At 37.8% G+C, this 72,089-nt stretch overlaps 5 protein-coding genes and 1 pseudogene across 5 annotated transcripts in view; all 6 read right to left on the reverse strand.

Annotated features, from left to right (window-relative positions):
* The window catches only part of LOC118858153 (trace amine-associated receptor 7a-like), a 1,056-nt gene extending 247 nt beyond the window's left edge, over positions 1 to 809 (reverse strand). The window contains exon 1 of the mRNA XM_036768613.1: positions 1 to 809. This exon is cut by the window's left edge and continues 247 nt beyond it. Coding sequence (XP_036624508.1) covers positions 1 to 809 — 809 coding nt within the window.
* Positions 810 to 8,977: 8,168 nt separating this feature from the next.
* Positions 8,978 to 10,033, reverse strand: LOC118858136 (trace amine-associated receptor 7a-like). Its single transcript, XM_036768590.1, has one exon. It carries the CDS (start codon positions 10,031 to 10,033, stop codon positions 8,978 to 8,980), a length of 1,056 nt encoding a protein of 351 aa, XP_036624485.1.
* A 9,913-nt stretch (positions 10,034 to 19,946) lies between these two features.
* Positions 19,947 to 21,002, reverse strand: LOC118858121 (trace amine-associated receptor 7d-like). Its single transcript, XM_036768574.1, has one exon. It carries the CDS (start codon positions 21,000 to 21,002, stop codon positions 19,947 to 19,949), a length of 1,056 nt encoding a protein of 351 aa, XP_036624469.1.
* A 10,057-nt stretch (positions 21,003 to 31,059) lies between these two features.
* Positions 31,060 to 32,112, reverse strand: LOC118858142 (trace amine-associated receptor 7a-like). Its single transcript, XM_036768601.1, has one exon. It carries the CDS (start codon positions 32,110 to 32,112, stop codon positions 31,060 to 31,062), a length of 1,053 nt encoding a protein of 350 aa, XP_036624496.1.
* A 14,748-nt stretch (positions 32,113 to 46,860) lies between these two features.
* LOC118857636 (trace amine-associated receptor 6-like) lies at positions 46,861 to 47,931 on the reverse strand. Its single transcript, XM_036768242.1, has one exon. It carries the CDS (start codon positions 47,902 to 47,904, stop codon positions 46,861 to 46,863), a length of 1,044 nt encoding a protein of 347 aa, XP_036624137.1. The 5' UTR covers positions 47,905 to 47,931.
* Positions 47,932 to 50,940: 3,009 nt separating this feature from the next.
* On the reverse strand, positions 50,941 to 52,074 carry LOC118857637 (annotated as a pseudogene).
* Positions 52,075 to 72,089: the final 20,015 nt, after the last annotated feature.

The raw sequence follows: 72,089 nt of genomic DNA on the forward strand, positions 1-72,089 counted from the left end.
AGAAATGCGATCACTGCAATGCCCAGAGTTTTGGCTGCTTTTCTCTCCCTCTTGGACACTCTGGCTTTGTAACTCTCTGAGGAGGACTCAGTTTTGCTGTTCATACTTTCAACCTTTCTAGCCTGTTGCTTAGCTACAAGAAAAATTTTACAATAAAGAATGACCATGACCAGAGTAGGAATGAAGAACAACAGAAAGTCTATCAGTACCCAGGTTTGATTCACAGCAATCTGACAACCTCCCACACAGGTGAGGGCACTTACTAATTCCTCTAACCCATCATCATTGGCCCCTGTGTAAAGAAGTGAAAAACTAAATGTAATGGCAAGGAGCCAGGAGAATGTAATGCAAATTCCTGAAACTGGCAGAGTGAATTTTGTTGGATAGACCAGAGGGTCAGTGACAGCAATGTATCTATCAATGGAGATTAAGCACAAGTGAAAAATGGAAGAATAACAAAATGACATATCAAAACATGAATGGAATTTACAGTAACTCTCTCCAAAATACCAGCAACTCTCCACTGACCTCACCATGCTAAAGGGCATCACAGTGGTTCCCACCAAAAAGTCAGCACAAGCCAAGGAGGCAATGAGAAAATTGGCTGGAGAATATAGCTTCCTGAAGTGAAGAATTGAAATCATGACCAAGAGGTTTCCCAAGACAGCCAGGATAACTGCAGAGCCAAAGACCAGATAGAGGATGACTCTGGGTCCTGGGGAGTAGGAGGTTTTAATGCAGGACTCGTTGATGTTCTCATAGCAGAGCCGTAAAGCTGCAAACTGGGACTCATTGCTACTTTTCGTCATTCTTCTCTCTCAACTTATGAATGTCTTTGTTCTACCTGGTGATCACAGAAAAATATCATTGACATTTCCAATATTCCTAATAAAAGATAAATAAAATGCATGTCTGTACAAAGCCAAATACTATCCTTCATGAATTATGATCCATTTCACCTAGATAATATTTGTAAGGTACTTAACACATTGCCTGGCACTCTTAGCACTATATAAATGCTTAATCCCTTCCCCTTTCCTTCAAACACTGAAGCCCTCATCCTCTGTTATACTCTTAATATATCAATTTGACTCAGTAGAGCTGCTTTCAATAAGTCTACTAAGAATCAGCACCAAAACAGTACTTATCTGCTTGGTAACATTTCCCTCTAATCCTCTCATTCTGTACCTCTGACAAGCTCCTCTGCAAAGTTCAGTGAGATACTGAAGGATCCTTCAGTTCAAGGATCACCTTTTATTACTTTGCTCTTCTTTACATCATCAACACAGAGTTAATGCCTAAAGGACCACAACCTTTCTGGAACTCAGCCAAAGAAGTGCCAGAAAACCCCTGAAGAGACAATCCCTGTGGCTTTGGGTGTGAGCTAGAAGAAACTTTTTTTCCAATAACCATAAGGAAGAAATTTTTTTCTGTTATGCTGCTGTTTGCTCTATAGGAACATAAATTATCCATTTTATTTTGCAAGATTTGTACATTCCTGTGTATGTCTCTTTGTTCTATAGATTTTTTTGATGGTCAAATTTATGGCGAATGTACTGGCATCTAATACATATATGTGTATATACATATATGTATGCATGTGTATATGTGCATATATACACATATATATGAGATGCAGACACATATACATGCATATTTACATACATATGGCTATATGTGTGTGCATATGATTGAAAGTGTAACTATTAAAGCTTAAAATGGTATTTTCTTTTAGGAAACCTTGACTACTATGTGTAAAAACATATACACATACATGTGTATAAATATACACATATAGACATATATTTAGGTGTATTTAAACAGTTTCTTCTGATAAATAATAATCTGTACTTTCATAGTATTGACAGCCCTTTGTAGAGCATCACTCATCAATAAGTTTTTAGAAAATTTTCCATCCTAAGATCACAACTATACAAGCAATTATTACATTTTTACTTTATGACTTTTTAGTTTCAATCTGCCTGAATATAGTTGGATTCCTTGGCAGAATCTTTGAAAACCCTTGGCCATTTGCATATTACTTTGAGGCATCAGAGGAGGATTTTATTGGAGACACTGAATACATATTATACATATACATATGTGTATTAGAAATGTCCATATATTTCATCAATATGAGAAACTTGCACTGTGAAAATGTCTTTCTACAAAGCAAATTGGCCACTACTGTGTAACTTCAGTGACATTCTTCCGGGCAATGTCACTGCAGATGAGCATAGAATAGTGTACCCAAGCTGACTAGGAAGTAAGAGTGCCTCTGGACATATCGTATTTATAGCCCCAGGTAATTTTCTTTTGTTCTTCTAATACCCAGTAGAAGCATGAATTTGTCTTGTCAGCCTATTTTTATTTCAAATACCAACAATGAAGCAATGGCACTGGATGGGTGTATCCAGGCTGCTGGAGACACTCTGGACATATAGTGAGGCCTTCTCAGCTCTCCACCACCATTGGCAATATCAATTTAGTGATTTAATGATATACAGTAGCTAAGTGATTAAACTTTATAGAAGTTCAACACTGAAAGTCAAGAATGAGGGAAAAAACCAGGAGGAGAAAGGAAATCCCAGTTCAATTTTAGTTCTGACTCAGCAGATAGTGTTTAGAAACAACCTCAATGTCACTTAGAAATATCTTTTCTAATTTCTGCCTTGTCAATTACAATTGAACATCTACATCATTTATTTATTCATTCATCTATTTTTTATTTAAGGATTTATTTATTCATTTATCCATTCATTCCTTTGTCTATCTCTCTATCTTGCAAGAACTTAGAGGCTATCCCTGGTGCTATTCTTGTGTTTGAAGCTTTATAACTGTATGTGATAGTGGGTGAGTCATTTGTACTCTTGGATCCTCGGTTTCCTTACCTATGAAATAAGCGTATTGGGTCAGGAGCTCATTAAGGTCCCTCAAGCACTAAGCTTGTAAATGTGTGATCCCACTTCTCTAAGTGAACCCTCTAAGTCCAAAGCTACTAAGACGGTCATTGTTGTGGGTTGTGAGAAGATAAAAAGGATTTCTTCAAAATTCTTTTCTATTTATTCTCTTCTACTTATTCTAATACAACTCAAATTAAACAGTGAGGGATGAAATCCAATGTAGTTTGCTTTTGGTGTGACAGGCCTAGATAGCATTGTTAATATCAACATCTGCATTTGAAAATTAAAAGGAATCTCCATTCTGCCACCCCATCTACCTATTCAATCATTCATTTATATAATGTTTATTTATGCTGTGAATCTTTGAACCACAGTCTCTTGCAGGTAAGCCTAATCCTCTTGTGCCATGCTTTCACATTTGAACTATCCTTATTAATAAAGAAAAACAGTTAAGCAACAACATAATCAATACATTAAACACTTCATTTAGTATATGCAACATTCTCTGCTAAGAAGAGGCAAGTATATTTCAATATCCACCTCTGGACTGTTGTTGGCTTTTCAATTATTCAGAGTTCAGTTTCACTTTAGCAATGTTTCCATTTATATTATATTAGGTATTACAAAATTATTCTTCTGGGTTTATTTATCACATCATAAGATCACATCTCCCAAGGTTCCATTTTGCCTCTTAGACAAGACACTGTTTAGAATTTAAAGACCTTGACAATGAGAGTCGAGGATCCCTTTCTAGGCATCTTATACATTATTCCCTTCAAGCACACTATGGTCTAGCCTTTGTGCTGTTTTTCACAGATGATATTCAACCCTCCAATCTCTGGGCTTTTTTTAAAATTTATTTTTAGCTTTCAACATTCATTTCCACAATCTCTGGGCTTTGTACAAAGCCTGTCACAATGCTTGGAATGCATTTTCGCCTCACTTCTACCTGTCAGAATCTTCAACTTCTTTCAAAATTTATCTTAAACACCACCTCTGACAAGAAATCTGTCCTACTTCCTGCCCTATTGTTAGTACCTCCTGCCCCTTAAAATTACCCTGTATTTGCTTTTTGTGTGCATGTTTTCTGCATATGTAGAAGATCATAGACCTATGAGAGACTTTAGAAGCCATCTCATTCAGCCTCCTCATTTTACAAATCAAGAGAACTGATGTGAATTTCCCAGAATAAGAAGGGTTGTAAGTGTTCGAAGTAGCATTTGAACTTGTGTGTAAACTCTTTCACTTCTATTTCCACTATACCACATTGCCTCAGTGCCTTGGTAGATGGGCTAAATTAGGTTGAGGGGAACCGACAGGCTTCAAATTGTCAAACCCATTGGCGTCTATCCCAAGCATGTGAAGACTTTCACCCTGAGAAATGGGTGGATGAAAACAATTTGTTCCAATAGCCATGAAGGTGGCAGAAATAGACACCATGGAGGGCTTAGAGCTTGGTCAGACATTGAAGATGCCAAGGTCATCCATTGTATCCCCAGCAATCACACCTGGTCATGACTTTTGTCTTGCCACTGGACTTTGATAACTCTGAAAGAGAGAGTGTGGCTGACTACTTTGTGCCACTGCCTCACTTAAATCCGATTAATTGGTGAGTCAAGACATCACCCTGTGTTATCATTAGTCCTCTTAAAAAAGGAACGATGAACAACAGGAAGGGGAACAGTGTGATCCAGGGGAAGGACAGGGCCTTTGGCATGAAAGGATCTGGTTCTATTGCTTTTTCTACCACCTTCTATTTGGGGGACCTTAGTCAGTTTGCCCAATCTCTCTGAAACACAATGAGGAGGTTTGGGCTAGGTGACCACTAAAGATCTTTTGCCGTTTTCTAAATCTAAGATCTCATATTGATTCCCCTGAAATACTTTAACATCCTTGTGAATAGGGTCTGTTTCATTTATTTTGCTTTGTATCCCCAGAACCTCGCAGTGTCTATGGAGATTTTTACTGGCCTGGATGATATTTCTTTTTTATTCATTTTAATAAAGAAGGCACTGTGGCCTAATGACTTCTTAAGTAATTTTCCCTTCTGAGAGTGAAGATCATACAATATCCACGTGCTCAAATTTTCCATTTTAAGCAGGAAAAGACTGAATCAAGTAAGAAGGGAAGCTTCATAATAGACAGCTTAATTATCTTGAAAGTACTTAGAAATAATGCTAGGTGATGCTTTACCATTTAGCATTTTTTTTCAGTCATATGTGACTGTGACTCCATTTGGGGTTTTCTTGGCAAAGATATTGGAGTGGTTTGCCATTTCTTTCTCTAGCTGATTTTAGAGATGAGGAAAATGAGGCAAATGGGGTTATGTGACTGGTCCAGGGTCCCCCAGCTAGCAAGAGTCTGAGGCCAGATTTGAACTCAGGAAGATGGGTCTTCCTGACTCCAGGCCTGATACTCCATCCACTGAATCTAGCTACCCCCATTTAGCATTGTCTTGCTACGTTATTTTCATAAGCATTTTATCTCAGGAAATACAGGAGAAAATGGATCAGATCTTGAAGTAAAAACTCAGCTGTATTCACTGGACACCAAGAAGAAGGATACCACTTCATAGGAGGCATAAGGAGTGTACAAACTAACTAAACAAGATTTAGTTTTAAGGTATCCTATAGTTTCTCTTGTCCAATTTTCTTATAATATATACATATATGTATACATATATATGTGTATATATACATACATATGCATACATATGCATGCATACCTACATATACATACGTATATGTATGTGTGTGTACATATATATGTATATATATGTATGTATGTATGTATGTATGTATGTATATACTGAGATCCACATAGATTAAATCTGAAGCCATACATAGGTAGCCAGTTTGGACTGACTTCTGGACAGCTGGATTAACATAACATTTAGGGGAGAGGAAAATGGAGTGAATTTTGTGACCATCAGTGTTATAGGAGGTGAGAGAGAGATGAATATGAATATGAAATCCTGTATTACCAGGGAATGTTGGAATTTGAGTATGTGGCTACCAGTGAGAGCTATGTGGCCCCAATAAGGTACTTTTAAAAATCCTGGTTCCCTATGTTCCTTCTGCCCCAAGAAAGCCAAGATTAGGCAAGGACTGGGGAGCAACGCAATGATTTTATGGCACAGGAAATAATCACTTTGGATTTTCTTTTCATTAAGTAGAGGTATAAACTCAACTAAACCCTTTACCTCCAGGAAAAATGCAGGGGACTTCTTAGCATCCGTGTTATCAACAAGGGAATCAGCCCAACAGAGTGTAGCGTAAACAACTTGGATAGGAAGACTTTAGAAACATCAGTTTGGGAGTGAAGCCTTTGTAATCTGAGCCTACTCTCCAGGCACTGGAGCCGTTAGACAGCTAAGTGGCAAAGCCTATAGGATTCTGGACGTGGAAAGACTTGAGTTCAAATCCTGCCTTAGACATGTGTCAGCTGTGTGACTCTGGACAAATCACTTAACCTCTCTAACCCTCAGTTTCCTCATCTGTAGAATGGGGAGGGGGTTTAGATTTGATGGCCCCTAAGGTCCCTTCCAGCACTAAATCGATGATCCTCCATTTTCCATTTTAATGCCTTTGTTTTCCTTCCTCTTCCCTAAACCTGCCTAAAGGAGAGACCAATCTGTGTAAGTACATTGGGCTGTCTCTCTAACAAAAATGTGGATGGTCTCAGGTTTCTCAATGGAAGCTGGAGACTATAGGGAATGACCCTCCTCACAGATGGGCCATTTGCCCACTATAATAGCACTGAACTAGGTTATCCTTTTTAAAGTAAGTGCCAGTTAGGAGTTGTGAAAAAATCTAAGGTGTAAAATCTTTCTATACCCACTATATATTCCATATATATACATATACAACCAGCCCACACCCCTTTTATGTAACCAAACAAGTACAACGAAAACTGAAGGCTTCCTCTGACCACTTACTAAGCTGTGCCGAAATGCTGAACATCAAAGAGTTGAAATTGAAACCTTTCGATTTCCCTGGAACTGTAGGCAAGCCCCTTCCTGTAGAGAATCTGTGCTTTAGTGGAAGCCCAGGCCTACAAGCTGTAGGATCTGGTTCCCACCAGGGGGATCCAACATTGATATAAGGCAAAGTATTAAGTTATAAGGAAGAAACCGTTTGTTTCACAAATCATGACACAAAGAGAATCATGTTTTCTAACAGGTCTCCTGTGCATTGAAATACACAAAAATTTATTAAACATTTCAACAGTTTTTCATATACATCTCTAATTTAGTTCCTAAAGATTTAAAATAAATATAGCTACAATCTTTAAAATTTCCCGTACTTTTTCCTTAAAGGGAAATAAAACTACATTCTGTGGAATTGATGACTACACCACAAGTAGTTTTAAAAAAGTGTAACATACATAGTCGCAACTTATTTGATAGCATGTATTTGGCAATAGCATAATATATACGTGCCTGTATATGTATATATGATATATGTGTATATGCATGTATATGTACAAATGTGTGTACATATACATATACTCATATATAATGGTAATTGCAACCTAAAATTGAGGCAGCTAGGTGATAATGGGCCTTGATTCAAGAAGATTCTTTTTCTTCATGAGTTCAAATCTAGCCTCAGACACTTAATTAGCTGATTAATTAACTCTGTTTGCCTCAGTCTCCTCACCTGTAAAATGAGCAAGAGAAGGAAATGGCAAACCACTGCAATATCTTTGCCAAGAAAACTGCAAATGGAGCAGAAGAGTCGGACACAAATGAACAGCAACCTAAAATCAAGGCTGTCCCATTTAATTTTATGATTTTTAGGTGATTAAAGTAGCATTTTATATTTGTGAAATGAGCAAATAGTTGTAACAGCAAATTAAATTCTCCTGTAACTGCCGGTTTGGTAATATTATATTATGAAGTGTATTGTTACTAATGAGGAAGCCACTTGGTGTAATGGATACAACTATGGCCCTAAGTCAGGAAGACTTGAATTCAAATCCAGCTTTTCTATTTCTGGGTAAATCACTTTACCTCTGTTTGCCTCAGTTTCCTCAACTGTAAAATGGGGATAATAATAGCACCTACTCCCCAGGGTTATTGTGGAAAACAGTGAGAAAACATATGTAAAGCACTTAGTGCCTGGTAAGTATACTATGTGAATGCATGTGATTATTATTTTTAATGAACTAATGATATAAGAAACAATGATAAAATGATAAAATGCACGTACAATCCTAAAGCTAAGTTTTCTCATTGTCTAGAACAGGGATGGGAAACCTGTGGCCTCGAGGCCACATGTGGCCCTCTAGGTCCTCAAGTGGGGCCCTTTGACTGAATCCAAGCTGTGCAGAACAAATCTCTGTGAAGTTTGGATTCAGTTAAAGGGCCCCACTTGAGGACCTAAAGGGTCACATATAGCCCTGAGGCCCCTGGTTCCCGACCCCTGGTCTAGAATGTAAAGAAAGTCAGAGGTCTTTGGGGGCAGAAAACCATCCTTTCACAGAGAGGCTCAGCTTCATTTTTAGCTCTAGGTGGAATTGATCCCTCACTTCACTTTCTTTAAAAAAGAAAAGAAAGAAAACAAAAAACCAAGAAATTTCTATAATCCATAATAGAGCTGAAAACTTTTAAGGGCTACTCATTTAAATAAATGCAATTGTTATCCATACGATCGAAAATTATTCAGATTTACTATATTTGAAAAAAAATTTTTAAAAAACCTTTTTAAGGAAGAAAATCCATCAGAAATGTTCTTAGAAAGAATCAGAATAGGCAAAATAGGTGCCTTATTTACTGCAAATGAAAGGTTAGCAGCGCAAAGGGAATAGATAAGATTAAAAGATATTCTTTAGAAAAGGGCCTGGTCCAAAAGAGGAATGATGAACAGATGACAGATGAGAAAACACAGGAACAGGACAACATCTTTGAAAATAGCTGGCAAACACTATTCACATGCAGTCTGGCAGAGGAAATAAATTTTTATTAAATATCAACCCTGTAATTGGGAATTGGACTGAATGAAGACAGCATACTTTCATCTCATAATAATTTGCCTATTTCATTTTTAACTTTGTCCCACACTTCATCTTCTTCAATCTAAAACCATAACTTGTTCAGAAAATAAATCTATTGTTGAGGAGTGACCTCTGAAGACTTTCCCAGTGACAATCAGTTTAATTGCTCTTCGAAACCAAGGGTAAAAGACAGCATAGATCAAAGGGTTCATGGCTGAGTTATAATAGGCAAACCAAATTAAGATTTCATAAATATAGGTTGGGGTGATGAACCCTAGGAAAGCATCAATTATTGATTCAATAAAGTATGGGAACCATGAAATCAGAAATGTGATCACTGCAATGCTCAGAGTTTTTGCTGCTTTTCTCTCCCTCTTGGACACTCTGGCTTTGTAACTTTCTGAGGAGGACTCAGTTTTTCTGTTCATACTTTCAATCTTTCTAGCCTGTTGTTTAGCTACCAGAAAGATCTTACAATAAAGAGTGACCATGACCAGAGTGGGAATAAAAAACAAGAGAAAATCTATCAGTACCCAGGTTTGATTCACAGCAATCTGGCAACCTCCCACACAGGTGAGGGCACTTACTAATTCCTCTAACAAATCATCATTGACACCAGCACCAATAAGTGAAAAGGTATAAGTAATAGCAAGAAGCCATGAGAATGTGATGCACAGCAAGGAAACATTCAGAGGGAACTTGGTTGGATAGACCAGAGGGTCAGTGACAGCAATGTACCTATCAATGGAGATGAAGCACAAGTGAAAAATGGAAGAATAACAAAATGACATATCAAAACAAGAGTGGAATTTACAGTAACTCTGTCCAAAATACCAGCAACTCTCCACTGACCTCACCATGCTAAAGGGCATCACAGTGGTTCCCACCAAAAAGTCAGCACAAGCCAAAGAAGCAATGAGAAAATTGGCTGGAGAGTGCAGCTGCTTGAAGTGAAGGATTGAAATCATGACCAAGAGGTTTCCCAAGACAGCCAGGATAACTGCAGAGCCAAAGACCAGATAGAGGATGACTCTGGGTCCTGGGGAGTAGGAGGTTTTAATGCAGGACTCATTGATGTTCTCATAGCAGAGCTGTACAGCTGCAGACTGGGACTCATTGCTACTTTTCATCATTTTTCTCTCTCAACTTATGAATGTCTCCTTTTTTCCTGGTGATCACAGAAAAATATCATTGACATTTCCAATATTCCTAAAAAAAGATAAATAAAATGCATTTCCGTACAAAGCCAAATACTATCCTTCATGAATTGTGATCCATTTCACCGAGATAATATTTGTAAGGTACTTAACACATTGCCTGGCACTGTTAGCACTATATAAACACTTAATCCCTTCCCCCTTTCCTTCAAATACTGAAGCCCTCATCCTCTGTTATACTCTTAATATATCAATTTGACTCAGTAGAGCTGCTTTCAATAAGTCTACTAGGAATCAGCACCAAAACAGTACTTATCTGCTTGGTAACATTTCCCTCTAATCCTCTCATTCTGTACCTCTGACAAGCTCCTCTGCAAAGTTCAGTGAGATACTGAAGGATCCTTCAGTTTAAGGATCACGTTTTATCACTTTGCCCTTCATGTCATCAACTCAGAGTTAATGCCTAAAGGACCACAACCTTTCTGGAACTCAGCCAAAGAAGTGCCAGAAAACCCCTGAAGAGACAATCCCTGTGGCTTTGGGTGTGAGCTAGAAGAAACTTTTTTTCCAATAACCATAAGGAAGAAATTTTTTTCTGTTATGCTGCTGTTTGCTCTACAGGAACATAAATTATCCATTTTATTTTGTAAGATTTGCACATTCGTGTGTATGTCTCTTTGTTCTATAGATTTTTTTGATGGTCAAATTTATGGTTAATGTACTGGCATCTAATACATATATGTGTATATACATATATGTATGTGTATATGTGCATGTATACACATATATATGAGATGCAGACATATATATATATATTTACATACATATGGCTATATGTGTGTGTGCATATGATTGAAAGTGTAACTATTAAAGCTTAAAATGGCATTTTCTTTTAGGACACGTTGACTACAAGTGTGTAAAAACATATACACATATATGTGTATAAATGTACACATATAGACATATATTTTGGTGTATTTAAACAGTTTCTTCTGATAAATAATAATTTGTACTTTCATAGTATTGACAGCCTATTGTAGAGCATCACTCATCAATAAGTTTTTAGAAAAGTTTCCATCCTAGGATCACAACTATACAAGCAATTTTTACATTTTTACTTTATGACTTTTTAGTTTCAATGTACCCGAATATGGTTGGATTCCTTGGCAGAATCTTTGAAAACCTTTGGTCATTTGCATATTACTTTGAGGCATCAGAGGAGGATTTTATTGGAGACACTGAATACATATTATACATATACATATGTGTATTAGAAATGTCCATATATTTCATCAATATGAGAAACTTGCACTGTGAAAATGTCTTTCTACAAAGCAAATTGGCCATTACTGTGTAACTTCAGTGTTACAGAGTTCTGCGGTAGGGATTAGGGAGACTACTGAGAGGCTAAAAGACTTTCTCAGAAGCCAGCATGTGTCAAGACTCAGGGCTTCATAATTACAAAGCAAACCTTCTTTCTACTAGTCAATGCTACCCCTCCATATATAGGGTGTCACAAATGTTTGGCAATTTTAACTTTTAATTCCTTAACATTATACTAAGACTTTTGGGATATCCCACATCCGTGCATTATACACACATATACATGGTATATATATATATATATATATATATATATATATATATATATATATATATATATATATATATATACACACACACATACACACACATATAATATATGTATAGAGAACATGTACACACATGTACCCACATCTATACATATAAGACTGTGTTCATTGTATAGGAAATAGCAGAACAAGATGTTAGAATTAATACCTTAAAATCCACATCAATATTTGACCTCATTGGTGAGTTTCTGTGTGGCATAAAGAATTCCCCAGCTTGTCTATAAGATATGAACCCAACCTAGAATAATACTTCACAGTGGTGTCTGCCCCCAAACTATATTCTGTCCAGATATATGTACTCAACAAGTACAACAGGTTGTGGCTGGGATGGACTGCACCTGTTGTTTGTGCTTAATTTTTGAAGAGGACCAATGATATCAAGGGCAGAATGTCTAGATTCGTGACTGAATTGGATTTAAGTAAGTGAGAGTTACACAAAGTCATCAGCCTTACTGTCTTCCAGAGTCACCAAAGTTTACTGACCGGACCAAAGTCAGACTGGCAATGGCCTGGGAGATACCTTGATGCCTTCCATGTCTGACCAAGTTCTAAGCCTTCTGCAGCAACTGCTTCAGCTACTTTCATGTTAAAAAAAAATTGTTTTCCTCTGCCCATTTTGTGGAACTGGGGGTAGGTGTGAGGATTCTTCATACTTTTGAGGTAGACATACCATAACTCACTGACAGGTTTGAGGGCTGTAGGTTATCCTCAAATTAGTTAGCTTCTCTGTCAAGACAGTTTTACCTCGGACTAGCTGCTGCGCATGCTACAGCTTCTTAGAGACACAGGAGAGAATTGAGTGGCAGGCGTAAAACAAAGTGGATGAGCAGCTCTGAAAAGGACTTGTCAAGCCCTCACTCCAGAGGTGCTAGTTCTTCTGGAACACCCCATACATCCCTGGATTGCACCTACCTTTCATGTCATTGTGGTATGGAAATTTCTCTGCTAATCACAGCTGACAACTTGTCTGTCATTTAAAATCCTTGAAAGTTGCCTGTGGGCACTGAGAGGGTATGTGATTTGCCCTTGGTCACAAGTATATTAGGTGTCAGAGGTAGGAGAAGATCCCAAGATCCCAAGTCAAGATTCTGACTCCAAAACCAAGCCTCAATCCACTGTCATGCTGCTTCTCTCTCTGCTTTAATTATAAATAAGTAGATAATCTTTCTTTTTCTGTACAGTAACTTAATAGCTATACTAGCTATTAATAGCTATTAACATTGATAGCTAAAACCCACATTATGAATAGGAAGATAGTGAGCCCTTTTTCGGGGGCAGCTAAGTGTGCAGTGGATCTGAGTGTTGGATCTGGAATCAGGGAGACTCGTTTTCCTTAGTGGAAATCTGGCTTCAGACATTTGCTAGCTGTGTGACCCTGGGCAAGTTACTTAACCCTGCTTTTCTCAGTTCCTCATCTCTAAAATGGGCTGGAGAAAGAACCACTCCAGTATCTTTGCCAAGAAAACTTCAAATGGGATCATGACAAGTCAGACACGATTGAATTGACTGAATAAAAGAACTCCTAATTAAAATGAGTTTGGTTTTAAAGGAGCACAGACTTTTTTCAGAGCCAATAGAGGGGAAATCAGTGTTCTTTTGGGCAATGTCACACCAGATGTGTATACAATAGTATCCCCAGGCTGACTAGGAAGTGAGAGTGCCTCTGGAAATATCGTATTTATAGCCCCAGGTCATTTTCTTTTGTTCTTCTAATACCCAGTAGAAGCATGAATTTGTCTTGTCAGCCTATTTTTATTTCAAATACCAACAATGAAGCAATGGCACTGGATGGGTGTATCCAGGCTGCTGGAGACCTATAGTGAGGACTTCTCAGCTCTCCACCACCATTGGCAATATCAATTCAGTGATTTAATGTTATACGGTGGCTAAGTGATTAAACTTTATAGAAGTTCAACACTGAAAGTCAAGAATGAGGGAAAAAACCAGGAGGAGAAAGGAAATCCCAGTTCAATTTTAGTTCTGACTCAGCAGATAGTGTTGAAAAACAACCTCGATCTTTCTTAACTTCTGCCTTGTCAATTACAATTGAATATCTACATCATTTATTTATTCATTCATCTACTTTTTATTTAAGGACTTATTTATTCATTAATCCATTCATTCCTTTGTCTGTCTCTCTATCTTGCAAGAACTTAGAGGCTATCCCTGGTGCCATTCTTGTGTTTGAAGCTTTATAACTGTATATGATAGTGGGTAAGCCGTTTGTACTCTTGGATCCTCGGTTTCCTTACCTATAAAATAAGCGTATTGGGTCAGGAGCTCATTAAGGTCCCTCAAGCTCTAAAGCTTATAAATGTGTGATCCCACTTATCTAAGTGAACCTTCTAAGTCCAAAGGTACCAAATAATGGTCATTATTGTGGATTGTGAGAAGATAAAAAGGGTTTCTTCAAAAATCTTTTCTATTTATTCTCTTCTATTTATTCTAATACAATTCAAATTAAACACTGAGGGATGAAATCCAATGTAGTTTGCTTTTGGTGTGACAGGCCTAGATAGCATTGTTAATATCAACATCTGCATTTGAAAATTAAAAGGAATCTCCATTCTGCCACCCCATCTACCTATTCAATCATTCATTTATATAATGTTTATTTATGCTGTGAATCTTTGAACCAGTCTCTTGCAAGTAAGCCTAATCCTCTTGTGCCATGCTTCCACATTTGAACTATCCTTATTAATAAAGAAAAACAGTTAAGCAACAACATAACCAATACATTAAACACTTCATTTAATATATGCAACATTCTCTGCTAAGAAGAGGCAAGTATACTTCAATATCCACTTCTGGACCATTGTTGGCTTTTCAATTATTCAGAGGTCAGTTTCATTTTAGCAATATTTTCATTTATATTATGTTAGGTATTACAAAATTATTCTTCTGGGTTTATCAGATCATAAGATCACATCTCCAGAGGTTCCTTTTTGCCTCTTAGACAAGATACTGTTTAGAATTTAAAGCCCTTGACAATCAGAGTCAAGGATACCTTTCTAGGCATCTTATACATTATTCCCTTCAAGCCCACTATGGTCTAGCTTTTGTACTGTTTTTCACAGATGATATTCAACCCTCCAATCTCTGGGCTTTTTTTAAAATTTATTTTTAGTTTTCAACATTCATTTCCACCATCTCTGGGCTTTTTACGAAGCCTGTCACAATGCTTGGAATGCATTTTCTCCTCACTTCTACCTGTCAGAATCTTCAACTTCTTTCAAAATTTATCTTAAACTCCCCCTCTGACAAGAAATCCATCCTAGTTCCTGCCCTATTGTTAGTACCTCCTGCCCCTTAAAATTACCCTGTATTTGCTTTTTGTGTGTGTGTGTTTTCTGCATATTTAGAAGATCATAGATCTATGAGAGACTTTAGAAGCCATCTCATCCAGCCTCCTCATTTTACATGTGAAGAAACAGATCAAGAGGAGTGATGTGAATTTCCCAGAATAAGAAAGGTTGTAAGTGTTAGAAATAGTATTTAAACTTGTGTGTAAACTCTCAAGTTCACTTTTCTTTCCCCTATACCACATTGCCTCAATGCCTTGGTAGATGGGCTAAATTAGGTTGAGGGGAACCAACAGGCTTCAAATTGTCAAACCCATTGGCATCTATCCCAAGCATGTGAAGACTTTCACCCTGAGGAATGGGTGGATGAAAACAATTTGTTCCAACAGCCATGAAGGTGGCAGAAGTAGACACTGTGGAGGGCTTAGAGCTTGGTCAGACATTGAAGATGCCAAGGTCATCCATTGTATCCCCAGCAATCACACCTGGTCATGACTTTTGTCTTGCCACTGGACTTTGATAACTCTGAAAGAGAGAGTGTGGCTGACTACTTTGTGCCACTGCCTCACTTAAATACAATTAATTGGTGAGTCAAGACATCACCCCATGTTATCATTAATCCTCTTAACAAATGAACGATGAACAACAGGAAGGGAAACTGTGTGATCCAGCAGAAAGACAGGTCTTTTGGTATGAACAGATCTGGTTCTATTGCTTTTTCTACCACCTTCTATTGGCTTCACCTTAGGCAGTTTGCCCAATCACTCTGAAACACAATGAGGAGGTTTGGGCTAGGTGAACAATAAAGATCTTTTGTGGGTTTCTAAATTTAAGATCTCATTTTGCTTTGTGTCTCCAGAACCTAGCAGTGTCTATGGAGATTTTTACTTGCCTGGATGATATTTCTTTTTTACTCATTTTATTAAACAAGGCACTGTGGCCCAATTACTTCTTAAGTAATTTTCCCTTCTGAGAGTCAAAATCATACAATATCCAAGTGCTTAAATTTTCCATTTTAAGCAGGAAAAGCCTGAATCAAGTAAGAAGGGAAGCTTCATAATAGACAGCTTAATTATCTTGAAAGTACTTAGAAATAATGCTAGGTGATGCTTTACCATTTAGCATTTTTTTCAGTCATATGTGACTCTTTGTGACTCCATTTGGGGTTTTCTTGGCTAAGATATTGGAGTGGTTTGCCATTTCTTTCTCAAGCTGATTTTACAGATGAGGAAAATGAGGCAAATGGGGTTATATGACTGGCTCAGGGTCACCCAGCTAGCAAGAGTCTGAGGCCAGATTTGAACTCAGGAAGATGGGTCTTCCTGACTCCAGGCCTGATACTACATCCACTGAATCTAGCTACCTGCATTTAGCATTGCCTTGCTACATTATTTTCATAAGCATTTTATCTTAGGAAATACAAGAGAAAATGGATCAGATCTTGAAGTAAAAACTCAGCTGTATTCACTGGACACTAATAAGAAGGATACCACTTCATAAGAGGCATCAGGAGTGTCCAAACTAACTAAACAAGATTTAGTTTTAAGGTATCTTATAGTTCCTCTTGTCCAATTTTCTTATAATATATACATATATGTATACATATATAAACATACATACATACACACACACACACACACACACACACACACACACCCATATATACTGAGATCCATGTAGGTTAAATCTGAAGCCATACATAGGTAGCCAGTTTGGACTGACTTCTGGACATCTGGATTAACATATGACATTTAGGGGAGAGGAAAATTGAGTGAATTTTGTGACCATCAGTGTTAAAGAAGAGAGAGAGAGATATGATTCATAATTTGAAATCTTGTATTACCAGGGAATGTTGGAATTTGAGTACGTGGCTACCAGTCAGAGCTATGTGGCCCCAATAAGGTACATTTAAAAATCCTGGTTCCCTATGTTCCTTCTGCCCCAAGAAAGCCAAGATTAGGCAAGGACTGGGGAGCAACGCAATGATTTTATGGCACAGGAAATAATCACTTTGGACTTTCTTTTCATGAAGAAGAGGTATAAACTAAACTAAACCCTTTACCTCCAGGAAAAATGCAGGGGACTTCTTAGCATCAGTGTTATCAACAAGGGGGTCAGCCCAACAGAGTATAGCATAAACAACTTGGACAGGAAGACTTTAGAAACATCAGTTTGGGAGTGAAGCCTTTTTAATCTGAGCCTACTCTCCAGACACTGGAGCCATTAGACAGCTAAGTGGCAAATCCTATAGGATTCTGGATGTGGAATTGAGAAGGCTTGAGTTCAAATCATGCCTTAGACATTTGTCAGCTGTGTGACTCTGTTCAAGTCACTTAACCTCTCTAACCCTCAGTTTCCTCATCTGTAGAATGGGGGTTTAGATTTGATGGCCCCTAAGGTCCCTTCCAGCACTAAATCGATGATCCTCCATTTTCCATTTTAATGCCTTTGTTTTCCGTCCTCTTCCCTAGACCTGCCTAAAGGAGAGACCAATCTGTGTAAGTACATTGGGCTGTCTCTCTAACAAAAATGTGGATGGTCTCAGGTTTCTCAATGGAAGCTGGAGACTATAGGGAATGACCCTCCTCACAGATGGGCCATTTGCCCACTATAATAGCACTGAACTAGGTTATCCTTTTTAAAGTAAGTGCCAGTTAGGAGTTGTGAAAAAATCTAAGGTGTAAAATCTTTCTATACCCACTATATATTCCATATATATACATATACAACCAGCCCACACCCCTTTTATGTAACCAAACAAGTACAACGAAAACTGAAGGCTTCCTCTGACCACTTACTAAGCTATGCCGAAATGCTGAACATCAAAGAGTTGAAATTGAAACCTTTCGATTTCCCTGGAACTGTAGGCAAGCCCCTTCCTGTAGAGAATCTGTGCTTTAGTGGAAGCCCAGGCCTACAAGCTGTAGGATCTGGTTCCCACCAGGGGGATCCAACATTGATATAAGGCAAAGTATTAAGTTATAAGGAAGAAACCGTTTGTTTCACAAATCATGACACAAAGAGAATCATGTTTTCTAACAGGTCTCCTGTGTACTGAAATACACAAAAATTTATTAAACATTTCAACAGTTTTTCATATACATCTCTAATTTAGTTCCTAAAGATTTAAAATAAATATAGCTACAATCTTTAAAATTTCCCGTACTTTTTCCTTAAAGGGAAATAAAACTACATTCTGTGGAATTGATGACTACACCACAAGTAGTTTTAAAAAAGTGTAACATACATAGTCGCAACTTATTTGATAGCATGTATTTGGCAATAGCATAATATATACGTGCCTGTATATGTATATATGATATATGTGTATATGCATGTATATGTACAAATGTGTGTACATATACATATACTCATATATAATGGTAATTGCAACCTAAAATTGAGGCAGCTAGGTGATAATGGGCCTTGATTCAAGAAGATTCTTTTTCTTCATGAGTTTAAATCTAGCCTCAGATACTTAATTAGCTGATTAATTAACTCTGTTTGCCTCAGTCTCCTCACCTGTAAAATGAGCAAGAGAAGGAAATGGCAAACCACTGCAATATCTTTGCCAAGAAAACTGCAAATGGAGCAGAAGAGTCGGACACAAATGAACAGCAACCTAAAATCAAGGCTGTCCCATTTAACTTTATGATTTTTAGGTGATTAAAGTAGCATTTTATATTTGTGAAATGAGCAAATAGCTGTAACAGCAAATTAAATTCTCCTGTAACTGCCGGTTTGGTAATATTATATTATGAAGTGTATTGTTACTAATGAGGAAGCCACTTGGTGTAATGGATACAACTATGGCCCTAAGTCAGGAAGACCTGAATTCAAATCCAGCTTTTCTATTTCTGGGTAAATCACTTTACCTCTGTTTGCCTCAGTTTCCTCAACTGTAAAATGGGGATAATAATAGCACCTACTCCCCAGGGTTATTGTGGAAAACAGTGAGAAAACATTTGTAAAGCACTTAGTGCCTGGTAAGTATACTATGTGAATGCATGTGATTATTATTTTTAATGAACTAATGATGTAAGAAACAATGATAAAATGATAAAATGCACGTACAATCCTAAAGCTAAGTTTTCTCATTGTCTAGAACAGGGATGGGAAACCTGTGGCCTCGAGGCCACATGTGGCCCTCTAGGTCCTCAAGTGGGGCCCTTTGACTGAATCCAAGCTGTGCAGAACAAATCTCTGTGAAGTTTGGATTCAGTTAAAGGGCCCCACTTGAGGACCTAAAGGGTGATGTATGGCCCTGAGGGCCCTATTTCCCAACCCCTGGTCTAGAATGTAAAGAAAGTCAGAGGTCTTTGGGGGCAGAAAACCATCCTTTCACAGAGAGGCTCAGCTTCATTTTTAGCTCTAGGTGGAATTGATCCCTCACTTCACTTTCTTTAAAAAAGAAAAGAAAGAAAACAAAAAACCAAGAAATTTCTATAATCCAGAATAGAGCTGAAAACTTTTAAGGGCTACTCATTTAAATAAATGCAATTGTTATCCATACGATCGAAAATTATTCAGATTTACTATATTTGAAAAAAAATTTTTAAAAAACCTTTTTAAGGAAGAAAATCCATCAGAAATGTTCTTAGAAAGAATCAGAATAGGCAAAATAGGTGCCTTATCTACTGCAAATGAAAGGTTAGCAGAGCAAAGGGAATAGATAAGATTAAAAGATATTCTTTAGAAAAGGGCCTGGTCCAAAAGAGGAATGATGAACAAATGACAGATGAGAAAACACAGGAACAGGAGAACAACTTTGAAAATAGTTGACAAACACTATTCGCATGCAGTCTGGCACAGTAAACAAATTTTTATTAAATATCAAACTTGAAATTGGGAATTGGACTGAATGAAGAAAGCATACTTTCATCTCATAATGATTTGCCTATTTAATTTTTAACTTTGTCCCACACTTCATCTTTTTCAATCTAAAACCATAACTTGTTCAGAAAATAAATCTATTGTTGAGGAGTGACCTCTGAAAACTTTCCCAGTGACAATCAGTTTAATTGCTCTTCGAAACCAAGGGTAAAAGAAAGCATAGATCAAAGGGTTCATGGCTGAGTTATAATAGGCAAACCAAATTAAGATTTCATAAATATAGGTTGGGGTGATGAACCCTAGGAAAGCATCAATTATTGATTCAATAAGGCATGGGAGCCATGAAATTAGAAATGCAATCACAGCGATGCCCAAAGTTTTTGCTGCTTTTCTCTCCCTCTTGGACACTCTGGCTTTGTAACTCTCTGAGGAGGACTCAGTTTTGCTGTTCATGCTTTCAATCTTTCTAGCCTGTTGTTTAGCTACCAGAAAGATCTTACAATAAAGAGTGACCATGACCAGAGTGGGAATAAAAAACAAAAGAAAGTCTATCAGTACCCAGGTTTGATTCACAGCAATCTGGCAACCTCCCACACAGGTGAGGGCACTTACTAATTCCTCCAACCCATCATCATTGACACCAGTACCAATAAGTGAAAAGATATAAGTAATAGCAAGAAGCCATGAGAATGTGATGCACAGCAAGGAAACATTCAGAGTGAATTTGTTTGGATAGACCAGAGGGTCAGTGACAGCAATGTATCTATCAATGGAGATGAAGCACAAGTGAAAAATTGAAGAATAACAAAATGACATATCAAAACAAGAGTGGAATTTACAGTAACTCTCCCCAAAATACCAGCAGCTCTCCACTGACCTCACCATGCTAAAGGGCATCACAGTAGTTCCCACCAAAAAGTCAGCACAGGCCAAAGAAGCAATGAGAAAATTGGCTGGAGAGTGCAGCTGCTTGAAGTGAAGGATTGAAATCATGACCAAGAGGTTTCCCAAGACAGCCAGGATAACTGCAGAGCCAAAGACCAGATAGAGGATGACTCTGGGTCCTGGGGAGTACGAGGTTTTAATGCAGGACTCATTGATGTTCTCATAGCAGAGCTGTACAGCTGCAGACTGGGACTCATTGCTACTTTTCATCATTCTTCTCTCTCAACTTATGAATGTCTCCTTTTTTCCTGGTGATCAAAGAAAAATATCATTGACATTTCCAATATTCCTAAAAAAAGATTAATAAAATGCATGTCTGTACAAACCCAAATACTATCCTTCATGAATTATGATCCATTTCACCGAGATAATATTTGTAAGGTACTTAACACATTGCCTGGCACTGTTAGCACTATATAAATACTTAATCCCTTCCCCCTTTCCTTCAAACACTGAAGCCCTCATCCTCTGTTATACTCTTAATATATCAATTTGACTCAGTAGAGCTGCTTTCAATAAGTCTACTAAGAATCAGCACCAAAACAGTACTTATCTGCTTGGTAACATTTCCCTCTAATCCTCTCATTCTGTACCTCTGACAAGCTCCTCTGCAAAGTTCAGTGAGATACTGAAGGATCCTTCAGTTCAAGGATCACCTTTTATCACTTTGCCCTTCATGTCATCAACTCAGAGTTAATGCCTAAAGGACCACAACCTTTCTGGAACTCAGCCAAAGAAGTGCCAGAAAACCCCTGAAGAGACAATCCCTGTGGCTTTGGGTGTGAGCTAGAAGAAACTTTTTTTCCAATAACCATAAGGAAGAAATTTTTTTTCTGTTATGCTGCTGTTTGCTCTACAGGAACATAAATTATCCATTTTATTTTGTAAGATTTGCACATTCGTGTGTATGTCTCTTTGTTCTATAGATTTTTTTGATGGTCAAATTTATGGCGAATGTACTGGTATCTAATACATATATGTGTATATATGTATATGTATGTTTATATGTGCATATATACACATATATATGAGATGCAGACATATATACATATATATTTACATACATATGGCTATATGTGTGTGTGCATATGATTAAAAGTGTAACTATTAAAGCTTGAAATGGCATTTTCTTTTAGGACACGTTGACTACAAGTGTGTAAAAACATATACACATATATGTGTATAAATATACACATATAGACATATATTTTGGTGTATTTAAACAGTTTCTTCTGATAAATAATAAACTGTACTTTCATAGTATTGACGGCCCATTGTAGAGCATCACTCGTCAATAAGTTTTTAGAAAAGTTTCCATCCTAAGATCACAACTATACAAGCAATTTTTACATTTTTACTTTATGACTTTTTAGTTTCAATGTACCCGAATATGGTTGGATTCCTTGGCAGAATCTTTGAAAACCCTTGGTCATTTGCATATTACTTTGAGGCATCAGAGGAGGATTTTATTGGAGACACTGAATACATATCATACATATACATATGTGTATTAGAAATGTCCATATATTTCATAAATATGAGAAACTTGCGCTGGGAAAATGTCTTTCTACAAAGCAAATTAGCCACTACTGTGTAACTTCAGTGTTATAGAGTTCTGCGGTAGGGATTAGGGAGACTACTGAGAGGCTAAAAGACTTTCTCAGAAACCAGCATGTGTAAGGACTCAGGGCTTCATAATTGCAAAGCAAACTTTCTTTCTACTAGTCAATGCTACCCCTCCATATATAGGGTGTCACAAATGTTTGTGCAGTTTTAACTTTTAATTCCTTAACATTATACTAAGACTTTTGGGATACCCCACATCCATGCATTATACACACTTATACATGACATATATATACATATATATATATATAAATATATATATATATTTACACACACATAATATATGTATAGAGAACATGTACACACATGTACTCACATCTATACATATAAGACTGTGTTCATTGTATAGGGAAATAGCAGAACAAGATGTTAGAATTAATACCTTAAAATCCAAATCAACATTTGACCTCATTGGTGAGTTTCTGTGTGGCTGAAAGAATGCCTCAACTTGTCTATAAGATATGAACCCAACCTGGAATAAGACTTCGCAGTGGTGTCTGCACCCAAAGTATATTCTGTCCAGACATATGCACTCAACAAATGCAATAGGTTGGGGCTGGGATGCACTGCACCTGTTGTTTATGCTTCATTTTTGAAGAGGACCGATGATGTCAAGGGCAGAATGTCTAGATTTGTGACTGAATTGGATTTAAGTGAGTGAAAGTTACACAAAGTCATCAGCCTCACTGTCTTCCAGACTCACTAAAGTTTAGTGACAGGACCAAAGTCAGACTGGCAATGGCCTGGGAGATACCTTGATGCCTTCCATGTCTGACCAAGTTCTAAGCCTTCTGCAGCAACTGCTTCAGCTACTTTCATGTCTGTTAAAAAAACATTGTTTTCATCTGCCCATTTTGTGGAGCTGGGGTTAGGGGTGAGGATTCTTCATACGTTTGAGGTAGACATACCATAACTCACTGACAGGTTTGAGGGCTGTAGGTTATCCTCAAATAAGTTAGCTTGTCTGTCAAGACAGTTTTACCTTGGACTAGCTGCTGTGCATGCTACAGCTTCTTAGAGACACTGGCAGGAATTGGGTGGCAGGTGGAAACCAGAGGGGCATGAACAGCCCTGAAAATGACTTGTCAAGCCCTCACTCCAGAGGTGCTAGTTCTTCTGGAACACCCCATACATCCCTGGACTGCACCTACCTTTCATATCATTGCTGTGAGGAACTGATGGTATGGAAACTTCTCTGCTAATCACAGCTGACAACTTGTCTGTCATTTAAAATCCTTGGAAGTTGCCTGTGGGCACTGAGAGGGTATGTGACTTGCCCTTGGTCACAAGTATATTAAGTGTGAGAGGTAGGAGAAGATCCCAAGATCCCAAGTCAAAATTCTGACTCCAAGACCAAGCCTCGATCCACTGTCATGCTGCTTCTCTCTGCATTAATTATAAATAAGTAGATAATCTTTCTCTTTCTGTACAGTAACTTAATAGCTGTACTAGCTATTAATACCTATTAACATTAATAGCTGAAACTCACATTATGAATAGGAAGATAGTAAGCCCTTTTTGGGGGGCAGCTAAGTGTGCAGTGGATCTGAGTGTTGGATCTGGACTCAGGGAGACTCATTTTCCTGAGTTGAAATCTGGCTTCAGACATTTGCTAGCTGTGTGACCCTGGGCAAGTTACTTAACTCTGCTTGTCTCCGTTCCTCATCTCTAAAGTGGGCTGGAGAAAGAACCACTCCAGTATCTTTGCCAAGAAAACTTCAAATGGGATCATGACAAGTCAGACACGATTGAATTGACTGAATAAAAGAACTCCTAATTAAAATGAGTTTGGTTTTAAAGGAGCACAGACTTTTTTCAGACCCAATAGAGGGGAAATCAGTGTTCTTTTGGGCAATGTCACACCAGATGTGTATACAATAGTATCCCCAGGCTGACTAGGAAGTGAGAGTGCCTCTGGAAATATCGTATTTATAGCCCCAGGTCATTTTCTTTTGTTCTTCTAATACCCAGTAGAAGCATGAATTTGTCTTGTCAGCCTATTTTTATTTCAAATACCAAATAAAGCAATGGCACTGGATGGGTGTATCCAGACTGCTAGAGACAATCTGGACCTATAATGAGGCCTTCTCAGTCCTCCAACACCATTGGCAATATCAATTCAGTGATTTAATGACATACGGTAGCTAAGTGATTAAACATTATAGAAGTTCAACACTGAAAGTCAAGAATGAGGGAAACAACCAGGAGGAGAAAGGAAATCCCAGTTCAATTTTAGTTCTGACTCAGCAGATAGTGTTTAGAAACAACCTCAATGTCACTTAGAAATATCTTTTCTAACTTCTGCCTTGTCAATTACAATTGAACATCTACATCATTTATTTATTCATTCATCTATTTTTTATTTAAGGATTTGTTTATTCATTTATCCATTCATTCCTTTGTCTATCTCTCTATCTTGCAAGAACTTAGAGGCTCTCCCTGGTGCCATGCTTGTGTTTGAAGCTTTATAACTGTATATGATAGTGGGTAAGCCGTTTGTACTCTTGGATCCTCGGTTTCCTTACCTATAAAATAAAGGTATTGGGTCAGGAGCTCATTAAGGTCCCTCAAGCTCTAAAGCTTATAAATGTGTGATCCCACTTATCTAAGTGAACCTTCTAAGTCCAAAGGTACCAAATGACGGTCATTGTTGTGGGCTGTGAGAAGATAAAAAGGATTTCTTCAAAATTCTTTTCTATTTGTTCTCTTCTATTTATCCTAATACAATTCAAATTAAACAGTGAGGAATGAAATCCAATGTAGTTTGCTTTTGGTGTGACAGGCCTAGATAGCATTGTTAATATCAACATCTGCATTTGAAAATTAAAAGGAATCTCCATTCTGCCACCCCATCTACCTATTCAATCATTCATTTATATAATGTTTATTCATGCTATGAGTCTTTCAACCACAGTCTCTTGCAGGTAAGCCTAATCCTCTTGTGCCATGCTTCCACATTTGAACTCTCCTTATTAATAAAGAAAAACAGTTAAGCAACAACATAACCAATACATTAAACACTGCATTTAATACACGCAACATTCTCTGCTAAGAAGAGGCAAGTATACTTCAATATGCACTTCTGGACCATTGTTGGCTTTTCAATTATTCAGAGGTCAGTTTCATTTTAGCAATATTTTCATTTATATTATGTTAGGTATTACAAAATTATTCTTCTGGGTTTATTTATCACATCATAAGATCACATCTACCAAGGTTCCACTTTGACTCTTAGACAAGACACTGTTTAGAATTTAAAGACCTTGACAATGAGAGTCGAGGATCCCTTTCTAGGCATCTTATACATTATTCCCTTCAAGAACACTATGGTCTAGCCTGTGTGCTGTTTTTCACAGATGATATTCAACCCTCCAATCTCTGGGCTTTTTTTAAAATTTATTTTTAGCTTTCAACATTCATTTCCACAATCTCTGGGCTTTGTACAAAGCCTGTCACAATGCTTGGAATGCATTTTCTCCTCACTTCTACCTGTCAGAATCTTCAACTTCTTTCAAAATTTATCTTAAACACCACCTCTGACAAGAAATCTGTCCTACTTCCTGCCCTATTGTTAGAACCTCCTGCCCCTTAAAATTACCCTGTATTTGCTTTTTGTGTATATGTTTTCTGCATATTTAGAAAATCATAGATCTATGAGAGACTTTAGAAGCCATCTCATTCAGCCTCCTCATTTTACATGTGAAGAAACAGATCAAGAGAAGTGATGTGAACCTCCCAGAATAAGAAAGGTTATAAGTGTTAGAAATAGTATTTAAACTTGTGTGTAAACTCTGAAGTTAACTTTTCTTTTCACTATACCACATTGCCTCAAAGCCTTGGTAGATGGGCTAAATTAGGTTGAGGGGAACCAACAGGCTTCAAATTGTCAAACCCATTGGTGTCTATCCCAAGCATGTGAAGACTTTCACCCTGAGGAATGGGTGGATGAAAACAATTTGTTCCAATAGCTGTGAAGGTGACAGAAGTAGACACTGTGGAGGGCTTACAGCTTGGTCAAACATTGAAGATGCCAAGGTCATCCATTGTATCCCCAGCAATCACAACTGGTCATGACTTTTGTCTTGCCACTCGACTTTGATAACTCTGAAAGAGAGAGTGTGGCTGACTACTTTGTGCCACTTCCTCACTTAAATTCGATTGATTGGAGAGTCAAGGCATAGCCCCATGTTATCATTAATCCTGTTAAAAAATGAAGGATGAACAACAGGAAGGGGAGCTGTGTGATCCAGTGGAAGGACAGGGCCTTTCGTATGAACAGATCTGGTTCTATTGCTTTTTCTACCACCTTCTATTTGGGTGACCTTAGGCAGTTTGCCCCATCTCTCTGAAACACAATGAGGAAGTTCGGGCTAGGTGACCACTAAAGATCTTTTGCCGGTTTCTAAATCTAAGATCTCATATTGTTTCCCTTGAAATACTTTAACAACCTTGTGAATAGGGTCCGTTTCATTTATTTTGCTTTGTATCGCTAGAACCTAGCAGTGTCTATGGAGATTTTTACTGGCCTGGATATTTCTTTTTTATTCATTTTAATAAAGAAGGCACTGTGGCCCAATGACTTCTTAAGTAATTTTCCCTTCTGACAGTCAGGATCATACAATATCCAAGTGCTTAAATTTTCCATTTTAAGCAGGAAATGACAGAATCAAGTAAGAAGGGAAGCTTTATAATAGACAGCTTAATTATCTTGAAAGTACTTAGAAAGAATGCTAGGTGATGCTTTACCATTTGGCATTTTTTTCAGTCATATGTGACTGTGACTCCATTTGGGGTTTTTTGGCAAACATATTGGAATGGTTTGTCATTTCTTTCTCAAGCTGATTTTACAAATGAGGAAAATGAGGCAAATGGGGTTATATGACTGGCCCAGGGTCACCCAGCTAGCAAGAGTCTGAGACCAGATTTAAACTCAGGAAGATGGGTCTTCCTGACTCCAGGCATGATATTCCATCCACTGAATCTAGCTACCCCCATTTAGCATTGTCTTGCTACATTATTTTCATAAGCATTTTATCTCAGGAAATACAGGAGCAAATAGATCAGATTTTGAAGTAAAAACTCAGCTGTATTCACTGGACACCAAGAAAAAGGATAGCACTTCATAGGAGGCATCAGGAGTGTCCAAACTAACTAAACAAGATTTAGTTTTAAGGTATCTTATAATTCCTCTTGTCCAATTTTCTTACAATATATACATATATGTATACATATATGTGTATATATACATACATATCCATACCTACATATACACATACATACATATACATACACACAGACACAGGCACACACACACACACACACACACACATATATATATATATATATGTGTATATATATATATATATATTTGTGTATATACTGAGATCCATGTAGGTTGAATCTGAAGCCATACATAGGTAGCCAGTTTGGACTGACTTCTGGACATCTGGATTAACATATAACATTCAGGGGAGAGGAAAATGGAGTGAATTTTGTGACCATCAGTGTTATAGGAGGAGAGAGAGAGATGAATATGAATATGAAATCCTGTATTACTAGGGAATGTTGTACCTGGCTACCAGTCAGAGCTATGTGGCCCCAATAAGGTACTTTTAAAAATCCTGGTTCCCTATGCTACTTCTGCCCCAAGAAAGCCAAGATTAGGCAAGGACTGGGGAGCAACACAATGATTTTATGGCACAGGAAATAATCACTTTGGACTTTCTTTTCATGAAGAAGAGGTATAAACTAAACTAAACCCTTTACCTCCAGGAAAAATGCAGGGGACCTCTTAGCATCAGTGTTATCAACAAGGGGGTCAGCCCAACAGAGTATAGCATAAACAACTTGGATAGGAAGACTTTAGAAACATCAGTTTGGCAGTGAAACCTTTTTAATCTGAGCCTACTCTCCAGACACTGGAGCCATTAGACAGCTAAGTGGCAAATCCTATAGGATTGTGGATGTGGAATTGAGAAGACTTGAGTTAAAATCCTGCCTTAGACATGTGTCAGCTGTGTGACTCTGGACAAGTCACTTAACCTCTCTAATCCTCAGTTTCCTCATTGCAAAATCAGGGCCTAAGATTTGATGGCCTCTAAGGTTCCATCCAGCACTAAATCTGTGTTCCTCCACCTTCCATTTTAATGTCTTTGTTTTATTTCATTTTTCGTTGACCTGCCTAAAGGAGAGAAAAATCTGTGTTAGTACATTGGGCTGTCTCTGTAACAAAAATGTAGATTGTCTCAGGTTTCTCAATGGAAGCTGGAGACTGTAGGGAATGACCCTCCTCACAGATGGGCCCTTTGCCCACTATAATAGCACTGAACTAGGTTATCATTTTTAAAGCAAACACCAGTTAGGAGTTGTGAAAAATCTAAGGTGTAAAATCTTTCTATACCCACTATATATTCCATATATATACATATACAACCAGCCCACACCCCTTTTATATAACCAAACAAGTACAACCAAAACTGAAGGCTTCCTCTGACCACTTACTAAGCTGCGCCAAAATGCTGAACATCAAAGAGTTGAAATTGAAACCTTTCCATTTCCCTGGAACTGTAGGCAAGCCCCTTCCTGTAAAGAATCTGTGCCTTAATGGAAACCCAGGCCTACAAGCTGTAGGATCTGGTTCCCACCAGGGGGATCCAACATTGATATAAGGCAAAGTATTAAGTTATAAGGAAGAAACCGTTTGTTTCACAGATCACGACACAAAGAGAATCATGTTTTCTAACAGGTCTCCTGTGCATTGAAATACACAAAAATTTATTAAACATTTCAACAGTTTTTCATATACATCTCTAATTTAGTTCCTAAAGATTTAAAATAAATATAGCTACAATCTTTAAAATTTCCTGTACTTTTTCCTTAAAGGGAAATAAAACTACATTCTGTGGAATTGATGACTACACCACAAGTAGTTTTAAAAAAGTGTAACATACATAGTCGCAACTTATTTGATAGCATGTATTTGGCAATAGCATAATATATACGTGCCTGTATATGTATATATGATATATGTGTATATGCATGTATATGTATAAATGTGTGTACATACACATATACTCATATATAATGGTAATTGCAACCTAAAATTGAGGCAGCTAGGTGATAATGGGCCTTGATTCAAGAAGATTCTTTTTCTTCATGAGTTCAAATCTAGCCTCAGACACTTAATTAGCTGATTAATTAACTCTGTTTGCCTCAGTCTCCTCACCTGTAAAATGAGCAAGAGAAGGAAATGGCAAACCACTCCAATATCTTTGCCAAGAAAACTGCAAATGGAGCAAGAAGAATTGGACACAAATGAACAGCAACCTAAAATCAAGGCTGTCCCATTTAATTTTATGATTTTTAGGTGATTAAAGTAGCATTTTATATTTGTGAAATGAGCAAATAGTTGTAACAGCAAATTAAATTCTCCTGTAACTGCCGGTTTGGTAATATTATATTATGAAGTGTATTGTTACTAATGAGGAAGCCACTTGGTGTAATGGATACAATTATGGCCCTAAGTCAGGAAGACCTGAATTCAAATCCAGCTTTTCCATTTTTTGGGTAAATCACTTTGCCTCTGTTTGCCTCAGTTTCCTCAACTGTAAAATGGGGATAATAATAGCACCTACTCCCCAGGGTTATTGTGGAAAACAGTGAGAAAACATTTGTAAAGCACTTAGTGCCTGGTATGTATACTATGTGAATGCATGTGATTATTATTTTTAATGAAGTAATGACATAAGAAACAATGATAAAATGCACTTACAATCCTAAACACACCTGCATAGAGCTAAGTTTTCTCATTGTCTACAACAGGGATGGGGAACCTGTGGCCTTGAGGCCACATGGGGTCCTCTAGGTCCTCATGTGGGGCCCTTTGACTGAATCTAAGCTGTGCAGAACAAATCTCTGTGAAGTTTGGATTCAGTTAAAGGGCCCCACTTGAGGACCTAAAGGGTCACATATGGCCCTGAGGCCCCTGGTTCCCGACCCCTGGTCTAGAATGTAAAGAAAGTCAGAGGCCTTTGGGGGCATAAAACCATCCTTTCACAGAGAGGCTCAGCTTCATTTTTAGCTCTAGGTGGAATTGATCCCTCACTTCCCTTTCTATTAAAAAAAAGAAAGAAAATAAAAAACCAAGAAATTTCTATAATCTAGAATAGAGCTGAAAACTTTTAAGGGCTACTCACTTAAATAAATACAATTGTTATCCATACGATGGAAAATTATTCAGATTTACTATATTTGAAAAAAAACTTTTAAAAAACCTTTTTAAGGAAGAAAATCCATCAGAAATGTTCTTAGAAAGAATCAGACTAGGCAAAATAGGTGCCTTATCTACTGCAAATGAAAGGTTAACAGAGTGAAAGGAATAGATAAGATTAAAAGATATTCTTTAGAAAAGGGCCTGGGCCAAAAGAGGAATGATGAACAAATGACAGATGAGAAAACACAGGAACAGGACAACATCTTTGAAAATAGCTGGCAAACACTATTCACATGCAGTCTGGCATAGTAAATAAATTTTTATTAAATATCAAACCTGAAATTGGGAATTGGACTGAATGAAGAAAGCATACTTTCATCTCATAGTAATTCACCTCTTTCATTTTTAACTTTGTCCCACACTTTATCTTCTTCAATCTAAAACCATAACTTGTTCAGAAAACAAATCTATTGTTGAGGAGTGACCTCTGAAGACTTTCCCAGTGACAATCAGTTTAATTGCTCTTCGAAACCAAGGGTAAAAGAAAGCATAGATCAAAGGGTTCATGGCTGAGTTATAATAGGCAAACCAAATTAAGATTTCATAAATATAGGTTGGGGTGATGAACCCTAGGAAAGCATCAATTATTGATTCAATAAGGCATGGAAGCCATGAAATTAGAAATGCAATCACAGCGATGCCCAAAGTTTTTGCTGCTTTTCTCTCCCTCTTGGACACTCTGGCTTTGTAACTCTCTGAGGAGGACTCAGTTTTGCTGTTCATGCTTTCAATCTTTCTAGCCTGTTGTTTAGCTACCAGAAAGATCTTACAATAAAGAGTGACCATGACCAGAGTGGGAATGAAGAACAACAGAAACTCTATCAGTACCCAGGTTTGATTCACAGCAATCTGGCAACCTCCCACACAGGTGAGGGCACTTACTAACTCCTCCAACCCATCATCATTGGCACCCGTATAAAGAAGTGAAAAACTAAATACAGTGGCAAGGAGCCAGGAAAATGCAATGCATATTCCTGAAACTGACAGAGTGAATTTGGTTGGATAGACCAGAGGATCAGTGACAGCAATGTATCTATCAATGGAGATGAAGCACAAGTGAAAAATGGAAGAATAACAAAATGAGAAATCAAAACAAGAGTGAAATTTACAATAACTCTCCCCAAAATACCAGCAACTCTCCACAGACCTCACCATGCTGAAGGGCATCACAGCGGCTCCCACCAAAAAGTCAGCAGAAGCCAAGGAGGCAATGAGAAAGTTGGCAGGAGAGTGCAGCTGCTTGAAGTGAAGGATTGAAATCATGACCAGAAGGTTTCCCCACACAGCCAGCAGAGCCCCAGAGCCAAAGGCCAGGTAGAGGATGACTCTGGGTCCTGGGGAGTAAGAAGTTTTAATGCAGGACCCATTGATGTTCTCATAACAGAGCTGTACAGATGCAGGCTGAGACTCATTGTTGCTACTCATTGTTCTTCTCTTCCAGCTTATAAGTATCTTTGTTTTTCTTGGTAATCACAGAAAATTATCACCGATATTTCCGATATTCCTGAAAAAAGATAAACAAAATGCATGCTGTACAAAGTCAAATACTATACTTCACGAATTATGATCCATTTCACTGAGATAATATTTGTAAATCACTTAACACATTGCCTGGCACAATAGGCACTATTTAAATGCTTAATCCCTTCCCCCTTTCCTATAAACAGTGAAGCCCCATCATCTGTTATACTCAGCATATGGTCATTTAACTCAGTAGAACTGCTTCCCCTAATCTCAAAACCACTAAATAAAAAGTCTACTAAGGATCAGCACCAAGACAATCTGTGCTTATCTGCTTGGTAACATTTTCCTTTAATATTTTCTTGTACCTCTGACAAGCTATGCTGCAAAGTTCAGTGAGATACTAAATGATCCTTCAGTTCAAGGGTCACCTTTTATTACTTTGCCCTTCTCCATGTCATCAACTCAGATTTAATGCCCGAAGGACCACAACCTTTCTGGAACTCAGCCAAAGAAGTGCCAGAAAACCCTTGAGAGAAAATCTTTCTGGGGCCAGGTATAAACAAGGAGAAGAAACTTTTCCCCAATAACCATTAGTAAGAAATTTATTCTGCCATACTGCTGTTTACTCTATTGAAACATAAATTATGCATTTTGTTTTGTAAGATTTGCACATTCTTGTGTGTGACTTTTTGTCCCATTGCTTTTTTTAATGGTTGAATTTTTGGTGAATGTACTGGCATCACACAGACACACACACATATGTGGGTTTACATATATACCCACACAATACGAGGTGCAGTACATACATATATCTGTACATACATTTGTGCGTACAGCTATTAAAGCTTAAAATCCCACTGCCTTTTAGGACACTGCCTACATGAGTATAAAAGCATTTATACATATGTATAAATATACATATATAGACATACATATGTAGGTGTATTTTCACAGTTTCTCCTGATCATTAAACAGTTATCTGTACATTCTTAGGTATTGGCCGCCCATGTTAGACCATAACTCTTCAATGACTTTTTAGAAAAGTTTCCAATGCTAGCTGATCTCCAGATCCCAAATTACAAACAATTATGGCATCCTTACTTAAAGTCTTTTTAGTTTTGATCTGCCTGAATACATTTGGATTCATTAACAGAATCTTGGAAAACCCCTGGTCATTTCCATATTACACTGAGGCATCAGAGGAGGACTTTATTGGAAACTCTGAATACACATTATGCATATATACATACATAAACATATATAAACATATATACACACATACACACATATAGAATCAATGTGAAAAGCTTCCACTGTAGACACATCTTTCTGCATAGCAAATTGGCCACTACTCTGTAACTTGCAAGTGTTAGAGAATTCTGGGGGAGGGATTGGGGAGGGTACTGAGAAGCTAAAAGACTTTCTCAGGAACCAGCATGTGTCAGAATTCAGGGATTCATAAGTACAAAGCAAACCTTCCTTCTACTAGTCAATGCCCCTCCATATACAGGATGTCTCAAAAATATTAGGGCAGTTTTAAACTTTAATAGCTTAAGACTAAACCAAGACTTGAGGGATAACCTACATACGTACAGTATACACATATATATTATATATAATATGCATATATTTACACACACATATATGTATACAGAACATATATACACACATACCTCTATACTCACAACTATGCATCTAAGACACATACGTGCATTATATGGGAAACAGCAGAACAAGATGTTCAAATTGAGTAATACCTTGAAATCCAAATCAACATTTGACCTCATTGGAGAGTTTTTCTGTGGCATAAAGAATTCCCCAACTTGTCTATAAGATATGAACCCAAATTGGAATAAGAGTTCACAGTGGTGCCTGCCACCTAACTATATTTTGTCCTGACACATCTACTCAACAACTACAATAATTTGGGCTGGGATGGACTGCACCTGTTGTTCCTTAGCCTTCATTTTTGAATAAGACCAAAGGTACCAAGGTGGGGAATGTCTTGATTCCTGGGCGAATCGGATTTAAGTGAGTCAGAGTTCCACAAATTCATTAGCCTCACTCTCTCTTCCAGATTCATCAAAGTCCCATGGCAGGACAAGGTCAGACTGGTAATGGCCTGGGATGTACCTCGGCACCTTCAATATCTGAATTCTACAACAACTGCTTCAGCTGCCTTCATGGCTTTGGAACAAATTGTTTTCATCTATCCATTCTGTGGGGACAGATGGTAGGGGTGAAGTCTTCACATGCTTGAGGCAGACATACACCCAACTCACTGAGGGGTTTGAGGACTGCAGGTCATCCTTACCTTGGTTAGCCTGTCTGACAAGATAGTTTTACCTAGGACTGGCTGCTGTGCATGCTATAGCTTCTTAGATCCACAGGTGAGAATTGGGTGGCAGGTGGAAACCAGAGGGGGATGAGCAGTCCTGAAAAGGACTTGTCTTACCCTCACTCCAGAGGTGCTAGTCCTCCGGGAACACCCCATACGTCGCTGGACTGCACCTACTTTTCATCTCATTGCTGTGAGGACCTGATAGTGTGGAAACTCCTTCCACTAACGACAGCTGGCAACTTGTTTGTACTTTATGATCCTTGAGAGTTGGCTGTGGGTACTCAGAGGGTATGTGACTTGCCCTTGGTCACAAGTGGATTAAGTGTCAGAGATAGGAGAAGATCCCAAGATTCCAAGTCAAGATTCTGACTCCAAGACCAAGCCTCAATCCACTAAGTCATGGTGCCTCTCTCTGCATTAATTATAAATAGCCCTTCTCTTTGTGTACAGTAGCTTAATAGCTATAAAATTCACATGAGAAATAGGAAATTAGTAACCCCCTATTGTTTGGGCAGCTAGGTTTGCCATGGATAGAGTGCTGGGACTGGAGTCAGGAAGACTCTTTTTCCTGAGTTCAAATCTGGCCTCAGGGACATATTTGCTGTGTGACCATAAGCAAGTCACTTAACCCTGCTTGCCTCAGTTCCTCATCTGTCAGATGAGCTGGAAAAAGAAATAGCAAACCATTCCGCTATCTTTGCCAAGAAAACTACGGATGGAGTACTGAAGAGTCAGACATAACGAATTGACTGAATAACAAAGCCTCTGTTTAAAATGAGCACAGTTTCTAATTAGCACAGACCTTTCTCAGACCCAATACAGAGGAAATCAATGTCTTCTAGGCATTGTCACTGTGGATGCATCTAGAATGGCATGCCCCAAGCTGACTGGGAAGTGAGTAGTGCCTCCGGACATGTAGTATTTATAGCTCCAGGTCATTTTCCTTTGTTCTTCTAATACCCAGTAGGAGCATGAACTTGTCCTGTCAGCCTATTTCTATTTCAACCCTGAAGCAATGGCACTGGATGGGTGTATCCAGGCTGCTGGGGACACTCTGGACCTATAGTGAGGTCTTATCTGCCCCACTCACCCCTGCCCCAACCTTGACAATATCATAGCTGACAGCTGACACCTTTAACTATTGGAAAGGGAAAAAGCCCCTTCTTCCACCTGACTCCTAACAGTACTGCAATAATTGTGGAAGCCAGGTGGAAGGGAAGGGAAAAGAAAAGACATCAAATCAAATCACGAGAAAGAAAACCTCTCTGAAGTAGGTACCTAATAAATACTTATTGACTGACTGACTTACTGTCTGAAACTAAGCCTACTTCTTCCAGTCAAATCAGGTTACATGTTCCTTGTCATGCATCCCCTTTCTAGGATCCGAGGTAGGGCCTCAGCTCCTACCTTCAAAGGGAAAGGTGGCAGCCAGGTGTATGTAACTGACAGATTAATGGATGTGGATGCAGGAAGACCTGAGTTCAAATCTTGCCCCTTAATTAGTCTGTGACTATAGGCAAGTCACTTAACCACCGTCTACCTCAGTCTGTAAAATGGAGTTAATAATAGTATTTATCTTCCATCGTTGTTGTGAGAGTAAAATAATATTTGTAACTCACTATACAAATGCTAGCTGATTATTATTATTATTATTATTATTATTTGTAGTAGTAGTAGTAGTGGTGGTAGTAGTAGTATAACTCCACTTTGAGGAATTATGGTTCTCAGTTAATTAAATTGAATGGGGGTAAATTGGGCAAGGGTAGGATATTTTCTGCTGATAAATGTGTCTATGCCTCCCCTGAAGCAGGGATAACTCATGAAATCTTGGAAAGTAAACAAGAGATCATACCTCATAACACAGATAATATCTAGCACTTATATAGTGCTTTAAGGTTTGCCAAGCACTTATCCAGGGTCATGCAGCTATTCAGTGTCTGTAGTAGGATTGGAATTTGGGTCTTTCTGTCTCCAAGTCTGTTGCCTTACCAACTACCTCAATCATGGCATCCCCCTTGCAAGGAAAGAGCTGGACCATAAAGCTTGGATCCTACAAAGACATAAACTAGATGTTGGCTATGTATCTCAAATTGAGCATGTTTAAAACAGCCTTCACTGTCTTTCATCTCTAGCACACTACCCTCTGAATTTTCTTGCGGCTTTGAAAGCATTATTCTCCTTCTAGTCACCTAGGTTTACAACATCAATTTGTCAATAAACATTTATTAAGTGCCTACTATGTGCCAGGCACTGTGAACCTCAGAATTGTTTTCAACTCTTCACTCTCACTCATGCCACTTATACAATGAGTTGATATTTTCATCTTGTATTTCTTCCACCTCACCATCTCTCAATTTGTCCCCAGCTCTCTTTTCACACAGCTATGACTCTAGTTTACTTGCATGGGTGCGTCCAGGCTTCTGGGACCACTCTGGACCTGTAAGAAGGTATCCTCAACTCCCCGACACTCACCCTTAGCAATCTCATAACCCTCATCATCTCTTGCCTATTATTATAATAGGCTCCAAATTGTGCTCCTTGATTCAAGACTTTCCTTTCTCTAATCCATTTTCAAAAAGCTATTAAATTGATTTTCCTAAAGCACTGGTCTGACCATGTCACTTCCTATTCACAAGTGCCTCAGTGGGCAAATAACATCTCTTGAGTTTGTATTTTCACAATTCTTTACAATCTAGGTCCAAATAACATCTCTTGAGTTTGTATTTTCACAATTCTTTACAATCTAGGTCCAAATTACTTTTCTAGCTGTCTTCATTACTACTGTAGTAGTACTCTATGATTTAACCAAATGGACTGTCTCATTCCCTTACACTCAATGCTGTATCTCTTGTCTCTTTGCCATACCATTATTAGCTGTCCTCCATGCTTGAAAGGCAGCCATTCCTCACCTCTGTCACTAAGAATGCCCTTGTTTCCTTTCAAATTTAGTTCAAGTGCCACTTTCTACATAAATCCTTTCCAGTGACCCTCAGCTATGGGTACCCTTTCCTCTAAATTACCTTATAGTTATTTGCTATATATTTATTTATGTGCATGTTGTGTCCCTTGATAGAACAGAACATTCCTGAGGGCAGAGACTGTTTCATTTTTATCTCTGTATCTTTGCACATCATGGTAATATCTGGGACAGAGTTTTTAATAAATGCTTGTAGATTGATGACAATCATAGTTTTTTATCATCATCCTTCTAAAATTCTTTGGAAGGGGAAATGAAAGATTATGGGGTAGCACTGCTTTATAAGACAGCAAGAAGCAGGGAAGTAAGGAATTTACAGAAAACTTGTCAGGTGGCCTTGTTTAGCCAGATCTTCCTAAGAGTACTAACATGAAACTGTGAGGGGGACAAAAAACAATCAAAAAATTGGGAAAGAGCTGTCAAGATTTCTACAGGCTCCTAACTGAGAGCTGAGCCACCATATTTGTCCTCTAACATTGCAATCTTGATTTGATTTTTTTTTTTTGCCTAAGGATATTTTTCAAATGGCAATTAAAGAAAAGAAAGATGGAAAGAACATCCAGATCAGACCAATAATGCAGTTAGGAGATTATTGCTGGAGGATATATAATCTCTAAGTTTTGGGAGATTTAAAAAATCAGACCCTATTACTTAAAAATTAAATTGAGAAAATATCAATAACTACTGAGTTACACATATTCTTTCTAATCTCTATGAAATCTTTATTAGAATAATATATGCACACCAATCAATTAACAAGTATTTATTAATCACATACTTCATGACAGGTCATTCTTGATAAAGTAAGATGAAAGAATAGGCAACCTATTGCAAATGACATTCTATAGCAGGTCATGTCTTGAAGTCATACAACTGTATTAACAAGAAGAGAATAAAAGATCCTACTTTGCAAAAATAAATGTTTTATTTTGTAGACCAAAATGACACCTCAAAATCTTCCCTCCAACTGGGTGACTCCCATACATGTGGTAAAATCATAAAAGATTCTTTTGTTCAATGGCACTCATTAAGATCAAGGAAGGCATAAAACAAGGGAATATACATTCATCAACGGTGTTTTCCTCTGATATGGATGATGTCTAGTGCAGAGTTCAAATGGAAAATCAATGCCCTAAAGATAAGGAAGTCTTCCAAGTGGTCCTATTTGTTGATGACAGTATGATGGCTATGCAAAGACCAGAAATATTCAGGAGACCTAAATGACATTTATAGTTATGCAGAAACACTTCAGTCTAACAAAGATCAGATAGAGTGCTTATTGGCCAGATTATTTTACGTAGGTGAACAGACAAAAAATTGAACTGAATCATGTGTGTGTGTGTGTGTGTGTGTGTGCATGCACACGCAAATGTGTATGCACACCCACACTGGGTAATCACTGTGGATAAACAAAAATTGGTCTTATGATTAAATATGAATAGAATGTGTAAGATTGCCTTTGTGAAATTGTTTGGTATTTTTAATGAAATTAAGCCTCACCCTGAAACAAAGTGTAATCTCTTTTAGAAAAATCAGTTTCTAGAGATGAAATAATCTATTGACAAGTGTTTATTCAGCACCTGCCCTGTGCCAAGCACTGGACTAGGTTCCAAGGATAAATAGATAAAAAATGAAAATATTTACTACTCTCAGGGAGCTTACATTCTACCTAGAAAAACAATATGTATACATATGAGTATTAAAAATGCATAAAAATACAAACAACATAATTTTGAGGAGACAGGCAGTCAGAAAAATGTTGACCATAGTGTCTAAGAACCTAGGTTCAAATCTCTGTTATTTAGTACCTTTGTGCCTCTGGGCAAGTTGCTCAATTTCTGTGCCTTAATGTCTTCATTTGGTGTGTGTGTGTGTGTGTGTGTGTGTGTGTGTGTGTGTGGGAGAGACAGAGAGAGAGAGAGAGAGAGAGAGAGAGAGAGAGAGAGAGAGAGAGAGAGAGAGAGAGAGAGAGGAGAGAGAGAGTGAGAGACAGGGAGACAGAGAGAGAGAGAGAGAGAGAGAGTGTGTTTTGATATAAGTGGTCTCTGAGGTCATTTTTGGCTGTAGTTTTAGGATCCTTTGAATAATTTTGGGGCTAAGGATAGCCCCCCTTTATAAGGTGGCATTGGAGGTAAGCTTTGAAAGATGCTAGGGATTCTAAGAAGCAGAGGTGATAAGGAAATACATTCCAGGGTTGGGGAACAGTCTGAACAATGGCATTGCGTGGATGGAATTTTGTGATGACACACATCAGCCTGGCTGATGTTAGAGAACATGAAAGTGAGTAATATATAATATGCCTACAAAGAGAGATTGAAGCCAACATGTGAATAACTTTCAATACCAAACAGAGAAATTTATATTTGATCCTTGAGATAATAGGAAATAAATGAAGTCTATTGAGAAGTAAAGTAATGTAGTTGTTTAGGAATATCACCTCGGCGGTCTTTGGCAAGTTTGTGGAGGATGAATTTGAAACAGAAGAAACTTGAGGAAAGGAGACTCATTTACAGACTGTTGCAACAATCTGGGTTAATTGTGAAGAGGACCTAAACATGAGTGGGGGCCTCATGATCACAGCCAGAGGAACGGATGCAAGTAAAGTTGGGATAGTAAAACCATCTAGATTTGCCAACAGATTCTATCTGTAAAGTGAGGTAAAGTAAAGAGTTAGGGATGACTTCAGTTTTGCAAACCTGTCTGATAGTACTCTCGATAGAAATAGGTAAGTTCAGAAGAAGGGTGGTTTTGAGGACAAGTATAACGAATTTTAAAGAGTACTCACATTTTCATAAATTTGGGACCATCATGCCAAATTGCTTTGTAGAAGGGCTGTACCAGTCATAGTTCCATCAAAGTACATTAACGTACTTAATTTTCCACAGACTTAGAAACATGTCATTTTCCCTTTTTTTTCAATTTTATCAGTCTGCTGGATGTCAGTTGTAATCTCAAAAGTTACATTAATTTCCATTTCGCTAATCATTAGTGACTTAGAACTTTTTTTAAAATTTAGCTATTGATACCTTGGATTTTTTACTTTAAGAACTGTTCATATTCTTTGACTATTAACACTTGGGTAATGACTCATTCCTATAAATTTTAATTACTTCCTTATTTTGAAAATGAAAGATTTGCTACCAGAAGACTTGCTATAAAATTTCCCCTCTGTTATCAGTTTCCCTTATAATTTTAGTTTCATTTTAACTAATTTTGTGTAATACCAATTTTCTATTTGTTTTCTATATCCCTCTTTATTGTTTGCTAAAGGACTTTTCTCTTGTGTATTGATCTTAAAGGTAATTTTTCTAATTTGTTTATGTCAGAGTCATGTATTCATTTGTTCCTCCTTATGTGTTTTGAAATATTGGTCTACAACTAGATTCTCTCATACTGTGTTTCAGTTTTCCATTAGTTTTTGTCTAATAGTAAGTCATTACCCCAGTAACTGGACCTTTAAGTTTTATTAAATACTAAGCTATTGTGCTTTGGCTTTTCTATGTTGTATACATCTGTTTATATTTGTTCATAATGTTCTTTCTTTGTTTTGATTTGTCATAGTTTAGGTATCAAAACTGTAACTGAATCATAGAAGGAATTTATTAGGACTCCTCATATTAGCTTAAATAGTACACATGATATTGGAAGTAATTGCTTTTTGAATGTTTTATTGAATTCACTTGTAAATCCATCTGATTCTGTTCTTTTGGGTACCCATTTGTGGCTTGTTCAATCTCTTTTTCTGAGGTTGGGCTATTTAAGTTCTCTATTCCTTATTCTGTTAATCTGGGCATTTTATAGTTTTGTAAATATTCATACATTTAATTTAGATGAGTGGTTGGATTGGCATACAATAAGGCAAGTATTTAAAAAAAAATTTATTATTAGATTGCTTGCCCTCTTGGGGAGAGGAAAGGGAGAAAAAATTGGAACTCAAAATCTTATAAAAGTGGATGTTGAAAACTATCTTTACATGTAATTGGGAAAAAATACTATTAATTGGGGAAAAAAATAAAAGGTAAACTGTCAAAAATGTGTTAAATTTTCTGCATTTGTTAGTGAAGTTTATGTCCAGGTCCAAGGTCAATTTTTGTAAATATATCATGAAAATCTGAGAAATACCTATACTCCTTTACATTTCTATTCAATAATAGCCATATGTCTACCATCTCTAACTTTTCTAAAATTTTCTTCAGATCTTTAACTTCTTCCTAGTTTTCTATTGTTACATTAGTCTAGGTATAAAAGGGGTATATAACTACAGTTTTACTGTCTATGTCTCCCTATAACTCATTCAGCATTTCTTTTAAATATTTAGATGATATTCATTCTATTAAGTATTATTATTAATCTATTGTCTTTGGGACCTTTCAGCATAATGAAGTTTCTCTGTTTAATCTCTTTTAACCAGGCCTATTTTTGTTGTTGCCTCATATAAAATCATGACTACCTTTTTATTTCATCTGAATCACAATAGCTTTGCTCAACACTTTAATTTTACCTATCTATGAATCTTTATATTTCAACTGTATTTCTTATAAACAACATATTGTTGGACACTGCTTTCTAAACTTTAATTCTGTTATCCTCTTCTGTTTTATGGGTGGGTTCATCCCATTCACATTTTATTATCATTAATTACAGATTTCTTTGCATCTTATGTTCTTATATGTTTTCCTATCTTTATTTCCAGCCCACTCTTTATAAAGAAGTGAGTGAGAGGTAGAAAATATGCTCAGCACCAGTGCTCTGTGCTAAATTAAATGTATTTCTACTCCTCTCCCCCACTTTTTCTTTCCCTTTAATAGTTAACACAGATTCTTACCCTTTCAGGGTTTTTTAAATATTATTTTTCAGAAAGATCATATGGTCATAGATTTAGATCATGATTCAAAGCTGAAAAATGACCTTAGAAGTCATTGAGTCCAACTCCCTCATTTTTTCATTTCACAGATGAAGAAAATGAGGCTGATAAAAGGTTAATTGACTTTCCTAGGCCACATAACTAATAAGTGTATTAGGCAGAATTTCAACTTCATGTCGTCCTGCACTCTATCCACTATGACACCTAGCTGCCTAAGGTTCAATTTTACTCTTTATTGTTCATGCTCAAAGCTCAACTTCACTTTTTTATTATTCATGCTGAATTTTATTATTCATTGCAACTTGCAAAAAATCAAGAAACTAAATCTATATGTCATATCAGTTACCACAGATGCTTCTAAAGATTACAAACTTTTTAGCTACATCTCTTAGTATCCCCCAACAGCAAGTGTGAGATGCCTATACTCAGGCTCTGTTTTTCACCCATTAGCAGTCACAATATTTGTACCTGAGGAAAAGGTGGTCTCAGATGGGCTTCTGTACCTCTACTCACATTTTTCCCTCTGGGAAAACTTGAAGGGCGATATTCTATTTCTGTCCCAATATCTTGTCAGTAGAGAATCTATTTAAGAGTTTACAGATAGTGTTCATTACTTTCATGGTCATGTTTGCAATATGACCTCAACCAATATATCCAGTCATGGGAAATAAGTGACCAAGCCAAGGATTTAGTGTGGGTAACGAGTAGACTTGCTGTAACCCTAATGTTTTCATTTAATGTTCAGGTGGTGATAAAATTTTATACCATAATAGCCCTATTTCTGTCCTGGGGGCAGAGTCCTGCTGTCCTCTTGGTGGTAGAGGATACCCTAAGATGGCTCATTTCTTCTTCTGGGATGGACTTTTTCCTTTAGCCAAGGACATCTCTCAGTTTCTGAAGGAAAATTTCTGGCTTTCTTTCTCTTATCTCTGATTAGAGTCATATATTTATCTCATACTTCTGGATGCTACTATTCACTATCATTGAGACAAAGATTTTCCTTTCTATGATCCATCACCAAACAGTCTGATGAACAGAGAGAGCATACAAATCAAACCTGGGGGTAGGCTCTGTTCTATTCTCAAACCAGGAAATAGTATCTGTAGGGTTATACCTGGGGTTACACCAGGTTGAACAGGCCACCTACTTACGGCTATCTACATAACACAGTCAATGCATCTAACCAGAATTTTGTATATGAACAGTGGTTTGTATCCACAGTATCTTTATATTTACCCCTTGCATCGCTGTTCTCACAGTCAGTGACTACCTGGTGGAGCAGGAGGCTACTGATTCTGACTTGAAACATATCCTACTAATAGCCAAAGTTGATTACAAGCAAGGAGATAGTTAAAACTGTAACCTTGGGGTTTTTTGAGCCCAGATACTAGTTGCAAAGAGCTTTACATGCAAAAGGAGGCTATATTTGATCCTAGAGATAATAGGGAAATATTGGAATATATTTCAGATAATCAAACCTGTTCTTTAAAGGAAATAACATCTGAAGCTGTGTGAAGCACAGATTGGAGTAAGGAGTGGTGTCAAGCAAGGAGATCATGTAAGAAATGTTTGCAGTAATCTGAGCAAAAGTTTATGAGAGCCTGAACTCCAGTCATGGTAGTGTGAATGATGAGGAGACATTTGTGAGACATGTGGAGACACCCTTCTCATGTTCCTCCTTCACTCAAATACCCTCAGTGGCTCCCCCTAATTTACCGTACAATTCCAGAGCCTGATATTGAAGGCCCTCAACGATCTGACACCAATGGACATTTCTATCCTTGTCTCATATCATTCACCTTCTCAGACTGTGTTCTAAGTGAAACTTTAATATGTTTAATCATAGGATCAGAGATTTAGGGCTGGATGGGACCTCAGGGGTTGTCCGTTTACATGTGAAGAAAATAATTTCTAGAAAATTCTAATGACTTGTGCAAGCTCACACAGATCATGACACAGGCAACGTTGAACCTATACCCTCTAAATCTAAATTTTTTATTATTGCCTCTGACGAATTTCTGTCCTATCCTCACTTTTCCCATTTTCATTCCTTTGCTCATTCTACCCAGTTTTTCTTGTGATGCATGTTCCCCCCTCCTCAATCTACTGAGATACTTTCCTTCAAGACTTAATTCAAGCACCATTTTATCCTTCAAGTAATTCCAGACTCCCACTCCACAACTTCCTGGGTGAGAGCAATCTCGATGCCCTCCAACCCTTGGCCAAACTAGAAAGGTAGCCTGGTATAATGGATAGAGCATTGGACTTAAGTCCTAATTCTGCCTCAGGCCTTTAGTAGCCATGTGAAGACAGTGGGCAATCACTGGACCTCTCCAGGCCTCAGTTTATTCCACCATAAAATAGGAGTGTTGGACTACATGATCTATAAGATCTAAATTGGTTATGTTATTCTCATAGCTTTTTATCTGGTCTCCTTGTTTGCCCTTATTTTCTTCTTTGTATTATACTTATTGATATATGTAGCTTCTTCCCAGGTAGATTATAAAACACCATATATATATATGTATTTATATGTTTCTGTTATTGTTGTTCAAGCTTTTCTGTCTCTTCATGACCCCATTTGAGGTTTCCTTGGCAAATATATGGGAGTGGTTTACCACTTCCTTCTCCAGCTCACTTTACAGCTGAAGAAACTGAGGCAAACAGGGCATGGTTGCCCAGGGTCACACAAGTAAGTGTCTGAGGCTGGATTTGAACTCGTCTTCCTAACTCTAGGTCCAATGCTCTCTCTACTGCACCACCTAATTGCCTATATATGTAAATATCCATTTATCTATCTAATATTTGTATCTCCAGATTCTGACACAGTACCTATCAAATAAGTAGTTTTTTACAATAAATGTTTGTTAAATTTACAAATGAATATTTTCTTTGCCATTAATAACAAAAATTTATTGAGCCACAGTATCACATCTATATGGGCTTCCTGCTAGGGGTTGTTGAATGAAGTCATAGAGACTAGAGGTTTGAGGGGGCCACCAGTCTGGATGTAGGGAAGCTACCAGCGTATTCAGATTTACCCAAACACTTTTCTCTATGCCAACCAACAATTACAAAAGGAGCCTATGCAATTTGCAAAGCTTGTGAACTTCCCATTTTCAGTTTTGATAAAATATTCTAAAATTTGTGAACTTAATGAGTCAATACAGTACAACATGTAATTACAGGAAAACATTTTTTGGTGCAGGTATTTAACAATGCCCTTGTCGGAGAGCAGCTTGTAATCTATAGGATACATACTTAATTAAAAGGTCATATGACATTTTCTTCTGCAAAGGGGCATTCAGTGTGCCATATGAGGAGAGGTAATCATAGGGAGAGTTGGCAAATGAATTCTTCTTTCCTGTATGATTTTTTAACTTGTCTTGTGTACATTTCCTATGTCCTCTACTTTGAATTATAGGGAAGGGTCAATTTATTATATATATACATATATATATATATGTGTGTGTGTGTGTGTGTGTGTGTGTGTATCGCTCAGCATATTAGGTCGTATGGACTTATGGAGTGAAAATACTCAAAGAATCTTAAGACTTGCTGAAGCAAAACCAAGAAAAACTCTTTAATAATTTACAATCATATAAACAAAAAAAGCATCAGTAATCAGTTGCAGCTTAGTTTTATTATATGAAAAGGAAAGACTCCAGTGACATACAATCAGCCAATATATTTTGTGAATGAGTTGGTTAAAGTGGCTCAGGGCAGCATCAGCAGAACACAGGATTTTCAGAGTGCAGGGAAAAGTGACATCAGGTAGTTGCCAACCCCTGTGTCAGTCAAGTTGGTGATGAGGGTATTGATATACCAGCTAGAGAGCAGAAATAGTATCAGTAAGACAACCACTATTAGAAAATTATCCCCCACACATCACACACTGGACCTGAGTCTAATTCAGCACCCAATAAAACTGTGCTACTCAGGGTTCTACTTGATTAATATCACAGGGAAATGTTAAATGGTGCTTTTTCGTTAGACAGTGAGAGAAAGAGAATCAGGCTCTTCCCAGAGGCTGTTAATCTCTGTGGGGAGTCACAGGTAGGAACCAGAGCACACAATGGAAATTGAGCAAATAGGGAGGGACAGGATGGTAAGAGCTGGGACATTTCACAGGATCCTGGGAAATTTTGGAGACAGAAAATAAAGTAAAGAAGAATGGTTTAAGAATGAATATCAGGGGAAAAAAGAGTAGTGGAGTAAAAGAAGTGAGAGTGAAACCCAATGAGCCAAGTTGCTGTTCAGAGCTGAGGTACTAATATTAATCCTTTGTGATATCTGTCAGGGATTTTTTATACTAAAGTCAAAGAGATGTATAACTGCCAAAACTCTGAAAAGCATTATGACCTGGCCTAAAGGAAAGAATGATTCTTTTTCACCTCTTGTAGGAGGTTTTGCTAATTTCTTACATTTAGTATCTGTCATTTGTCAGTTCTGAATTAACAAAAGAGAATAATTCAGAACATTATAAACATCAGTAGAAATGCATAGTCAGATTTCTCAATCTAACCTTTATTCATGTTCAGAAAACAAATTCATGACCAAAGAGCCATTCTGTAAGACTTTGCCAGTGACAATGAGTTTTATAGCTTTCCTAAACCAAGGGTAAAAGAAAGCATAAATCAGGGGATTCACAGCTGAGTTATAATAAGCAAACCAACAGCAAATCTCAAAGATATAGGCAGGGGTGACAAAGCCAAGAAAAGTATCAATTAATGCATCAAGTGAGTAGGGTAACCATGAAATTAGAAATGCAATCACAGCAATGCCCAGTGTTTTTGCTGCTTTTCTCTCCCTCTTGGATACCCTGGCTTTGTAACTCTCTGAGGATGAAGATTCCCCTTTATTACTCGTGTTTTCAATCTTTCTAGCTTGCAATTTAGCCACAAGAAAAATCTTAGAGTAAAGAATAATCATAACCAGACTGGGTATGAAAAACAACAAAAAATGAATTATGGTCCACTTTTGATTCACAGCAAGCTGACAGCCTCCCACACAGGTGAGGGCACTTACTAACTCCTCCAGCCCATCATCATTGACACCTGCATAAAAAACAGAACCGCCGTAAGTCATAGTGATGGTCCAGGAGAGAGTAATACATAGCCCAGAGACAGAGAGGGTAAATTTGGTTGGATAGACTAGAGGATCTGTAACAGCAATATATCTATCAATAGAGATGAAGCACAAGTGAAAGAGAGAAGCAAAACAAAATACCACATCAAAAGTGGTATGCAGTTTACAGTAACTCTCCCCAAAATACCAGCAGCTCTCCACTGACCTCACCATGCTGAAGGGCATCACAGTGGCTCCCACCAAAAAGTCAGCATAAGCCAAGGAGGCAATGAGAAAATTGGCTGGAGAGTGCAGCTGCTTGAAGTGAAGGATTGAAATCATGACCAGAAGGTTTCCCAAGACAGCCAGGACAACTCCAGAGCCAAAGACCAGGTAGAGGATTACTCGGGGTATTGGGGAGTAGAGAGTCTGAATGCAGGACCCATTGATGTTCTCATAGCAGAGCTGCACTGCTGAAGGCTGGGACCCACTGTTGCTGATCATGATTCTTCTCTCTGAACCTTGCAGTGTTTATACTCCTTGTGATCACACCAAGCCTACCATTGAAATGGTTTTATAAGAAAATATTACATTAATTTGATGTTCATACAAGAGATATCAGTTTTACCTCCAAAGCATTATGAACTTTTCCCAGTTTAATTCCCAATTATCTTATAGAGCCAGAAATTGATATGGCTCAGAGAGTAACATAAGTAACTTAGCAAAAAGAAAGCAAGTAATAAGTTTTGACCTGAATATTTGAGAAAGTTACCCTTGATCCATTGGTCCGTACATCTGAGAAACTTCCCTAAGGAAACATCTATAAATTGTGATGTTACTTGTTTCAAGGGGCATCTTTTATTAACATCTGCTCCCACATGATGTCAGATCCAAGTTATACCCCTAACCCACTGAGCTCTGAAAAAGTCAGCCAAAGAAACCTCACCCCTGAAAGCCCTTAGAGGCAATCCCCGTAGTATATGGTGTGAACTATGAGAATAGATTACTTTTTCCTCCTCCAGTAATCATTAGATGAATAGTTATTGTGAAGACAAGTGTTTAGCATTTGAGGCCAGAGACTTCTGATAGTTCTGCTATGCCCTGGCCCTCAATGACTTGACTGGTATAAACTATAGTGATTTGTATCAACTATGATGCTTTAAGCATATAAAAATGTAATTCCTGACAGTCTCCAAAGATTCTGTCTGCCAATATCAGTCTCTTTATCTGCTCTATTAACTACAAACAAATGGAAAACATGGACCCCAGAGGTCTCGATATCAATAACAATTCATACTTTAATATCCAGGATTTTAGTGCTGTGAGTGCTTCTAGTTTAGACTTTAGCTAATCCGTACCTTCCTTAAACTTGCAAATTTAGGGTGGAGAATGAGACATAGGCATATGTATAAATAGGTTTATATACAGATATTTCTTCTTGTTCACTTGTTTTCAGTCATGTTCTTTGTGACGCCATTTGGGATTTTCTTGGTGAAGATACTGGAGTGGTTTGCCATTCCCTTCTCTAGCTCATTATTTACAGATGGGGAACTGAGGCAAACAGGGTTAAGTGAATTACCTGGGGTCACACAGCTAGTAAATATCTGAGGCCAAATTTGAACTTTATCAACTCTGCCACCTACCTATCCAATCTACAGATATAAATGCACATACACATAATTACATATATATATTTGTATACATCTATTGAGGTAATTTATTTTGTATGACTATTCTTGCCTATTTGTTAAAAGAACTCTTTTGTTCTTTTTCCAGCAGGAGGAAGGGAAAATAAATTTCTGTTAATTTTGAAAAACGGAGATGGGAGGGTGCTATCTATTTGAAATGTTGCATACACTTTTAGTTAAGATTGTTGTAATATTGATTTTATTTTCATTAAATGAAATTGATTACATTAATTTTAATTAACTGTATTACTTTGTTACAAAAGACTTCTTATAAAGTAGGATTAATATAAAAAATAAATGTTTGTAATGTAAAAAAAACTATATCAATAAAAAGAATTGAATCATTTTAGGCAGTCTGATAGATGTAAAATGATATATCAAGCTTGTTTAAATTTGCATTTCTCTAATCAATAATGATTTAGAGCATTTTTATATGACTATAAATTGCTTGAATTTCTTCATTGGAAAACTGCCTGTTCATATCCTTTGATCATTTGTCAATTGGGGAAGTGGAAAATCAACTAAACAGGAATTTTTGCACCTGTCAGTTTGTGGAAGTTGTCTATTCTATTAATGGAATATTATATTAATGGAATGATCAAGTAGATGTGAAAGCAAATCAGAGCCTGTTTAAACTGATAATTTGTCATTGTTGTTGATGTTAGTGAAATAAGAGCAATGAAACAAATGTTAAAAATTGTTTTTTTTTCATGTAACTGATGAAAAAATAAAATATTAATAAAAATAGGATGGAATAAAAAGCAATTTATAAAGCAAACAACACTCTTGGGTGGGTAAAGGCAGCCCCAGATAGTTTCATGGTTAAGGAGGATATAGGGACACAGCAAGTAAAGGACATCTATGGTCAAAAGCCGTTGTCTGTGAGAGTGATTTCTTTACCTGTTTAGAAAATGAATCAATAAACATTTTATTGAGTACCTGCTATGTGCTAGGGACTAGAGATACAAATGCAAAAGTTACACTGTTCCTGATCTCAAAGAGCTTATTATCTTCGGGAGGATATGGCATGTTCATTTATAAATAAGCACAGCATATATACAAAATGAATATAAACTGATATGGAGAGTGGAGGGTGGCTAACAATTGGGGGAACTGGGAAAGGACTCTTGAATAACATGGTTCTTGAAGTGAGCCTTAAAATGACTTAGGGATACTAGAAGGAAATCTGAGTAGAGAGAGCGTTAAAGACCCAGGGGACAGCCTGTGCAAAGGTGGCAGTAAATTTTTACTATTTGTTGGAGATGTGAGCTATACTTCATCCCACTCTTTAAGAGAGAAAAAAAAAGAAATAAACTTCTTACATACAGAATGGAGCTGATATTGAATGGGCTGGAGAGAATGAGATGGGGAAGGAGGAAGAGGGAGGGTAAAAGAGGGATGGGGAAGGGGGAGAGAGAGACATACAGAGACAGACAGAGGTGAGACAGAGAGATGTAGATCAAGAAACACACAGAGACAGAGAGAGAAATAAAAAGAGAGCCTGAGACAGAGACAAAGAAAGAAGGAACAGTGCAGATACATCAGAGACAAATTTTAAAAGCCAAAGAAATGTGGGAAGAGTTTTTGACAAAACTTAAAGTATATGACTTTTCTACTTCATTTGAAATACTAAACCAAGAAAGGGAATAGAAAGAAAAGTGCTACAAAATAAGAGGAAAAAAGGGAACCCGGGACTAAAAGGCAGAAACAGATGCCAAATGAGTAGAGGCATGTAATGGTGGGAAGCTTTGACACCTTGTGACCTTACTTGGCAAATTAATTTACCAAATGCTATTTATTTATTAGGACTTAAATGGGAAGTTTGTGTCTAATGTAAAGAGCAACAAAGTTGTTACATAACAAAAGTCCTATATCTTGATAATAAATTTCTTTCCAATGAATTTTGACTTCTTCCATCTGAAGCTTTTACCTGCTCAGAAAACAAATCTATTGTTGAAGATAGTCTGAAGACTTTTCCAGTGACTATCAATTTAATTGGTCTTTGAAACCAAGAGTAAAAGAAAGCATAAATCAGAGGTTTCATGGCTGAGTTAAAATAAGCAAACCAAACTAAAATTTCATAAGTATAGGTTGGGGTGATGAACCTTAGGAAAGCATCAATTATTGTCTCAATAAAATAGGGGAACCATGAAATCACAAATGAAATCACTGCAATGCCTAGTGTTTTTGCTGCTTTTCTCTCTTCTTGGACATTCTGGCTTTCTAACTCTCTGAGGATGGAGATTCCCCTTTGCTACCTGTGTTTTCAATCTTTCTAGCCTGTTGCTTAGCTACTAGAAAAATCTTACAATAAAGACCATGACCAGAGAGGGAATGAAAAACAGCAGAAAATCTACTAATGATCAGGTTTGATTCATAGAACCCTGACAGCCTCCCACACAGGTGAGGGCACTTACTAATTCCTCCAGCCCATCATCATTGACACCAGTATCATTAAGTGAAGAGATGTAAGTAAGAGCAAGAAGCCATGAGAAAGTGATGCACACCAAGGAAACCTTCAGAGTGAACTTGGTTGGATAGACCAGAGGGTCAGTGACAGCAATGTATCTATCAATGGAGATGTAGCACAAGTGAAAAATGTAAGAATAATAAAATGATCCATTAAAACAAGAATGAAATTTACAATAACTCTCCCCAAAGTACCAACAACTCTCCACTGACCTCACCATGATGAAGGGCATGACAGTAGCTCCCATGAAAAAGTCAGCATAAGCCAAGGAGGCAATGAGAAAATTGGCAGGTGAATGCAGTTGCTTGAAGTGAAGCATCGAAACCATGACCAGAAGTTTTCCCCAGACAGCCAGCAGAACCCCAAATGCTAGGTAGAGGAAGACTCGGGTCCTGGTGAGTAGGAGGTTTTTATACAGGACCCATTGATGTTCTCACAGCAGAGCTGTAGAGCTGCAGGCTGGGACCCATTGCTTCTGCTCATGATTCTTCCCTCTGAACTTTGCAGAATTTTCATTAGCTTATGTATTTTGGGTGTTATTGAAATCTCTAATTCTCTCCTTAAAAAAAAGATGCATTGAATTAATGTCTTTAAAAAATCTGCCAGTTACTATCTTTACAGAATTATGAATCTTTTCCATTTTTGTGAATTATATACTTATAAATTATAACTTACAAATCTCATACCTATTCAGAAGATGCCCATGTAACTCAGAAACACTTTTGGAAATAAGCTCAGGCCAATTCAAGTAATAGTCTCAGAAAATCTACTAAAGATTGCTGTGAACCCATGTAAATGCCTTAGCTCCTTACCTAAGAAAATTTCTCTTTGCCCCCTAGTTCTTTACCTCTGAGGAGCTTCTCCTTCTCTTGAGGAGTGCGATGTGACATGATCATCCCTGTCAAAGGTCAGCTTTTATTCCAGTGCTCTCTCCCCTGGTGTCAGTTAACAATTAATGCCCAAAGTACCTTGGAAACATTTATGAAATCAGCCAAAGAAATCCCATCCCCTCAAAACCTCCGAGATCAAATCTTTGTAGTGTGAGGTGGGAACGGAGGAAAGAAATTTTTCAGTCATTATTAGAAAACTACTATTCATTCTGTAGGAAATCTCTTATCCATTTGATTTTGTAATATACGTACATCTATTCACATATACTTTATTTCATGAATTTCATTATCTGATGGCAAATGACATATATACATTTAAATAATAGTGAGCATTTACATATCACTTTAAGGTTTGCTAAGAGCTTTATACAGTTATCTCAATCCTCACAACACTGTGAAATAGATGCTATTATCTCCATTTTACAGATGGGAAAGCTGAGGCTGAGAGATGGTTTCTTGCCCACAGTGACGTGGCTTGAAAGTGTCTGGGGAAACAATCTATTTCAAATCTTCCTGCTTCTTAGTTCCTGCATTCTATCCACTGATCCACTTAGCTGCTTCTTTTTCTAGTTCTCTGAACATTTTTTTTAAATTTCTGTATATATCTTCAGTCTCCCAAATTTTTCCCAAGAAAGAAATAGATTTGTGAAGCAAACCACTGAAAATAAGAGAGCCCTGACTCTTTTGTCCTTAGGTCAGAGAAAGGACTGTGGAGTAGTCTGCTGTGTACTAAAGCATGGAGGAATAAGAAATGTAGGAAGAGTCGTGGGTTCAAATCCCAGCACCGCCACTTGGGAAGTCACAAACATTTCACCTCAGTTTTCTTATGTATGAAATATGAGGCTTGGACTAGATGTCCTCTAAGCCCTATGCTCTACCAGGTAGGAGAACCTGGGGGCCTCAAGGCCACATGTGGCCCTCTAGGTCCTCAAGTGTAGCCCTTCAAGTAAATCTAAACTTCACAAAACAAATCCCCTTAATAAAAGGATTTGTTCTGTAAAACTTAGACTAAATCAAAAGGCTACACCCAAGGACCTAGAAGGCAACATGTTGCCTCAAGGCTTCAGGTTCCCCACCCCTGCACCTTTTTGTCCTTGATAGATTTTAGAAACATGTATGCCCTGTGATACTTTGTTCTTTCCCACTCATTTTTCTTTTCTTTTTCTTCAGTTTTAGTTCTCTTCCTCTGACTTTTTGATGTGCTTTTCCTGAGATGGTAGTGCAACAGACCAACCCACTCCACTATAATCCATTCTCTGCTCAGTTGTCAAATACATCTTTTAAAGCACACATCTGTTCATAACATCCCCTATTCTATAAACTTCTGGGCTCAATGTTACTTCTGGGTAAAATATAACATCCTCTGTTTGGTTCTAAAGAACTTGGCTCCTTTCAAACTTGCCAGTCTCCTTATAACATACTCCCCTCAATGTCATCTGAGATTCAGTGGTACTGGCTTCCTTGCTGTTTCTCCTCTACCCAGCTTTGAGTGTTTCCACTATGTCCTCCCCATGCCTGCAATGTTCTTCCTCTTCACCTCTGATTCCAAGATTCCTTGGCTTCCTTCAAGTGTCAGATAAGACCCTCCCCACTTTTGTAAGAAACTTTTAGCAGTCCTTCTTAATCTTAGTGCCATCCTTCTGAGACTCCTCCAAATTTATTCTGCCTATATTTTGATTGTACATAATTATACACATGTAAACATATACTAGAAATATAAACATTGAACTGTGAGCTCCTTGATCTGTTCTTTGCCTTTCTTTGTATCCTCAAGGTTTACCACAGTCCCTGGCATATTGTTGTTCAGTAGTTTGGTTGTGTTCAACTCTACTGGAGTAATTTTCCATTTCCATCTCCAGTGTGCCCTCATTTGATAGATGAAGAACTGAGGTAAATAGGGGTTGAGTGACTTGCCCAGGGTCACACAGCTAGTAAGTCTCTGAGGCTGGATTTGAACTTAGATCTTCCCAACTCCAGGTCTAGCCTTCTATCAACTGCAGCACTTAGCTGCTCTGAGATAAACTAGGCTCTTAATAAATGCTAGTCGATTGACTAAGACATATTTTATCAGCATAAACAAGCACGATTCTGATCATAGGAGAGTTGGACCAACATGGGTAATAATAATAGCACAACATTAATAATAAACTCATTTTTATACAGCACTTTAAGATTTGTAAAATGCTTTACTAGCATTCATTCTTATTAATTCATTCATTCATTTTAATTAATTTATTACCCTTGGAGGTAGATGCTATTATTATCCTCTTTTCAGAGATGGGAAAACAAAGGTATCTACTGAATCAGAGGGACCCCAATTGTACATGGGTGTGTTGTTTTATGCCCTTAGGTTCCTAGGAAGCTGAGCCAAAGGAGGCAGGAGACAATCAAGTCCTAGGCACAGTTTTGTTGCCTGCTGAGGCCTTCCTATTCCTGTTGTATAGCAAAGCTAGTACAGTCACATACCACCTTTAGGGTGATAAAGTTGTGAGGGGCTTTTTTTTAGAGTATCTGCTACCATTTAAATGTGTTCAGGGCTTTCATTAGACTTTTATTTGCATAGGCAGTGGTATGGAAAAAAGTAAAAATGAAACAATCCCCATTCTCACCCCCACATGGCCATTATGAAGAAAAATAAGGGGAAAAAAGGAAAAAAAAATGTTTATGACGACAAAAATCAGAAATCTTTCAATTCAGAAAGACCATATTTTAGGTCTCAACAATCTGGATCATGTGGTGAATGATGCAAGATCTCTGCAGTACATAGTGAGTTTCCTAATGCAAGATGGTCATGATGAACTGTAGTAGCACCAAGAGTATCAAGGCCACAGCAAAGATGATGGCGATTCTTAATTATTCATAAGGGTCATCTGAAGTGGAGTGGCTAAGAGGTCATTAGCTTCTTGTATTCAATCTGTCCAAGATTTAAGTTGGTACCAACACTCTCTCCATATAACTACTCACTTAGCATTGTTCACCAACCCAGAAACACCACTATACCCAACCAGAGACCCATGTCAGAGGAATAATACAAAATATTTGCCCCCTTTGAAGCTTCTAGGGGAAATCTACCCCATTCTCCCACAGGAGCTAAAAAAAGACATTTCAACAGAGCTATCCAGGGACTCAGAATTAGCACCAAATCAGCTAGGGGATACCCTTTCTTCCAACTAAGTATGAATCACAATAGGTTATATAGCAAAACTTCACTTTCCTCATTCTTCCAGCAGTACCACTCCTTGTTCCCTCAAGCCCTTTCTTGGAAGAATTCTGGAAGAATTCCTAAGGAAAAGAAGTTTTCAATCAAGACAGACCTGAGCTCTTTTTCTAGGAGGTATAGAACCCTGTGATGGGGCAAGAACCTGGAGACCAAGGCAAGTCTACACTGGGAAAGAATAAGGAAAGACTGAAGAAAGTCAGCTAGAATTCCAAAAAAAGAATCATTTTAAACAAGTTTTCCTAGAGAGTGGATTAGAGAGTCTGCTATACCTGAGACCCCTTCTTAAGTGTCACAGATGAGAAGCACTGAAACCTTGGGATCTTACTTGGCAAATGAATTTTACCAAATGCTACTTAATGAGACTAAAATTGGAGGTCTAATAGAAAAAGCAACAAAATTTTTACAAATTTAAAAAGTCCTGTGTCTTGGGTTTTTCAAACCCTTGGTAATAAATTTCTTTCAAATGAATTTTAATTTCTTCCATCTGAAGCCTTTACCTGCTCAGAAAACAAATCTATTGTTGAAGTGTTATCTCTGAAGACTTTCCCAGTGACAATCAGTGTAATTGCTCTTCAAAACCCAGGGTAGAGGGGTAGAGCCAAGATGGCACTGTGAAAGAAAGGAACTACCTGAGCTCTCTCACAAATTCTGTCAGATAAATCTAAAAAAGTGAAGCTGAGCAGACTTGAGAGAGTCAGAAGCCACTAGTAGACTGAGAGGGGTAGGAGCGCTGGGCACACGGATCAGCACCACACCAAACCAACCCGGAAGAGCAGAGGAATCCCGCCAGCACGCAGGTCTGGGAGAGCACTGGGTGAATGAAACACTGGAGCAGGAGCAGGCCCAGCAGCGATCCAGCCCCAGGCCTCCCAGCCCAGGACTGAGTCTGTTGGATGGCAGAGCCTGTGGCCATGGAGGCCGCTAGCCCTAAGGCCTCCAACCACAGGCAAATGCAAGGGCACCATAACAAACCAACTGGGAACAGCAGAGGAATCTGGCCAGCCTGCAGGTCTGGGAGAGCACTGGGTGAGCGAAATGTGGGAGCAGGAACAGGCATAGGGTGGAAGTACCGGCCATGGCCGCAATCGAGCCCCAGGCCTCCCAGCCCAGGGCAGGAGTCTTTCAGAGCCCAGAGCCTGCAGTCAGCTGTGGGAGCAGCTAGCCCCGCAGCCTCCAACCCACAGTCTAAAGTTTGAAACTCACCTTCTTGGACTCCTGGTAGCAAGGACCTGCAGGTAAAATGGCTCATATCCCTCCCATGAATAAACACAGAGAATAAAGCCGCAGGAGAACCAGAGGAGCCAGAAGGTGGGCTTCAGTAGGGAGAGAAGTGGGGGAGAAGGCCCTTCTTGTGGTGGCAGAAGGAGACTAGAGCAGGAAGAGACATGTCCCAGCAACCCTCACCTTAGCAGAACAAGAGTAACTGAGCTCCAAGGGGTGGAGCTAACTAACATCAATGACAGGACCCCAGACTTGGCTTTGCACAGCCAGGGGAAGTGGCAGACACCAGCACAGACAAAAGCTGAGACCACCCATTCTGTAGAACAGTCCTGGGGAAGAGGAGACCCCACCCCAGCAGTCAGACCACTCCTCCCCCATACCTCACTAAACCAGATGCCATAGCACATAAAGCTAGACCCCGACACAAGAAACTTGGGACAAAGCCCCCTGAGCCCCAGAAGCATAGATCCACTTCAGAAACCAGGAGGGGAAAAAAAAAACACCATGAAAAAGAATAGCAAGAAGCTTTCAAAGATGATAGATTCGTATTACAGAGACAGGGATGATCAAAATACCAATTCAGAGGAGGAGAGCATGGACACTACACCTACATCTGAAACCTCAAAAAGGGAAAGTGAACTGGTCTTCGGACTCAAAAGCATTACTGGAAGAACTCAAGGAGGACTTTAAAAACCAAATTAGGGAGGTAAAAGAAAAATGGAAAAAAAATTCTTTGAGGAAAACAAATTTTTAAAGAGTAAAATCAGGGAATTGGTTAAGGAAAATCAGAATATAATTGGAGAAAATGTCTCTTTGGAAAGTAAAATCAACCAAATGGAAAAGGAGATAGAGAAGATAAAGGGAGAAAACAAAACATTAAAAATTAGAATTGGGCAAGTAGAAGCTAGTGTCTCTATGAGACATCAAGAATCAGTCAAACAAAATCTAAAAAATGAAAAAATAGAAGAAAACATGAAATATCTGATTGGAAAAACAACCGACCTGGAAAATAGAGCCAGGAGAGACAATCTAAGAATTATTGGTCTACCTGAAAGCTATGATGATAAAAAGATCCAGGACTGTATCTTCCATGAAATCCTTAAGGACAATTGCCCAGAGGTCCTAGAACCAGAGGGTAAAATTGTCATTGAAAGAATCCACCCATCACCCCCTGAATAAAAATCCCAAACTGAAAACTCCAAGAAATATTATAGCCAAATTCCAGAACTACCAGGTCAAGGAGAAAACCCTGCAAGCAGCTAGAAAGAAACAATTCAAATATCACAGAACTACGGTCAGGATCACTCAGAATCTTTCAGCTTCTACATTAAAAGATAGGAGAAATTGGAATATGATGTTCCGAAAGTTAAAGGAGCTTGGACTACAACCAAGGATCAACTACTCAGTTAAATTGAGCATAATTTTCCAGGCAAGGAGATGGACATTCAATGAAATAAGGGAATTCCAGACTTTCCTGATGAAAAGGCCAGAGCTGAGTAGAAAATTTGATTTCCAAAAACAAAACTCAAGAGAGACATGGAAAGGTAGATGGGGAAAAACCCTAGTTGATCAACATGCCTAATTAACTATATCCTTATATAGGGTTATTTTGTTTTATATATGTTTGAAATATATATATGTATATATATGCATATATATACATATATATGTCAATCTTGAGAATATTATACTTATTATGACAGTTGAAAGGGATATTCATAGACTGTGGATGTCAGCATAAAATAACCAATATAATGATAAAAAATATAATTATATAGATACAAATGGATGGTTCTGGGAGAAGAGGTAAGGAGGTAGTAGAAAAGGTTAAATTATATCACATGAGGAGGCACAAAAACATATTGTAGTAGAGGGAAAGAAAGGAGGGAGAAGAGCAGTATCTGAGCTTTACTCTCATTGGATTTGGCTGAAGAAGGCAATAACATACTCTGATAAGTATAGAAATCTAACTTATCCTACAGGCAGTAGGAGGGAAAAGGGTGAAAAAAGGGAGGGGGGGTGGTCATAAGGGAGGGAAGAAGTAGCAAGAGGAAAATGGGAAGATAAGGGAGGAGAATCAAGAGGGTGGGTAAACTGAGGAAGGTGGCACTCAAAAGGAAAACTTTGTTGAGGAGTGGAAGGGAAAGGGAGAAATAAAAACATAAACAGGGGGAAATAGGATGGATAAAAAGGCACAGATAGTAATCATAACTGTGAATGTGAATGGGATGAACTTTCCCATAAAATGGAAATTGATAGCAGAGTGGATTAAAAACCATAATCCTACAATATGCTGTTTACAAGAAATACATTTGAAATTGGGATACGCACAGGGTAAAAGTAAAAGGCTGGAGTAAAGAATATTGTGGTTCAACTAAAGTAAAAAAAAGCAGGAGTAGCAATCCTAATCTCAGACAAAGCAAAAGTAAAGATAGATCTAATTAAAAGAGATAAGGAAGGATACTACATCCTGCTAAAGGCACCATAAACATTGAAGCAATATCATTGTTTAACATATATGCTCCAAGTGGTATGGCATGCAGATTCTTAGAGGAGAGGTTAAGGGAGTTTCAGGAAGAAATAGATAGCAAAACCATAATAATGGGAGACCTCAACCTCCCCCTCTCTGAACTTCATAAATCTAGCCTCAAAATAAACAAGAAAGAAGTTAAGGAGGTGAACAGAATTTTAGCAAAGGAAGATATGATAGATCTCTGGAGAAAAATGAATGGGGATAAAAAGGAATATACTTTTTCTCAGTGGGAAATGGCACATGCACAAAAATTGACTATGTACTAGGGCATTAAAACCTCAGAATCCAGTGCATAAAGGCAGAAGTAGTCAAAGCATCCTTTTCAGATCATGATGCAATGAAAATTATTTGTAATAAGGAACCATGACAAAAATGAGACAACATACCAAAACTTATGGGATTCATCTAAAGCAGTTCTTAGCAGAAGTTTTATATCTCTAAATGCTCACATGAATAAATTAGAGGAAAAAAAGGACATCAATGATTTGGGTATGCAACTGAAAAAGCTAGAAAAAGAACAAATTGAAAATCCCCAATTAAATACCAAATTAGAAATACTGAAAATCAAAGGAGAGATTAATAAAATTGAAGTCAAGAAAACTATTGAATTAATAAATAAAACCAAGAGCTGGTTTTATGAAAAAAAACCAATAAAATTGATAAACCTTTAGTCAATTTGATTAAAAACAAGGAAGAAGAAAATCAAATTACCACTATCAAAAATGAAAAGGTTGAATTCACCTCCAATGAAGAGGAAATTAAAACAATAATTAGGCATTATTTTGTCCAATTGTATCCCCATAAATTTGACAACCTTAGGGATATGTATGGATAACTACAAAAATATAACTTGCCCAGGTTAACAGAAGAGGAAGTAAAATCCTTAAATAACCCCATCTCAGAAAAAGAAATTGAGCAAGGTATCAATGAACTCCCTAGACAAAAATCCCCAGGACCAGATGGTTTTACATGTGAATTCTATCAAACATTTGAAGAACAAATAATTCCTGTATTTTATAGACTATTTGGGAAAATAGGTGAAGGAGTTCTACTAAATTCTTTTTATGACACAAATATGGTACTAATACCCAAACCAGGAAGAGTAAAAACAGAGAAAGAAAATTATAGACCGATTTCCCTAATGAATATTGATGTGAAAATTTTAAATAAAATATTAGTAAAAAGATTGCAGCAGCTTATCATGAGAACAATACACTATGACAAGGTAGGATTTATTCCAGGAATTCAAGGCTGGTTCAATATTAGGAAAACTATTAGCATAATTGACCATATCAACAACAAAACTAGCAGAAACCATATGATCATCTCAACAGATGCAGAAAAAGCCTTTTACAACACCCATTCCTATTAAAAACACTAGAAAGCATGGGAATAAATGGAACTTCCTTAAAATTATAAATAGCATCTACCTAAAACCATCAACAAGCATTATTTGTGATGGGGGCTAGATGCATTCCCAATAAGATCAGGGGTGAAACAAGGATGCCCATTATCACCCCTACTATTCAATTTGGTACTAGAAATATTAGCTGTAGCAATAAGAGAAGAAAAAGAAATTGAAGGAATTAGAATAGGCAAAGAAGAAAGTAAATTATCACTTTTGGCAGATGGTATGATGATTTACTTAGAGAATCCTAGAGAATCAAGTAAAAAACTACTTGAAATAATAAACAACTTTAGCAAAGCTGCAGGGTATAAAACAAACCCACATAAATCCTAGGAATTCCTATACATTACTAACAAAGCCCAACAGCAAGAGACAGAAAGAGAAATTCCATTCCAAGTTATTGTAGACACTATAAAATATTTGGGAGTCTATCTGCCAAGACAAACCCAGGGCTTATATGAGCATAATTATTAAACACTTTTCACGTGAATAAAGTTAGATCTAAATAAATGGAAAAATATCAGTTGCTCAAGGTTAGGCTGTGCTGATATAATAAAAATGACAGTTTTACCTAAATTAATTTATCTATTCAGTGACATACCAATTGACCTACAAAAATTATTTTACAGAGCTGGATAAAATAATAACAAAATTCATCTGGAAGAACAAGAGGTCTACAATATCTAGGGTATTAATGAAAAGAAATGATAGGGAAGGTGGCCTAGCCATTCCAGATATTAAACTGTACTATAAAGCAGTAGTCATCAAAACTACCCGGTACTGGCTAAGAAACAGAGCTGTGGATCTGTGGAATAGGATATGTACACAAGACGCAGTACTCAATGACTATGCAATCTCCTCTCTGATAAACCCAAAGAATCCAGCTTCTGGGCTAAGAAATCACTATTTCACAAAACTGCTTGGAAAACTGGAAAATGGTAGGGCAGGAACTGGGCATAGACCAATATCTTACACCATATACCAAAATAAAGTTAAAATGGGTTCATGATTTAGTAATAAAGGCTGATACTATAAGCAATTTGGGAAAGCAAAGAATACTTTACCTATCAGATTTATGGAAAGGCAAAGAATTCATGACACAACAAGAGATAGAGAGCATTAGAAAATGCAAAATGGATAATTTTGATTATGTTAAATTGAAATGTTTTTGTACAAAAAAATCCAACGCAACAAAGATTAGGAGAGAAGCAGAAAATTGGGAGAAAATCTTTACAACCAGTATCTCTCATAAAGGCCTCATCTCTAAATTATACAGAGCACTGAGTCAAATTTATAGGAATACAAGTCATTCCCCAACTGAGAAATGGTCAAAGAATATGAACAGACAGTTTTCAGAGGAAGAAATTAAAGATATCTATAGGCATTTGAAAAAATGCTCGAAATCACTAGTGATTAGAGAAATGCAAATCCAAACAACTCTTAGGTACCACATCTCTCCTGTCAGATTGGCTAAAATGACAAAACAGGAAAATGATAAATGCTGGGGAGGATGTGGGAAAATTTGAACACTGTTACATTGCTGGTTTAGTTGTGAACTGATCCAGCCATTCTGGAGAGCAATTTGGAACTATGCCCAAAGGGCTATAAACATGTTCATACCCTTTGACCCAGCAATACCACTTCTAGGGTTGTATCCCAAAGAGATCACACAAGTGGGAAAAGGACCCGTGTGTACAAAAATATTTATAGCAGCACTTTTTGTAGTAGCAAAGAATTGGAAATCAAGGGGATGCCCATCAATTGGGGAATGGCTAAATAGGTTGTGGTATATGAAGGTAATGGAATACTATTGTGCGATAAGAAATGGGGATGATATGGACTTCATAATAACATGGAAAAACCTACACGATATAATGCTGAGTGAGCAGAGCAGAACCAGGAGAACATTATACACAACAGATATATGGATTCTGTGACAACCAACCCTAATAGACTTTGCACTTCTCAGCAATGCAAGGTGCAAGGACAACTCCAAAGGAGTCATGATAGAGGGAGCTATCTACATGCAGAGAAAGAACTATGAAGTATGAATGCAGAATGAGGCACACTGTTTGCTCCCTCTTTTTTTTGTTTTTCCTTTGTTTTTTTCTCTTTTGTTTGTTTGGTTTTTTTTTTGGTTTTGTTTCTTCTTTCTCCTGATCCATTTCATCGGTCATAATTCTTCTTTTCAAATTGGTTATTGTGTAAATAAATTCAGTGTGAAGTTATATGTAGAAGATATATCAGATTCCATGCCGTGTTGTGGAGGGAGCGGGGGAGGAGGGGAGAAGAAAATCTGGAACTCAAAATTATGTGGAACTGAGCATTGTAAACTAAAATTAAAAAATCTTAATTATAAAAAAACAAGGATAAAAAGAAGCATAAATCAGAGGGTTTATGACTGAGTTAAAATAAGCAAACCAAACTAAAATTTTATAAATATAGGCTGGGGTAATGAACCCTAGGGAAGCATCAATTATTGTTTCAATAAAATAGGGGAACCATGAAATTGCAGATGCATTCACTGCAATGCATAGTGTTTTTGCTGCTTTTCTCTGCCTCTTGGACACTCTGGCTTTGTAACTCTCTGAGGATGAAGATTCCCCTTTGATACTTGTGTTTTCAATCTTGCTAGCCTGTTATTTAGCTGATCATAAGTCTTCTTCTGATCCTTGAAAAATTTTCATTAGCCTGTGTATTTTGGATGTTATTGAAACATCTAATTCTTTCCTTACAATGAAAGATACATTGAATTAACGTCTTATAAAATCTGCCAGTTCCTAACATTAATTAATTATGAATCTTTTCTGTTGATATTACAAATTACAAATCTTCTCTTTCATGTTCAGAAGATGTAACTCAGAAACACTTTTGCAGCTGATCTCAAAGCAATTCAATGAATAATCTCAGGAAATCTACTAAAGATTTCTATGAACACATGTAAATGCCTTAGCTGCTTATCTAAGAAAATTTCTCTCTAGTAAATTGTTCTTTAGTTCTGAGGAGTTTCTCTTTGTCAAGAGGAGTGACATGATGTGATTACCAAGCTCAAAGGTCAGCTTTTATTCCAGTGGTCTCTCTCATGGTATTAGTTAACAGTTAATTCCCAAAGCACCCTGGAAGCATTTAGGAAGTTAGCCAAAGAAATTCCGTCCCCTCAAACCCTCCAAGATCAAATCTTTATAGTGTGAATTGTGAACTGGAGAAACTTTTTTTCACTCATCAGAAAAACTGCTATAGGAAATCTCTCATCCATTTGATTTTATAATATATGCACATCAATTCACATGTATTACATTTCATGGATTTCATTATCTGATGGGGAATGATGAGTATTACATATATATATATATATATATATATACACACACACACACACACATTTAAATATAATACTGAGCATATCACTTTAAGGTTTGCTAAGAACTTCAGAACAATACTGTGAAATAGATGCTATTGTCTCCATTTTACAGATGGGGATACTGAGGCTGGGAGGGTGGGTTACTGGTGACACAGCCAAAAGTGTATGAGGCAGCAATCAATCTCAAGTCTTAAGTCCGGTATTCTATCCACTGATCCACCTAGTTTTTATTCTAGTGCTCTAAATAATGTTTTTATTTAAAAAAAAACATTTGTTTAGTTAGTTAGGTTTAGTTATCAACTTTCATTTTAATAAGATTTTGAGTTTTAAATTTTCTTCTCCTCCGTCCCCTCTACCGTCTGTAAGATGGTGTGCAATCTGATATAGGCTCTACATATACAATCATATTAAAGATGATACATTAGTCATGTTGTAAAGAAGAATTAGAACCAAAGGGAAAATCCATGAGAAAGAAAAAAAAAACAAGAGGGGAGGGGAGGGAAGGTGAGAGGGGAGAGAGAGAGAGAGAGAGAGAGAGAGAGAGAGAGAGAGAGAGGGAGAGAGAGAGAGAGAGAGAGAGAGAGAGAGAGAGAGAGAGAGAGAGAGAGAGAGAGAGAGAGAGAGAGAGAGAGAGAGAATAATGTGCTTTGATCTGCACTCAGACTCCAGACTCCATAGTTCTTTCTCTGGATGTGGATAGCATTTTCCATCATGAGTCTTTTGGAATTATCTTAGTCCATTGTATTGCTGAGAAGAGCTAAGTCTATCAATGTTGGTCATTGCACAATGTTGCTGTTACTGTGTACAATGTTTTCCTGGTTCTGCTCACTTCACTCAGCATCGATTCATGCGAATCTTTCCAGGTTTTTCTGAAGTCCGTCTGCTCATCATTTCTTACAGAAAAATAGTGTTCCATTATATTCATATAGCACAACTTATTCAGTCATTCCCCAATTGATGGGCATCCCCTCAATTTCCAGTTTTTGGCCACCACAAAAAAAACTGCTATAAATATTTCTGTACATGTGGGTTCTTTTCCCATTTTTATGATCTCTTCAGGATACAATGCTCAAAGTGCTATTGCTGGATCAAAGAGTTTTATAGCTTTATAGCTCTTTGGGCATAGCTCCAAATTTTAATTTCTGTGTAAATCTTTACTCTCAGAACATTTTCCACAGGGGAAAGTAGATATATGAAGCTGAAAATGAGAGAGTCCTGGATCTTTTTCCCTAGGTCAGAGAAAGAGCTGTGGATCAGGCTCCTGTGCTTGAGTGAATAAATTATAGTACTACAGGAAGAATCATTGGTTCAAATCCCAGCAATGCCACTTGAGCAAGGCATATCCACTTCACCTCAGTTTTCTCTTCTACCATGTATAAACCTTGAACTAGATGCCTCTAAGCCATTTACTCTAACCCTTTTTATCTTTGATGGATTTTAGAAATATCCATGCCCTGTGATACTTTCTTCTCTTTTCCACTCATTTTTCTTTTAATTTTTCTTTGACTTCAGTTCTCTACTTCTGACTTTTTGATGTGATTTTCCTCTGAGATGGTAGTGCTACAGAACAACACACTCCACTCTAATCCATTCTCTGCTCAGCTGTCAAATACATCTTTCAAAGCACACATTTGTTCATAGCATCCCCTTATTCTATGAACTCCAGTGGTTTCTTGTTACTTCTAGGTGAACTAGAACACCCACTGTTTGTTTCTAAAGAACTTGTCTCCTTATAAACTTGCCAGTCTCCTTATAACTTACTCCCTTCAATGTCATCTGAGATTCAGTGGCACTAGCTTTCTTGCTGTTCCTCCTATACCCAGCTTTGAGTGTTTTCACTATCTCTTCCCCATGCCTGAATGTTCTTCCTCCTCATCTTTGATTCCCCACTTCCCTGGCTTCCATCAAGGTTCAATTAAGACCACCCCTCCCTTCTCCTTTTCTTAAGAAACTTTTACCATTCTTTCTTAATCTTAGTGCCTTCCCTCTGAGACTACCTCAAATTTATTCTGCCTACAATTTGTTTGTACTCAAATATTTACATGTTGTGTCCCTCATTAGATTGTAGGTTCCTTAGCTGATTTTTGCCTTTCTGTGTATCCTCAGGGCTTACCACAGTCCCTGGAATATTGTTCAGTCATTTGGTTGTGTCCAATTCTACTGGAGTTGTTTTCCATTTCCTTCTCCAGTGTGTACCCATTCTACAGAAGAAGAACTGAGGCAAATAGGGGTTACGTGACTTGCCCAGGATTGCATAGCTAGTTGTATTGCCAAGGAAAGTGGGGCTTTTTGCTGTTTTTTTTTTTCTTTTGGAGAGCTTCTTAGCACTAAGGCAATCAAGTGCCTTTGATTGAGTCTTGCCTTTGTTTGAATCAAGGGTCTTTGATTGAATCAAGAATCCTTGACTGGAAACTGTATATATACTCTGAGGTTAGCATTTTGCTTTGGCACTCACTCATTGGAAAAGTGTTCCTTCGATTTGGCCAGACGAAACTCTGGGTAGCCATTAAGGAGTTCCCCAGGTTTGAAAACCTAAATGTTGGTGCTTCTCTCTCTGGTAACTATGTATGTTACCAGACAGTTAGTTAGACACTTAGAAGCCCTATCTGCTGATTAGTGTTATTTGGTCTCTTTTTATCATTTCTGCTTATAATTTCTATTTGTGTTTTCTATGAAGTTCAGGGTACTAACTTTTCCCCCTGAACTAAGTGAATGATATATGTATGTTTACTTAAAGAGAGACTGTAAACCCCTTAAAGTTGGTTTCCTTAGAAAAGCAGATCAAAGAACTTGTCCTAGCAGCTCTCTTGTGTGCTGCCATTACAGCCCTTATATATCCACAGCAGCAGCAAGCAGCAGCGGTATTACAAATTGACATAGCAGGATCTACAAATTAAAAGGAATGTATAGGATCGGGGAGGGAGGGAGACTGGTATAGTGGTTGGATGTTTCCCAGTTATTGGGGTGCTCTTTATACTTGTGGCAGCTATACTTCTGTGGAGCCACAGAAGCAGCAGGGGCCTGAGGGAAAACAGGCAAGTAGCAGTGATGGGAATCATTTCACAGGTGCCTAGAGCAGGGTTTCTGGGAGATAACCCCTCCTGCTCCCTCCCTCCCCCACTAGCACTCCAGAGAAGAAAGTCCAGAGCAGTGGCTGTGGGAGGAAAACAAGCAGAGGCTTGGGGGAGGTGGGAATGGCCAGAGCCAGGGCTAGAGTAGATTAGCCCAACTCCAGACTGTGCTGAAGGGGTGAATGCCATGAAAGGGTATTATATTCAGGAAGCTAGACCAGGGCAGGAAGAGCTTGGAATGGAGCCCTGGAACATGAGCAGAGAGCTGCCTGCAAACCAACCTTGGTGGGGTGAGACCCAGAATGGAGAGTTGCCTGCATCAGGACTCAGGCACAAGCCAAGAGTTGCTGGCTCCTGGGGGAGAAGAAGGAAACTAGGAGTTCACAATTCAGTTCTGGAGCAAGATAGAAACTTTGCAGCAAAGTGCTGTTTGCTTTTCTGTTGCATGCCCCTGGGATGGTTTGACACCTAGTGGGGGGAGTTGTCTATGGTGGGTGGGGGGAAGTCCCATGGACCCCCAAGGACCCCACCCTGTTGGCTTTGTTGCTCAGCTTCCCCTCAGGACTTAGAAGAGGGACTTGGAACAGTGTGGGGAGGATGTACCTCCAAGAGAATGTTATCTGGACTTTTTAAATTTTTGTTGGGATTTTGCTCATTAAAGCATGCCTGAACCTGAGAGTGTCAGGAGGAACCTTGAAATGGCAGTTTGGAGATAAGGACACACCTTCAAGAATGACTTTACTTGCACACTCTGTATTTACTGAAGAGATTGTAATTTGCTGTCGCCTGGGGTAGATTGTATTTGTATTTTTCTGCTACCCCTTAAGGATGATATGTTGTGTTAGGAAAGACACTGGACTGGGTACCCCTGCTTATATAAACAAGTATTTTGGCGAGTGCTACTGAATGATGTTTTGCTCAAGGATGTTGATATGATCATTATGGTTTAGTTTTTTGCTGTATGGGTATCCTGAGAAATGCTATAGGATATACTGAATGATATGTTTTATTTAAGGTTATGTGGTCACCTTACTAATAAGTTATTTTGTGATGGGATCACAAAATATAGTGCCTCTGTTTGTTACAGGATCCATGGCCATTTAGATTGTAAGGCTAAGGATCCTGGAGGAGTGGAATGTAATGGCAAGATAAGTGGGATTTTTGCTGTTTTTTATTTTGGAGTGCTTCTCAGCACTAAGGCCATCAAGTGCCTTTGATTGAGTCTTACATTTGTTTGAATGAAGACTCTTTGGTTGAATCAAGAATCCTTGACTCGAAACAGTATATATACTCTGAGGTTAGCATTTTGCTTTGGCACTCACTCATTGGAAGAGTGTTCCTGTGATTTGGCCAGACGAGACTCTGGGTAGCCATTAAGGAGCACCCCAGCTTTGAAAACCCAGATGCTGATGCTTCTCTCTCTAGTAACTATGTATGTATTGCTATGGACAGACAATTAGGAGCCCTACCTGCTGATTTGTGTTATTTGCACTGTTTTTATAATTTCTACTTGTAATTTCTGTTTCTGTTTGCTCTGAAGGTCAGGGTACTGATTTTTCCCCCTGAACTAAGTGAATGACATATGTATGTTTAATTAAAGTGAAATTGTAAACCCCTTAAAGTTGCTTTCTTTAAAAAAGCAGATCAAAGAACCTGTGCTAACACCCCTCCTGTGTGCTGGTGTTATTGGCTTTACATGTCCATATCAGCTACTACTAACATTGTTGGTACACCTCTTAGAATCCCCAACTTCTTTAAAATTTATCTTAAGCACCACCTCTGACATAAAATCTTTCCTAATTTCTCCCAGTTGTAAGTGCCTCCTGCCCTATAAAAGTACACTGTATTTACTTTGTGTATAGGTTCCCAAATTTAGTAATATTGCCCCCTGGAGGGTACTGGAATGATCCAGAGGGGTGGTAGTAGCCTCAGGTACAACTAGGAGGCATTGAATAGAGATAAGGGTGTGGTGGAAGCATAAGGACAAAAGAGAAGATAAGAAAATTTTGAAAAACCATACATGTTTCATCTGTTATGTAACAGTTAAAGTCATAGTGATTATATTTTTTCCCCAAATAAACACGTAAAATGCAGGTTATAACCTATGAGTGCTCAAGTCTTCTGACAGGTCTTAACAAGCAAGTGTTGGTAGATGAGATTTGTGCATTGTGGGGAGGTCCAGCATGCATCAGTAGGAATATGTGCATGTAATGACATGTTTACAATACAATAGTATACAGTCATATGACACAATATCGTGTCATCAAAATTTCAATGCAGGAAAAAACCCACAAATTTCCAACAAATTATCAAATTTAAGATGCATCATTTTTAAAAAGAAATACTTTACGTTTTTTGAAATGAAGCAAATTTCAAATAAAACCTGTTATAAATTAAAGAAAGTAGGTTTCCAGGGGCACTAAGTGATGTTTTTAAAAGGGGGCACTAGGCCAAATAAGTTTGGGAACCTCTTATTTAGAAGATCATAGATATTAGGATACTTTGGAATTCATCACATTCAGCCTCCTGATTTTACATGTAAGGAAACAGATAAAGAGAAGTGATGTGAATTTCTCAAAATGAAAAAGCTTATAAGTGCTAGAACTGGTATTTGAACTCAGATCTATAAACTCCCAAGTTCACTTTTCTTTCCACTACACCACATTGCCTCAATGTCTTGGCCGATGGGCTAAACCATGTTGAAGGTAACCAATAGGCCTCAAACCTATTGGTGAGTTGGGAGATATTTACCCCCAAGTATGTGAAGACTTTACTGGTGAGGAATGTGTGGATGAAAACAATTTGTTCCAACAGCCAAGAAGGTGGCAGAAGTGTACACTGTGGAGGGCTTAGAGCTTAGTCAGACATCAAAGATTCCAAGGTCATGCACTGTATCCTGGGTCATCACAAGTTGTCACTACTTTTATCTTGCCACTGGACTTCCATGACTCTGAAAGACAGAGTGTGACTGAATACTTTGAGCAACTTTCCTTCCCTTAAATCCAATTAGTGGGTGAGTCAAGACTTCACACTATGGTGCCACTGATCATAGAAAAGAGGACATGGTGTCATGTGGTAGAATGGCAGGACATGGCCTTTGGCATTAAAGGACCTGTTTCTATCCCTTTTTATACCACTTACTATGACCTTAGACAAGTCACCTAATCTCTCTGAAACTCTATTTCCTTATTTTCACAATGAAACAGATTGGACTATGTGAATACTCAATGTTGTGGGGGGGGGTTAAGAAACTATCAGTGTCTGTGGAGTCTTTTGTCATGCCTAGATCACATTTCCTTTTCATTCATTTCAATAAATAAGACACTAGGGCACAATGACCTCTGAGGAAAGTTGCCCTTCTGAGAGTCAATATCACATAATAGTTAAGTGCTTAAACTTTCCAGCTTAACCAGCAAAAGACTGAGTCAAGTAAAGAGGGAAGCTTTGTAGTAGACAACTCAGTTACCTTGAAAGTATTTAGAAATGGCCTTGTTAGCTTCTGCCTTATCATTTGGCATTGTTCAGGCTTTTTTTCTTCAGTCATGTCTGACTCTGTGATTCCATTTGGGGTTTGCTTGGCAAACATACTAGAGTAGTTTCCCATTTCTTTCTTCAGCTCATTTTACAGATGAGGAAATTGAAGGAAACAGGGTTAAATGACTTGCCCAGGGTCACCCAGCTAGCAAGAGTCTGAGACCAGATTTGAACTTAGGAAGATGAGTCTTCCTGACTCTAGGCCTGGTATTCCATCCAGTGCACCATCTGGCTGCTCCCATTTAGTACTGTATTGCTATATTATTTTTATAATCATTTTATCTGAAGAAATACAAGAGAAAATGGACCAGATTTTGAAATAGAAACTCAGCTGTATTCACTGGACACCAATAAGGATACCATCTCCAAAGAGACATCAGGAATGTCAAGTGCATCTAAAGAAGATTTAGTTTTAAGGTATCTTAGAGTTTATCTTGAGGATTTTCCTTGTTTGATATGAAAAAAACCTGAGACCCCTTTAGGTTAAAACTGAATTTATATACTCAACAAATTTGGAATTCTGGGAATTTGAAGTGACATGTGACATTTAGGGGAGAGGAAAATGGAGTGAATTTTATGAATATGAGTATCATGGGAGGAGATAGAGAAGCTTCAGAATATGAAATCCTGTATTACCAGGGTATGTCGGAATTTGAGTAACTGGCAACAAGCCAGAGTATTGTGGCCCCAATAAAGTACTTTTTTAAAATCCTGGCTCCCTACTTTACTTCTGGCTGCCGTTGTTTGTCCTTTGTTCTCAAAGAGGACCATGACATGATGGAGGTGATGCCATGACTTGCAAGTTAATTGGATTTAAGTGAGTGTGGGTTGTGCAAAGTCGCCAGCCTCACTGTCTCCTCTGGAGTCACCTCAGTCCAGTGGCCAGATACAGATCAAGACAACTGGAGATGACCCTCCAAGAAAGCCAAAATGGGGGAAAGATTGGGGAGGAACACAGTGATTTTATGGCCCAGGAAATAGATACTTTGGATTTTTTTTCATGAAAAATAGGGATATACTAAATACTTTACCTCCAATAAAGATGCAGGGGACTTCTTAGCCTCAGTGTTATCAGCAAAGGAACCAGCCCCACATAGTATAGTATAAACAACTTGGATGGGAAGACTTCAAAAACATCAATTTGGGAATGAAGCTTTTGTAATCTGAGCCTATTCTTCAGACACTGGAGACATTAGACAACTTAGTGGCAAAGCCTATAGGATTCTGGATGTGGAATTGGAAGACTTGAGTTCAAATTCTCACATAGACATTTGACGGCTGTGTGACTCCAGA

The sequence above is a fragment of the Trichosurus vulpecula genome, chromosome 7 (assembly GCF_011100635.1).
Source record: "Trichosurus vulpecula isolate mTriVul1 chromosome 7, mTriVul1.pri, whole genome shotgun sequence".
NCBI classification, from domain to species: Eukaryota; Metazoa; Chordata; class Mammalia; order Diprotodontia; family Phalangeridae; genus Trichosurus; species Trichosurus vulpecula.

Bases quoted from the DNA above. Each gene is read 5' to 3' on its own strand.
- LOC118858136 (XM_036768590.1), bottom strand. From the start codon at position 10,033: ATGATGAAAAGTAGCAATGAGTCCCAGTCTGCAGCTGTACAGCTCTGC.
- LOC118858142 (XM_036768601.1), bottom strand. From the start codon at position 32,112: ATGAGTAGCAACAATGAGTCTCAGCCTGCATCTGTACAGCTCTGTTAT.
- LOC118858121 (XM_036768574.1), bottom strand. From the start codon at position 21,002: ATGATGAAAAGTAGCAATGAGTCCCAGTCTGCAGCTGTACAGCTCTGC.
- LOC118857636 (XM_036768242.1), bottom strand. From the start codon at position 47,904: ATGATCAGCAACAGTGGGTCCCAGCCTTCAGCAGTGCAGCTCTGCTAT.